Source organism: Momordica charantia (assembly GCF_013281855.1).
Source record: "Momordica charantia cultivar OHB3-1 chromosome 3 unlocalized genomic scaffold, Mcharantia_2.0 BLBB01000003.1, whole genome shotgun sequence".
Lineage (NCBI taxonomy): Eukaryota > Viridiplantae > Streptophyta > Magnoliopsida > Cucurbitales > Cucurbitaceae > Momordica > Momordica charantia.
In genome coordinates, this window is record NW_028275161.1 from 7,362,175 (window position 1) to 7,434,263 (window position 72,089).

The following is a 72,089-nucleotide window of genomic DNA, read 5'->3' on the forward strand; positions in this document are numbered from 1 at the left end:
ACCACGAATTGAGCTGCCAACCGAAAGGAGCTAGCACCCACTCCACGTCGAACTCGAAACCCACTTCGTCAGCAAACGGGTCGACCCAAACCAACCACGCCACAATTACCAATTGCGTATGATCCATTACTGTAGCTAAATGTTTCTCAATCTACTCAAGCATCAAACCATAAAGGAATCAAACAACTCTTGCACTAAGACTAAGGTGCTTTATTCACATCTAACCACTTCATTCCACCCTCACCTTTGGTATCTCCTTTTGAAATGTCCCCAAACTTCTTTTCGCAGACTGGTTTCCATTCTCCTACATTTGCTAACTTGCTACTGACTTTAGCTAACAGCTATGGGCTACTACCCATTCCTGCCCCTATAGCTCTTTGAAATATTTTTTTTTTTTTGAATGATAGAGCTTAATTATATGGCCAAACATTTAGCATAGCTTTACAAATGACTCTACTGCAATGGAACTAATGTTATATTAAAATGAAAGTCACTCGCCCCAAACCTAAAGTGAAGCACCATCCTCTATGCTTAGTTAATGGTATTGAAGAAATAAGGACAAGGCTCCCCCAAGCTTAAAGTAAGGAAGGGTAAAGATAATTAGTACAGGGAGTACTACCTTTCGTGGTTGTTTCTAGAAGGGTGAATTTTTGCTACTATTCTAAGGTCAATAGCTTGCTAGCAAGTTGGAAAAGGATACTCAGGCTTTGAAATTCTACTAAGGTTAAATTTCTAAGACAGCCATGAGATAGTAGCAAAATGAAGCTATCCTATGCTACTTTAAAGCACCTTAAAAAAAGGGCAAAAATTGTATCTTTCCTTTATGACTATAGCAAGAGTAGAAATTCTGTAAATTCCCACAGACCAGACATCAAAAGCAAAAGCTTATCGAAATCAACATGCACTATCAAACCATTCTACATTGGACCTTTCATTATCAACCTTACTTTTCTTTTTTCATTTCATTTCATGGAATTACACTAAAACAGCAAATAGAAGTATAAGAAACTACCATAGGAATTGAAAATTATCTAACATTCAAATAAAATTAAAGACTAAGCTAACACATAGCATTCAATTTAAAGAAAAACATAAAATAAACTAGCATAAAAAAAATAAAGTTTCAGGCAGGGGAAACCAACTCCCCTCAGTCAATTTTCTTCTTCTTCACTGTTGGAGCCACCCCTGGGTTGAGATGTTCTAGCATTGACAGCGTTCCCTCTACGGTTACATGCACAAAGTTTACACACACATATATAGTGACGAAAATAAAATTGTTTTTTTTATTGCCAAAGACGCCTATTGCGACGAATATTTATTTTTGTCACGAAAGGCCTTTGCCAACAAAAATCGTACTTCATTGTCATAGCTTGCTTTAGCGACAAAATGAATTTTGTCACAAAAGACAAGTATCATGACAAAAATGAAGTTGCTATCACGACGAATACAATTTCGTTGCGAAAGCCAGATATGGCAACGAAATTCAAATTTCGCTAGCAAATCCTACCACGACGGGGATTTGATGACGATTCTTACGACAAATATTTTTTCAGCTGGAACGCTTTTTGCTGCCGAATTTTGTCGCTATGGCGACGAGTTTTTGCATGAGGAAAACTCAAATTTATTGTAGCACCCATCTACCAAATTTTTTACTTCAATTTCGATTTGAGGTATTAGTTTTGAATGAAATCCCCTTGGCTTGTTTCAGTGCCTGATATCATTGCTTAATTGCAAGGTGATTGACTGCTATCTTTGGATCAAGTCCTCGTATCCTTATTAGACCAAGAAAATATATCTTCTTAGGTGGTGAGCATCACCATTTCTTCAACTTCATTTGGAATCTTAGGTAAATCACTAGAAGAAAGCTTAAATTGTTTGTCAAATGGTGTACTTACATGTTTAGTATCATGCATCCGTAATCTTTTAGGTAACCTTTCAATATATTCGGAAGTATTTCATTTCAAATTCCTTACTTAAAATTATGGAGAAAAATGTGGAGTGATATATTGTTAACATCACAATATCGAGCACCTCGATATATTGGATCTCAACAGTGAATACCCAATTGTTGTGGATTAGGGATTGTAAAGTAAAATAAATTAAAAGAAAAGAAAAAAGAAAAGAAAAATGATGTGGGAGTTTTGGAGTGCTCTCTAGGATGTAGTAGAGGACCCCACCCCTCGTACATTCTAAAAAATCACAATCATGGTAATCAGTGGGGCAACCTCCACCATTGAGTCATCATCCGATTCCTTTAAACGTGACAATTTACTCTAATGATCATATTTCAACATTATCGTAAATAATCGTAAATAATTATAATAATCTTGACATATTTTCATGGCGGCTCCAGATGGGCCTTAGGCAAAACTTTGGTAAAAAGGTCTTAATATAGAAAATATCATCTAAATTTTATTTTTCTTACTTTTTGTATTAAATTTTATAATCTAGCTTCATTAATATATCATTTGCAATGGATATACCAATCCGTTTAATCTTTCTTGAAACATAGTTGATCTTAAAAACAATTTGCTTTTTTAGAACCCATTAGTTTTTCTATTATTCTTTTCTTCTTAAGCTTTTCATATTCAGATTCATATTTTCTTGTAGATATATTTCATATTCAGATTCATATTTTCTTGTAGATATATTGATATTCTAAGTAAACAAATTTAAACAAATCTAATATATTAAAATATTGAGCAATCAACGATATGAAATAATTTAAAAGAAAAAAGTAAAAGAATTTGAATGAAAAACCTGGAACTTTAAAGCCGCTAGATTGAGTTGAGGAAATAAGAAGCTTCAATTTATGATCTATCAATTGATAATTTCACAAGACCACGCACAAGACCAAGATAAAAATTTGAGATTTGAGAGAGATTCAGGGTGAGTGAGGGGGAGAGCATTGAGAGAGAGAGGGGAAGAATAGTGAGATTTGGTGTGACTAACGTAGTTGGTAATATATTTATAGAATCTTTTTTTGAGAAGTTGAAAGTTGGGAAATTGGCTCAAATGATCTTTCGTAAGTTTTTGGAATGCTCAAATGACCTCTTCTTTCAAAATGTGCTTGGATGACCCAGTTTAATATTTAATTGAATTTAAAAAGAAATGAAATTACACTATTACCCTTCTGTTCAAAAAATCAAATCATTTATCGGACGTCTCTTTCTCTTTTCCTTCTCTGTTCAAAATCGTTTCTGTTCCATCATCTTCTCCGTTTGAAATCGCTTTCGTTCATCTCCTTCTCTGTTAATTTTTGTTCTTTTCCATTGATTTGAATGCTAGGGCTTTGATTTCCATCGATGTTGAGGAGTTTAATGTTTTATTTTTCCATCGATTCTGTTTTCCGGTGTTTGGATGAACGAATACAAGAATTACATTGCATCGATATAAGTTTGTTTCTTGTGTATTTCATGTTTTGAAAAATAGGAAAACTGATTACTGTTTGTGTGTTCCTTGTTCTTGATTCTTGAGTATATTATTATGTCAATTTTGAGGTCTCTAGTCTCTGTGTGTGTGGATGTGAAGTTTATTTAAAATATTTGTGGTGGGAGGTTGAAGAAGAAGGACAAACTCGCGCAAAGTGAGATGGACCTCGAGCGAGGTTGAAGAAATTTGTTCTTTCGCTCAAGGTTTGTTAAGTTTCTGTCAAAATTCTCGGGAATGACCTCGGGCGAGGTTGAGCCCGAGGTAATTGAAAGACACCCAACCTTGAGCGATGTTTGGAAGAAATTTCAAATCTTGCTCGAGGTTCTAGTAGGCCTCTAAAAAATTTCTCGGGTGCAGTCTCGCCCGAGGTTGAGACTGAGGACTTTTCCAGATGCTTAGAAACCTCGAGCAAGGATTGAAATTTGAAAGTCGCTCGAGAGTTTGTGCTCTCTGTTATTTTTCTTGGGTTCGACCTCGGGCGAGGTTGAGCTCGAGGTATTCGGAAGAGTCACCTCGAGGTTCAAACTCTTCGGAATACCTCGGGCTCAACCTCGAGGTTGAGCCTCTTCAAATACCTCGGGCTGAACCTCGTCCGAGGTCGAACCCGAGAAAAATAACAGAGGATTAACAAGAGTGACGTTCCTTCTTCTTCTTCAACCTCCCACCACACAACTGAACTACTATCAACGTAACATCTCACAGACCTCAATTTCAACGGAACAATAACAAAGGAAAAATCAACAAATAACATGGAACGAAAAAAAAAGTAAAATCGGACAACGAAATCGACGGAAAAATACCTAATAGATGCATTAACATTCATGTATTCGTTCATCTACACATATGAAAACAGAATCGACGGAAAAAAAAAACCACTCAACTCCTCAACACACAAAAAACGAAGCCCTAACCATTCAAATCGACGGAGCAATGGAAAAATTAAAAGAAACGAAACTTACCTCGATGATTAAATCAATTTCTTTCACTTTGTTTCAACACGAAGAAAAAGGGGAAGCGAAAATGGAGAGAATGGAGAGCAAACAGTTTGATTTTTTGAACTAAGGGGTAGTACTGTAATTTCACTCCCTTTTAAATTTAATTAAATATTAAAGTGGGTCATTTAGGCAGGGTGGGTCATTTGAGCATTCCATAAACTTTTGAGGGTCACTGAGTCAATTTCCCAAAGAATTGGTTGTTAAAAAAAATATACATATATATATAAAGAAATATGGAAGGTCTCAACCCCATTTAAATTTGGACAATTTTGATAAGGTTATATTAATAGGTTAAGGTTTAAAAAAAAATTGAGAATATGAATAAAAAGACTAAAATTTGAAAGATAAGTCAATCAAAATTGAAAATTTCATGAGCCTATTAATTATGGATTATTTTAGTAGTGTGTATTTTGAATACTATAAGAAAAAATTTATGAAAAATGATAAGTACATTGTTTTATATATTAATTAAAATTTATAATTAAAATTTATATTAAATGAATAGCAATATTCTATATTATATAAAAAATATGAGGTCTTTCTATAATGTCTTGCTCACCTATAGCTTAAGCTGATCGTACATATTTTTGTAGTATTAGCTACTAAATCAATTCTCACCTCATTATGCCAACACGAGCATATTTTAGTAGTAATTGGCATTCTGTTTCTAGCCAAATGATCATGAGCTTGAATTTTCTCCCCCTCTACTGATTGTACTTAAAAAAAACAAATCTCACCTATTATCAACTCAAATGACATAATAGTTCATAAATAAAAAGTTATATCCAATTATTAATTATGGTGGTAGCGAAATTAATGCCTCTATTAGATTTATTATCTAACAGTCAAATTTAAATCACATGTGTAACTGTAATTTAAATCCCGTCAGAAGATTGGGATTTGGCGCCATTGTTTGTTGGTCTCTATTTTAAATGAAAGAAATGATTAGATCTATCAGAAAAAGATCCCTAATATTGATACAAAATATGAGTGAAGTTACACCTATCTATCATATTTCAAGAAGGGGGCATGAAGGCACGAGCAAGAAGCGTAATGGAGGGGAACATAGAGTATTATGGACATCCGAGTATCTCCACAGTGGTATGATATTGTACGGACAGAGACTCACCACTTATTTGTTGAGTACTCGAGGATTTTGTTGGAAATGACAAAGTATATTGAAAAAGGTAAAATAAATATCTCTTTTATAAATTTGAAAAAACGTCTTATTTCTTTTTAATTATTTAAACGTTACTGAATTAATTATTTAATGTTTTAATTAATTAATTTATTTTATTTTGTAACGTTTTAATTAATAAAGTTAAAACGTTTTTTTTCTAACGTTTTTCTTTTCTTTTTCCTTTTTAAACTAAATCAAGTTTCCTTATGCACAGGAAACATTAGGAGCTTTTGACAAAATTTCTGAGCATGTTCTTCGATTCCATCCGACTCAAGCGAGTCCACCCTAAATTCAGAGTTATGTTAACCTTGGGGAGCAATCAACATACATACGAATTAGCACCATGATCGTGCCAAAATTACTTTCAAGACAGTGGTTTAATCATGACATAACAATCGTTTTCATCTAATTTTTCTATCAGTTCCAACATATTTCACCGACATAGCTAGACTTAGACTATGGCTGTAATACCCATCGTTGAGGACAACGGTACTCAAAATACCTCGAGTATCTCCACAATTCTATGATATTATCCGCTTTGGGCATAGCCCTCACGGCTTTGCTTTTGGTTTCACGCAAAAGTCCCCATACCAATCGAGATAATTGTCCTCATCATTTCCTTGCCTAACCAATTTGACATGGGATTAGTACATTGATGGGCTATTTAGAAATCATAATTACATAAAATTATTGAAATATATAAAATTTACACTTTTGTCATGAAACAAGCCTAATTAGGATGGTACCCATCACACAAATTACTAGTATATCCTTTTGTAATATAAAATAATTTTAAAAATCACAAATTGGTAAATTGGGAAGTTACAATTTAAATCCCTTAAAATTTGCTTAATTGTACTTTCCAAAAGTAAAAACAAAATACCAAAACTACAAAAATCCTCAAAATCATCCATTCTCGAAAAATTTGAAACCCCTTCCTCCAACTCTTCTGCTTCCTCTGTTTTCCATCTTTGATCGATCGTCTCTGCATTCCTTCGCCTCTGCCGCCGTCTAGGTGCCTCCTTCTCCAACTGCCATATCCGTTCTTCTTATCTCACCACCGTCTCTGTGATTCTTATTCAAAAACTTGCCATTTCGATCCGCTCCTTCGTCTCTGGTCCCCCTCCATTGTCGGAGCAGTTTGTCTCCGTTTATCCCGATTGAAAGGTTTGCATTGCAATATATCCTAATAGTTTCTCTTTCAAAATTGTACAATGTTGAAAACTGTGTTTTTTTTTTTGTACTGTTAAACCTTTTCAATGTCCTTCCATGTCTAAGTAGTCTCTAATGGTTTTTTTCGATTTCTGATTTCGTGTGAACTATTATATATATGGGGATATAAGGAAGTTTATATCCGGATATATCCGAGGGTTGTAGTTGGAGAGTGAATTACTAACAATGATTTTACTTTATAAGCCTCAAAAATTTGGATATGTCCGATAATTATAGTTAGAGAGTGAGTTGCTAACAGTGATTTTAGGAAATATCCAGATATATCCAAGGATTGTAGTTGGAGAGCGAATTGCTAACAGTGATTTTATTTTAGAAGTCTCAAAAATTCGGATATATCCAAGGGTTATAATTGGAGAGTTACTTGCTAATAGTGATTTTAGGAAGTTTAAATGGAATTTAATTTATATCTAAGGGTTGTAGTTGGAGGGTGAGTTGTTAACTATGATTTTAGAAAGACATGTACTTGAATAAGGGGAATGATGGGAAATTACAAAAGGAGGGAGAATGATGTGGATATTTTTGTAATTAATAATATTGGTAAATCAAGAAAATCAATCTTTTTGAAGGAGTAAATTAAGATTTTGAATGAGTGAATGAAGGTATTAGTGTTGAAAATTTGTATAGAACCAACAATAATTAAAGGATTATGATAATAATTTATGAAATTAAATCTTTTATATTTAAAAAAAACAAATAACTATAATAAATGTAAATGCAATAAATAAGAGTAAAATTAAAATTAAAATAAAATCCTACCCACAGAAATCTAAAAGTATAAAAATTATAAAATTTTATACATTTGTGTAAATAAGTTTTACCATTCGCATACATTATCTCATTTTGTTTGGATTTCCATACAAATCCAATAATGTTTTCCTCTTTCTTCCCATGTTTGTCAGCTGGGCTTGAAAAATTGTACTGCTTCTTAATGATGACATTAGATTGTTAATAAAAAGAATATTATATATTTCATGTGTAATCTTATGCTATGCACTAAAAACTATCTAGTATGAAACAACAATATGGCCCTTGGCTTTGTTTTCAGGGATCTCTTAAAGCGCAACGTCCTGATGCTCCTACCTCTTCAATCCACACTGATGGTGCAAAATCTCCATCATTGGCCTCTGATGGAAGCGCCGATCAGACATCACAACCTGTCATCCCACCGGTGACACCTCAGGACACTCCGGTGTTATGTGACCACTCATGTTACCATTTCCCACCGCTGTAATTAATGTGGAAGGATTAATTTCCAAACCTGCTCCTCTTCCCATTAATTGCAGACAAAATCATGGCCCTCCTTTGGTGGATCCTGCCCCTGCGCATTCAATTCTTAATTCAACCTCGACCGTTGAGGATTCTCAGGTTGCTCAATAGGAAGTTACAAAGCTGGCTGCTTCCGCCTGCCTTAATTCTTGCATTAATACCAGCATCAATTCGGGCCAATCTCAGGGATCCCCCTCTAATCTGCGTGCTTGGAAGAAATTAGCACATAGCAAAAGGGAAAATCAATGCGCACTCTCCTCCATCCATCGACTCCTTCCATCACTCCAAAGAGGAAAATGAATGACACTTTGATCGAATATCGACCAAAAAACCAGAAACATAACCAGACTTCTAATGGGATGGGTGACTCAAATTTTTTATCGACGAAGGTTGTTGAGTAACCTCGCCGAGAGCCATGAAAACTCTTTGCTGGAATGTCCGAGGGTTGGGGGACCCTAGGACATCCAGGATTACTTGTGACTTCATTAGTCAATTTAACCCCAATGTTTTATTTATGTTGGAAACAAAATGTAATGATCATCGTAGGAATAAATGAAACTTAGACTTCATTTCCATAGATGTCTTACAGTGAACAAGAGAGGTCTCAGCGGCAGCTTATGCTTATTATGGAAAGACTCGGTGGATGTCACCATTCGTTCCTTTTCTTTTCACCATATTGATTCTTTCATCGCTTGGAATAATGTGGGCTGGAGATTCACGGGTTTCTATGGCCATCCTGTCACTCACAAGTGTCCATTAACTTGGGAACTTCTCAAACGAATTTACAATCATGATGACTCACCCTAGCTTGTGGGTGGGAATTTCAACGCCATACTTTGGCACCATGAAAAGTTTGGGACTGCAGCTACTGATGACTCCCTTACAGCTGATTTTCGCAGGATTCTTGACTTCACTTCTCTATATTATATGGGGTTCTCGGGTGATAATTTCACATGGTGCAACAACCGCTCTGGTCGTGCCCAAGTCTAGAAACGCCTTGATCATTTTATCTGTAATATCTCCTTCTCAGATCTCTTCAAGGAAGTTGTTGTTCGCCATCTTGATTGATCTCAATCCGACCACAAAGTAGTAGCCTTAGAAATCCGTAACAAGGCTTCTCGAAGGCACAGATCTTTTCGTAAGCCTTTTAAATTCGAGGAACTATGGACTCGCCATTCTGATTGCAGATCAGTTATATTGGGAGCTGGTAATTGGAATTATCCGAACAATGGCCATTCTCTCTCCATAAATCATAAAGCTACCTCGTTGGCTCTATCTTCATGGGGCTCTTCTCTTATTCGGGATCTCTTCTTACAAATCAAGAAGCAAAAAGCTGCCCTTGCAGCAGCCTATAACCAGCCACCTCCCATCGATTTTAATTTGATTCACGCTCTGGAAAATCATTTGGCTGGTCTTCTTGAACAAGAGGAAATATATTAGGAGCAAAGATCTGGTGAAGATTGGCTTAAATGGGGTGATAGCAATACCAAATGGTTCCACAAGAAAGCCACCGTGCGCAGAAGCAAGAACACTATTCGTGGAATCAATATGGCCAATGGAAGTTGGATGGAGGATGCTCATGAGATAGAGGTAACTTCCATCTCCTATTTTGAAAATATGTTCGCCTCATCTACTCCTACTCCTACAGATCTTGAGAAAGTCCTTCAGTTCATCCCAACTAAAGTAACTCAGTCAACAAATCAGCGGCTACTCCTTCCTTACACTGGTGATGAGGTTCTTTTGGCTGTTAAGCAAATGTTCCCAACGAAGGCCCCCGAGCCTGACTGTTATCCGGCCTTCTTCTATCAACGTTACTGGGATATTGTTGGTCCACAAACCATTGATGAGTGTCTCCGAATTCTGAACAACAATGGGAGCTTAGAACACTGGAATGCAACAAACATTGCTCTTATTCCAAAGATTAAGAATCCAAAATCTGTCTCTGATTATTGCCCCATTAGTTTATGTAACGTAGCCTACAAAATTGTGGCCAAAGTTCTTGCCAGTCCTTGGAAACATTATCTCGCACGAGCAGTCGGCTTTTCTTAATAGCCTAGCTATTACGGACAATATTATAATCGGTCATGAATGCCTTCACACGATTCAGGGTCACAAAACGGCCTCTCTGGCATGGCAGCTCTAAAGCTCAACCTAAGCAAAGCTTTTGATCGGGTTGAGTGGATTTATCTCAAAGAAATTATGTACAAGTTGGGGTTTGCGCATGAATGGATCTCACTCCTCATGAATTGGATTTCTTCGGTGCGTTTTTCTATCCTGATTAATGGCGAGGCTAAGGGATCTTTCTCCCTTTCCCGTGGGATCAGACAAGGTGATCCTCTCTCCCCATATGTGTTCCTTATTTGTGCAAAGGGTCTATCATTGCTTCTTCACCATGCTAATTCCATGGGCCATATCGCTGGAGTTTCTTTTAATCACTCGAGGCCCACTATTTCTCACCTGCTTTTCGCTAATGACAATCTGAACTTCCTACAGTCAGATGAACGAGAATGTATTTTTTTTCGGCAACTTCTTGCAGATTATGGAAAAGCTTCGAGCGAATGTATCAATTTTTCCAAATCTGCCCTTATTTTCTCTCCAAATGTCCATTTGGATCGGCAACATTATCTTCAAGCTATTCTTGGCATCCAATTAGTTCAAAACCTTGGATCCTATCTCGATTCGCCTTTTTCCTTCACATGTCGAAAAGGTCGAGATTGGATCTTTTTAAAGGATAGAATTTGGAAGATTATGCAAGGTTGGACAGGAACTTCTTTTCTGTGGGAGAGAGAAATTTTGATAAAAACCATTGGCCAAGCTATTCCATCTTATGTTATGAGTGTCTTTCATCTCCCAAAGGGATTCTGCCATGATCACAGCTTTTTGCTCTGTTTTGGTGGGGAACAACTAATGACCATAAGAAGATGCACTGGATGAGTTGGGATCGCTTATGTTTGCCAAAGGCCTTAGGAGGTTTGAACTTTCGAGATTTAGAGGGCTTCAACAAAGCTCTTGTTGCTAAGCAAGCTTGGCGGATCCTAAAACACCCCAACCTTCTGGTTTCTAAGGTTTTAGAAGCCAAGTACTATGCTGACTCTCACTTCTTACAGGCTGAAACTCCTTCCAAGTCTTCCTACTTCTGGAAGAGTCTTCTTTACTGGTCTTCGAAGGAAGGTGGGTAATGGGACCTCTATTAGGACTTTCCTTGATCCTTGGATCCCTAAAGAGAGCACATTTCGACCTATCACTCCACCCGTTTCTAATGGCGACATCACAGTTTCAAACCTGATTTGGCCAAGGGGTACATGGCACCTTCCCACTATATCTTCTCTTTTTTGTCAAGAGGATATTGAGCTAATTCTCAAAAGCCCCCTTAGCAACCACAACATTACAGATTCGTGGCAATGGCACGATGACAAAAGGGGTCTTTTCAGTGTGAAGAGTGCCTATAGGCTTTTTATGCAGTCAAAAATTGAATCTGAACCTAGCGGAGCAAATAATAAAATTTGGCAGAATCTCTAGCACATCAGTGTGCCTTCCAAGATCAAGCATTTTTTTATGGAAAGCAATTCATGACATTCTTCCAATAATGTTCAATATTCGGAAGAGAGGGATGGATGTTTCACCTTACTGTCCTTGCTGCCTTGCGACTATCGAATCCACTGCTCACTCCCTCCTTCAATGCCCACGTGCGACACAAATTTGGTCTATTCTGCTTCCCTCAGTTCGTCTTCCCTTGGATCCATCCATTCCTTTTTGTCATCTATGGAATTGATCATAGAACAAATTAAGACGGAAGATTACAGCCTGGCGGCTACGACATGTTGGGCAATCTGGTCTGACAGAAACAAATTAGTTCAAAACCACCAATTACCTGGTCTGGATTTCAAGACTGCTTCGATCATAGCCTATACCTCCTCCTTCAAGGAAGCTCGAGACGCACCCCGACCTTCTCTGCAACCACCATGACCAACCTATTGGTCTGCTCCACCTCAAGGTTGGTTGAAATAAAATACAGATGCTTCCTGCAGCAGTCTTCGTTCTTCCACGGGTTTAGGTCTTCTCCTTCGGGATTCAAATGGTGCGATCTTGGCTGCAAATGCCTTAGTCCTGTTGGCTCCTTTGAATCCTCTGCATGCTGAAATTTTGGCCCTGCTTGATGGTATTCAGTTAGCCAAAAATTTTCCCTACTCTCGGCTGTTGGTGGAATAGGATTCCCTTCTGGCGATTAATCTCATAAATGGAAATCTTGATTCAATCGGGGATGAAAGCTCTTGGATCCATGACATTTGAGCGATATCTCATAGTTTTGAAGCTATTTCTTTGCGCCACATCCCTCGATCAATTAATGGTGAAGCTGACTTTTTAGCAAAAAAAGCTCTCAACGATTCTACCTCCTCATCGTGGATGGACAATGTCACAACCATACTAGTAGAGAGTAGGTTGTGACGCCCACATAGTGGACAAGTGGTGGCGACATGCATATGTCGCCCGTCTGGCTATGTTGAGGGCCGAGAGAGAAGTATCGTGATACGACTAAGGAGGATGGTGTATCCTTTCACATCCCATGGATGTACTAAAGAATGCCTAGAGAAGACATATGCAGAATGCAAGGCGAAGACGATGTCAGTGGTGTCGGTGACAAGCTCAGCGGGGCAAGTTGGGGGCCCCGAGCCATGACCCTAGAAGTAAGGGTTCCGTCGAGAGTTTGGACGAGCGGCTTTAGAGTTAGATGCATATAAGTGAGATATGCAAGTACGCCAAGTTTCGTGTCAATCGGAGTTCAAACGTGCGCTCTACATTGGCGAGTGACTCCTCGCCACTTTGCACGTACACGCCTGCCAGACCAAGAATGCCTTAGAATGTACCTTAGGGGGAGGCATGGTGTCAGCTCTCCACCACCCGTGGGCCCTGTAGCCTAAGTGAGCTACCCCATGGCACATGCGTGTGTCATGGCGTGGACGAGCGTTGCAAGACTAAGGTCTTGGGCGTCATCCTTCAAGAATGGGAATCTCAAGGACAGTGTCGGACGGCACGGGTGTGCCGGCATCGCGCTTCGTCCCATGGGCTGGAGGTTGCACATAGAGGCCGTTATGTAGTACGGTATGCTCGAACGACAAGGCACGGCCGCGGGAGTCGTCGTGCCTCGATTATGTCCGGATGGATGGATGTCCGAAAGGCCCCGATCATAAATACAAGTCCATGGGTCGGTTCTCGGTATGCGTGTCCAAGAGTTCAGGGAAGCCCGATGACATCCCGATGCTCGGGGTGGCATCCTACAGTACCGGTGGGCACCCGGTAAGTGAGAAAAAGCTAGTATTTGCCCGATAAGCGGCAAGACTTATCCCGGTTGCCAAGTTCAGTCATTCCTTGTCCGGATCTCGGCAGAAATCATCCCGGCAATACCCGGTAAGGTCGTTTAGCCCGTTATTGACTAGTTTCTCAGCAGGAATGGTCTTAAAGGCGTCCGATGGGTCTGGTAAGCTAGTTTTGACATAGTTAAGCGGCAGGAATCTCCCGGTTGTACCCAGTTGGCTTTTTAAGCTCGTTCTGACCTCGTTATAGGTTAGAACTCATCCCGGTAAGGTCCTGGCTCATTGTAGGAGCGGGACGGCCGAGTGGTCGAGAACCAAGATGGTTGGAAAAGTGAAATGAAGCTGAGTCGAGGAAGAAAAAACCTCGTCTAAGGTCCGACGAAGCCACAAAAGGTGCGAAAAGTAGATTGGGGCTAGAGTTCCCCGTAAGGCTGGCCATGGTCGAGCTTGGATCATGGCGCCGCGCGGTTGAAAAATGTACGACCGTAACACACAGCTTCCACCCTCAGCGTCTAAGCTTTAATGAGACTCATGTCTCTTCTCCTGTTGCCCAACTTTATTTATCATGAGAACAAATTTTCTTAGAAAAAATTTATATGAATACAATTTTTATTTGTCTTTCTTCTAATCTTGGTTGTAGTCACATAAATACATTTAATCTATACTATATATAAAATAGGCTATAAGAAACAAACTTTCGATCCTATTTTGTCATTTTTTTTTATTTATTGCAATTATTTTAAAACTTTTATTTCAAATATAGAAGTGATAATTGTTATACATAACAAAAACGACCCGAAACGAGACAAGAGATTGAAGCTCGAGATCATAGATAAGGGGAGACTAGCCCAGGACGTAAATGGCCGGCGCATGCCAAAAGACAACCCGGAGACCGGACCATCATGGCGCTTCTGCGTCGACCCCACCTTGGCGCTGGCTTCTCACCTTGGCCTTCGGGCCAAGGTACAATGCGGCTTCCTTCGCTCGGATCTAACGCCAAGAGGTTAAACACCCATGTTCGGGGTCGAGCCCAACATCCACCCTCTTCTGTTGATTAACAATCGTTGGGCCTTGACGATATAGAGCTAGGGCTCAATTAGAAGGCTCTAATGGGATCCTTCCCAGCAATTATAAATAGGCTATGTTGCCTAACCGTAAGGTAAGGAAGTTTCCATACTCGAAACTGATTACTTCTCTACTCTCCTTGCTGACTTAGGCATCAGAGCCCATGTGACGGAGGTCACACTGGTTTAGATCGAGTTTGTTTTGCAGGTATTCGCTCCCTTAATCATCGAGTTTAGTTCTTGAAGGAAGGAGAACCGAAAGGTCGCAATCCACGCATCAACAAGAATAATAATAATTCTCCATTGTCCTTTCTTGAGAAGCAAGTAGAGGGGATGATGGCATGACCAATATTCAAACAACTCAAGAAAGGGGATGATGGCATGACCAATATTCAAACAATCCTTTTTCTAAAAAATGAAACTTCTCCATTTTAGGTTTGATTGCAGTAGGATGGGAGAGAGATCCTTATTCTCTAACTAAAAAATGTAATATTGGCATTTCTCAATTCTTCTCTAAATTGTCTAAATTTCCCTCTAAGAACAAGTGGCTAAACGAGGTTGTTCCACCAAGCAGTAGTACAAAGTGCATATATAGCAAATATGTAACGACCCAGAATTTCCCACACACTTCTAGGTCACGTTAACTACCCAACTAATTAAACTTAACCCCAAATACGTCATGCCAACTCCCTATGCATCAAATATATAAAATCAAGTTCCACTTCTCGTCAATTCAACAATAAATCAATTTCATAGAATATCAATCAACAACATTCGTGGACCACCTCACGAGGCAATTTTATTATTCAAAATAGGCAAAACTCAATGAATGGAAGAAAACTAAAATAGGCACCTATCCCAAAATAAAATTAACAACAAGTGGGAACCTCCAAATTATTCAAATACGAACAAATAGTTTATTGACCATAACATAAGGTCTTAACTAATAACTTAAGCTAAGCAAGAGTGACTGAGCAGACTATGGTCCTCGCTCGTCATGTCTCCTCCGTCTCATCACCATGGTCGCCAACGAGTCCTTCACCTGAAACAATAATTGTAGAGGGGGGGGGGGGTGAGTATATAAAATATACTCCGTAAGTAGCCCTCACCAACAACACATACACATCATGCTCAACAAAAATCATGAAACATTCATAGTCATGCTGTTCAACACATTAAGCATTCAAACATGGACACATTCTATAAAATCCGGTGACAACCACAACCAGGAACACATTAACTACCAACCTCTAGTCTCCCTATCATTTCAAGTACCTCTACGCTTATCACGGCTATCCTAGCCTTCCACAGTTAACTCCTTCGAGTAGAGTCGGCCCCTGACCATTTTTACCCAGAGCCCCGACACTACTGCATCGGCCCCGACCATTTTACCCGAGGCCCCGATGACTTCACCATCTATTGGCCCTTGACCATTTTTACCCAAGGCCCCAATAGCCTTCCTTCCAAAGGACTCCTCGTATCGACCCTCGATCGTTTTTACCCGAGGCCTCGATACTCAATTAGTGACGTATCAGCCCCCGACCATTTATACCCGAGGCCCTGACACTCACTCATTCATTCCCTCCAAGAATCCAACTCTCACCAGAGTCTTACTATATGCTTCCTTAAGCCACTACCCCTGCATCTTTCAACTCACAAATACAATTCAGCATGCTTCCACAACATAGACAACTTTCTAATAATGAGATAATAACCAAATCCTGCTTAATATCCAACATCATTATTTAACAAGCATTACTAAATATAATAACTCACAAAACACGCCGAACAATTCATGCATATCCAGGCAACAAACATTAACACAGCAATACTCAACAGTTTAGCAAAGCAGAAATCTCACCATTTTCATCGACAAATATCCAACACTACTCCAAGTATATCGACTAACACAACGAGAATTATTTAGCACAATGACGTAACAAAATTAGTATTAAATGCCACAAAATCAGCACATTAGAGATCATTTAGCATACATTAACGCACGCACACGCCCCTTGTCTACTTACACACGACCGCGCCCTTAAGTTTTGCGTCGACCTCTCACCTAAGCACTAAAACAAAAAAATACAGCAAGTTACGTACACTATTTAGCCTTCGAAATCAATTCTAAAAGGGTTCAAATGACTCATTACCACCAAAACCGACTTCGTATAGGTGTGGGTCAACTAGATCTAGCTGGCCAAGGTGTGGGTAGCCTAAATCGGGCTTCGAACGTCCTTAGGCTTGCTGTTCCGATGCCAAAAGCGATGGGCAATGCTGGTTTGAGTCTAAATAGGAGTGGGTACCGCGAATCGAACTCCGGACAGGTGTGGGTAAGCGTCTAAAGTCGTCGAGGGGAAGCAAAGGCCACAGATCGGGGCTGTGGGTGGTCGTCGGAGCGCGCACGGCCAAGGTCCGCCGTCGGAACGCCGCAGAAACGGCGTTGCCACCGCAAACTGAAGGCGCGCCGCTGCTACCGTCGACGACTGCCGAAGGAGCACCGCCGCTGCTGCTGTTCGATCCGAAGGAGCGCCGCCGCTGCGAGAACGTAATACCCACGTCGGAAAACGCCGCAAAGCAGCGGGAAGATGACTGCTGCCCCACCGCGACGCCGTCGTGCCCGCTGCTGTGACGAACTCGCCGCCGCTGCTGCTGTTTCGAGAAGGCGCCGCCGCTTCCGTCGCCGCCGTGAGGTATGGTCGCCGGTGAGGGAAAGTGGACTGGGGGGCGGCTGCTATCAACGTGAAGGAGAAGGAAGGAGAAGATGGAGCTTAGGGTTTTCCCTTTTTTTTTCTTTTTGTTTTAAAACCAACCCAACCCAAAAGCCCAACATATCTAAGCCCAAGAGGAGAAAGAAATCCATTCCATCTTAAAACAAGACCCATTACACGAAGTCCGGTGAATATCAATTTAATTGGAGTTTAGAGCCCGATGAATATGTATAAATTTAATTAACCATTAATTTAGAAATTAAATGAAAAATCTCCTGATTCGAGACTAACTATTCTGAGGGACTCGGGGCGTTACAAAATATCTTTTATTTCCTTCCCAATGTAATCTCATTAATATGTCAGCTTATTGCCCCCTTATCAGTGGCCACGATTGTGGTCAATGATTTTATTCTCCCATATTTGTATTATTCTTCTCTGTATAAATATGCACCAATCTCTCTAGTTGTCATACATAGAGAGTATTCACCGTATTGCTACATATCTTCTCTTGGTATCAGAGCAACCTTTGCCTATGCAAAAATTCTTTTCATTCATCAACAAATTCTTTTCATGGTCTTTGATGAACATATTTGGAATTAGAAAGTTGAATTTACGTTTGGTAATTATATTAGCTTCATAGATTTAGTGATTTACTGTCGGATTGAGTTTTAATTTATCCCACCTGGTATTGAAATGTTGAGTATATGTTTAAAATATAGTATTACTTATTCCATATTCGTGAACTTCATTGACTTCTTAAACCCAATATTTAACCTAATTATTGAGTTTGCCTAGTATAGAATTTGAAGGTTTAGTCTACATTAACTTTACCATAATTACGAGTGAGGCGACACGAAATATATTCAATAAAATAAAATAATTAAAGGTACAATTTGATGGGTGATCTAAAAACAGAAATTTGAAATCAAAGTATTTAATATAAAATATAATTGAATTTCATGATTTCTATGTTTTTTTTTAAACACATGATATTTGTAAACTATATAGTTACCTGTTTAATTGGATCTTATAAATTGTTAATTTTAACATATATTTTATAAATTTTATAATATATTATGCTTTACATAAATGAAACAAATTTATACGTGAAATAATATGTTTTTCAAAAGATTTTTTATAATGTAATTATATATTTTAAAGTTTCCAATTCAGATTTCACGAGATTTTTTATAATGTAATTATGCATTTTAAAGTTTCCAATTCAGAATAAAACACGTTCACAAGATTCAAAAATAGTTTTGAAAAATAATTCTACCAAATATTTATTGAATCCATTTGGTCAAACAAAATTCAAATTGCGTACAAACTATAGGCCCATTTTCGGTAGCCGAGAAATATAATCAGAGAGCAGAAACAAGGCCAGTAAACGAGAGGAGGGAAGACAGTATTTTAATATTGTAAAGTTTTTCGTAGAATATGTTACAGTATCATAAGCAAAACTCATGAATTGTAAGATATTAAAATAAACCTCAGAAACCAAAAAGGACAAAGTAGAAGGTGCAACTTGAAAATCTAACACCTTTCTCAAGATTACACTACTGATCTAATCATCAACCTCGGCTTTAATCTCCTTCTGCAATTCTTCCTTGTATTCCTCGAAAGTTCCAGGGAACGATTCCACGGTACCGTTTTCAACAACCCAAATTTCACTTTTCTCTTCGTCCTCACAGATGCGTGATATGAGTCGGGAATCATGACTGACCAGAACAACTCCACCAGTGAACTCGTCTAAGGCATCTGCAAGTGCATCAATACTCTGCATGTCCAAGTGATTCGTCGGTTCATCAAGCAGTAATATGTGTGGCTTCGACATGGAAATTGAGGTAAAAACAACCCTGGCTTTTTGGCCCCCAGATAGTTTAGCAATTGGCGTGAGGTGATTGTGGCTAGGGAGTCCAAATTTCCCCAACTTAGCACGAACAGCCTCCTGCTTGCTAAGGCCCTCTTGATCGGGATGAAGACGAAGAAGATATTGAACTGCCGTTTCCTCCATTGTCAGAAGGTCTACAAAATGCTGTGAGTACCTCCCAATCCTCAACTTCTGACTCCTCCGAACTTCGCCTTCTGTTGGTACCAGATCACCTGCTAGGAGATTCAAAAGAGTAGATTTTCCCGCTCCATTGGGCCCGACAATAGCAACGCGTGTTCCCATGTCAATACCCACATCAACATCAGAAAGTCTAAAATCTTCCCTATTTGGATAACTAAAGCTGACTTCAATCAACTGTAATAACGGTGGGGTGAGCTCGGTCGGTTCGGGAAAGTGGAATTCAACACTGTAATCTCTCCACTTTCTGGGGGCTTCTGGGAGGGGATCATCCTCATCAACCTTTCCCTTGGACTTGGACTTGTCCTTTGAGGCTTCCTTAGCAGCAGCAAACTTTGCTCGATCTTTCACCTTCTCCTGTTGAGCCCTGTTTCCAGACCTCTTAGCTGCTTTCACCTGCTTATCATATATCTCAAACTTCTTGTTCATTTCCTTCCGACGCTGCTCGTACCCACTTTCGAAAACGTCAAAATTTCCACGATAAAAATGAAGCTTAAAGTCATGAAGATGAATAATCTCACTGCAGACAGTGTTGAGGAAATCTCGATCGTGTGATACTACGACAAGAGTTTTCTTCCACCGACACAGGTACTCCTCCAACCAGAGAACAGCCCTAAGGTCTAGATGATTTGTGGGTTCATCTAGTAATAAAAGTGTGGGCTGAACGAAAAGAGCCCGAGCCAATGAAATTCTCATCCTCCATCCACCGCTAAATGAACGGGTTGGTCGTGCTTGCATATCCTTGGTAAAACCCAGTCCAGCAAGAATTTTGGAAGCTTGGGCCTCAGCTGCATCTGATCCCAACAGCTGCAACCTTTCATATAAATCAGCAAGCCTCTCTCCTGCATCATCATCCCCGTCGTTTTCATCTTTACCACCGTCAGAATTCTGCAAATCTGCAACTTCTTGCCGAAGCTTGACCAGCTCCTCATTAGCAGAAACAACTGCTTGAAGCGCAGTTCTATCATCGCCAACAACCTCTTGTTCGACCAAGAGAACATCGATATTTTTAGGAACCGGTATCTTCCTCCAAGCTAGGAGCTTTAATAATGTAGACTTTCCCATCCCATTAGGCCCAACTAAACCATACCTCTTCCCGTGAGATATCTTCACTGATGCATTTTTTAACAGCTCTTTCCCTCTAGCTGAAACAGAGAAATTCTCAATTGTTATGTCTTTGACATTTGCATCAGCTTCATCATTACCATCAATAACTGAAGCTCGACTACCGATTACAACAGTGAAAGCATCATGGTCATCTTTTAGAGCTTCCTGTCTCGCTTGCTCTGCAGCATGGGCAGCAAGCATATCTTTCCTCTCTCTTTTTTTCAACTCTTTGTCACTAACAGCAACCTCCAGAGGCTTTACATCAGCCCTGTCCTGCCACGGTAGCTGTTTCTGGGAACTGCTACTTTGTTGCTCCTCATCAGACACAATTTCTTCTTCCTCATCATCTGAGGGAGGGAGATCAATGTCATCAGTGTAAGATGCGACCTTTTTTGGAGCTTTTGCTTGAGGCTTAGCACCACTGCTCAAAGATGAAGATCCCTTTTTCGGTTTATCCGATTTCTGATCCATATTGGCAAGCATTTCTGAAACTGAAAGCTTCTCTCTCTTCCCAGAAACGTCTTTACCAGGCTTAACTTTGGCGTTTCCACCACCTTCTTCTGTTTTCTTCCTTCCCATTGCAACAATCAATCTGATAATGGAAAAAAAAATATTTACTCTAACATTAACACAGAAACCATCAATATGAGTTCTCCAAGCCGAACATATAACAACAACATTGACCTTCTATTATCGTAACGTAGGGATCAGACGAAAAAATGAAATTATCTTAAAAACATAAACATGCAATACATACTACCATGTCATGTCATGTTCTCAAAAATCAGTCATGACCACAAGCAGACAAAAAAGAAGTAAATAAATACAATTTCTTTTACACAGCTACAGATTTAAAAAGAAACATAGCATTGAAACACTCAAACTAATGACAAATTTAGAGCATCAAAAGAAATTTACACATATCGAACAATAATAAGTTCAATGCGAACAAGAAAACTTAGTAAATAACATATAGTATAAGAAATGATTAGGAGGACCTGATCAGGACTATTAGACCATTGATTAGTGAAGAACTATAACCTCTAAAATATACCCTCGAAATCTATAACAGAGCTCAAGTTACAAGAGATCATTCACCACAACATAATATGCTTTGTTTATGCCTAATCAAAGCTCTGTGTTTTAAACTACAACTTAACACATTATTTGCACACAATTCTCTGAGAAAGCAAAAAGGACTCTAAAAGTTCATTTCAAATTCATGTTTAAACAAACAATATTTATGAGGAACCATATAAAATAACTATTTATGACAGAATTAATTGTTCATATGAAAAAGCCAAAGCATAATAAACCAGACAAGTCAAATTGCAGATTTAACAACAAAGCATTGAATTTTCGTTCAAGAATAGAAACACAAGCACACAGTTGAGAAACCACAAAAATTGTTTGATAACTATTTGATTTTTTTTGGCTTTTGGTATTTGAAATTAAGCTTACAAACACTATTTCCGCCCACAAGTTTCTTAGTTTTTTCATCCATTCACGTAAAATGTTTTCAAAATTGAAGCCAAATCACGAAAACTAAAAGCAAGAGTCTTTTAAAATTAGTTTTTGTTTTGAAATTTGGCAAGCATTCAAGTGTTTCTTTAAGAAAAGGTGAAAACCATAGCAAAGAAATAGTGAGAAAATAAGCACAATTTTGAAAAACATATAACAAAAAACGAAATCACTATCCGACGATCCCTAAAGAATCCAAAACATGAATAATTTTATGGGTTAGTTCCATTCTCAAATAGACTTAAAGTTATGAGTTCAAGCCTCGATGGGTACAAATTTTTCGCCATGGTCATCACACATCAATACAGAAGAGCAATCAAATAGAAACAACATCATTTGAAAATGCAAACAAAGGAGCAAAAATCTAAACAAACGAACTCAAACTAGACCCAAATTAAGCCGTAAGCAAACAAATCCAAAATCAAACAGCAAATTAATCTAACCTGGGACGCGGGTCGCTAAGGGAATTTACTAGTTTAAGTCCGATCCGACTTCAGAAGAGTGTGGGTTTTAAAATCCGAGGTTGTTCGAGGAATTTGCTGAGTTCGACCACGCTGGTACTGGAATCTCGCCGGAGTTATGGTAATTGCGTGGATCTCGTTGGGAGGGAGGAGATGGTAGGACAATAACGGTGGCTGGTCGGAGAGGGGAAATTGGAAATTGGAAACTATAAAGAGAGAGAATACCGTAACTTTTGTTGTTAAAAAGGAATACATAAACCTAATTTCTAAAGGAAATTGGAGAAATTTCGAGGATAAGAAATTCTATCTCGGGCTAATTTCATAAATAATATGATTTAAAAAAATAAATTACAAATTTAAGGTACATCACAAACTAAAATAAAATAACATAATAGAAATCTGAAATAGGGTACATCCCAAAACTATTTACAAAACTAGGGTGCTTCTGGTTAAAGTCAAAACTCGTGAACAACGTACACGAGTTACCAATTGCAATTTGTCTTGATTTGTTTTCTATTTTGTGCAAAAAATTTCGAAAATTTTTCTTATTTTTCCAAGCATCTTATTCCTAGGTATCTTAATCCCAGGCATCATTTTTGAAACCTTGAACCAAACAGCCCTTTAGGAGTTTGGCATGCGTACTTTGTATTTGGTTGCCCTCATTCGAGTGTATGTCGACAGCACCTAAGTTAGGTCTATCATGCTCGCTCAAATATGATCAGATGATGGAAGTTCTTCCTCTAAATGAGGATGAGTTGCTTGATCGAAGCTCTTCCTCTAATAAGGGATGAGCTATTATGGAAGTTCTTCCTCTATGTGAGGATGAGTTGAGATGAAAGCTCTTTCTCTATGTTGGGATGAGTTGTCTGATGTCAGCTCTTACTCTATAGAGGGATGAGCTGTTTGATCGAAGCTCTTCCTCTAACCGGGGTTGAGCTGATTTGGAAGCTCTTCCTCTATGTGGGATGAGCTATCTTATGGAAGCTCTTCCTCTATGTTGGGATGAGCTATCCGATTTCAGCTCTTACTCTATAGAGGGATGAGCTGTCTGATCAAAGCTCTTACTCTAACTGGGGTCAAGCTGATATCGAAGCTCTTCCTCTATGTGGGGATGAGATATCTGATGGAAGCTCTTCGTCTATGTTGGGATGAGCTATCTGATGTCAGCTCTTACTCTATAGAGGGCTGAGCTGTCTGATCGAAGCTCTTATGCTAACCGGGGCCAAGCTGATATGAAAGTTCCTCCTTTTATATGGGGATGAGCTGTCTGATATGGAAGCTCTCACTCTATGTTGGGATGAGCTATCTGATGTTAGCTCTTAGTCTAACCGGGGATGAGCTACTTGATTGAAGCTCTTCCTCTAACCGGAGTCGAGTTGATATGGAAGTTCTTCCTCTATATAAGGATGAGTTGAGATTGAATGATACGCGACAACCCAAGGGTATTGGACTACTCGAGCCTTAAGCCACTTGAACACAATCGTATAGATGGTTTCAACCCGAAAGGCTAAGGGTTAGAAAGGTTACCTTTGCAGTCGTTACCTTGAGCTGACAGAATACTCACTATGCTTAAGGCCGGAAACACTCCACAAGTTTGATGACCAATCAAACAAGCATACTTCGAGGGGTAAAATATGAAAACCTAAGTTCAACCACATAAAGGGATTCGGTATTTTTAGGGGGGTTTGCACACAGCAAGGAGAGAAACGCTCAAATTCTAAACTTCATAACTTCGACGTAAGGTGTGAAATACAAGAGGGGTGCAAGCCTATTTATAGGCTAAGACCCATGGTCTTTACAAGAAAAATAACAATATAAAAAATTAAAAATTAAAAATGATAAATTCCCAAAGAATGAAAAACTTGCCTAAAATGCACCAACTTGCTAATCAAGCAAGCAAAATAAAATCCAAGGAAAAATACACTCTAGCAAAATATTTGTCTAAAAAGATATTTGCTATAAAATAAAAGCAAATAAAAATCTAAAGCAAAAATAATTCCCACAAGTGTTTGACAAAATAAGAAAAAGAAATCTTTTCCTAATTTGTCAATGAGTGGGCGGCAGGACACTCCAATTTTGGCGCCAAACGAGGTGGCGCCCATGAGGGGCTGGCGGTGTGGCGAGCGCGAGGGGTAGGCGCTGGGCGTGCGCACACAGGCGTAAGTTGGGGTGCGTGCGATGGCATGCGAGGCGCGTTAGAAGGTTGGCATGGCAGTTGGCGCACTCAGACGAGCGGTAGTGTGCGTGCGGGTGGCATGGCATAGGCGAGCAGTAGGGGCGCACGGGTGTTCGAGGTAGAGGCGTGCGAGCATGGGCGCGTGGTCGAGGGCGCTGCGAGGTTGATAAGGTTGGCGAGGTAGGGGCGCGCGGGCGAACAAGCGCTGGCAGCAGTCAGGCAGGCGCACGCGCTGGGGCAGGTGCTGGACTCTTACGAGAGGTTAGCATGGCATGGCATGCAGGCACTAGCGTGGTAAGTGGTCGGCGGGCGCACGGGTAAGTAGGCGTGTAACGGTGCACGGTTGTGTCTGGTGGGGTACGCGCGGGGCGTGCGGCTAGGTGGTTGGTGCGCGCGTTGGGGCATGAGCATGCGTGCGGGGATTGTCGTGCGTGGGCGCGCGATGAAGCTTGCGATAATGGGCGATGTCGTGTGCACGGAAGGCGTCGCCTTGTGAGGTTTGCCCATGATAGTGGGGTGTGCCGTGTAGTCAACGTGCGTGCGGTAGACTTGTTCTCAGATTGTGGCATCTTTTCTGGATACTCGTTGAAATCCATCCTCCTTTTAGGGAGCTTCCCATCTTTATCTTCCTCTTCACTGACGTAGGTTGATTTTTGGATCTCTTGTCCGAATATGATCATATCATGGAAGCTCTTCCTTTATGTTTGGAATGAGCTATCTGATGTCAACTCTTACTCTAATCAGGAATGAGCTGCTTAATTGAAGCTTTTCCTTTAACCGGGGTTGAGCTGATATCGAAGCTCTTCCTCTAGGTGGGGATGAGCTATGATGAAAACTCTTCCTCTTGGCCAGGATTAGCTATTTTGATGGAAGCTCTTCCTCTAGCCGGTCGAGATGAGCTATATTGGAAGCTCTTCCTCTATACGGGATGAGATGAGATGAAGGCTCTTCCTCTTGGCAAGGATGAGGTATCTAATCTTATCCATGCACTATAGACCATTTAGGTTATTACTGGAACATTATCCACTTGTGTATCAAATATACACCATATAACAAAAATATACACTGTATATTAAATATATACTATATATCAAATATATACATTGTGATGGAACTTTAGACATGCACAGCGGAAGCTAAGGATCATAATACACTTAATGAAACAATTTAACTAAAAGAAGCATGCTGGAAAATATGATGGAAAAGGTAAAGAGGAAGTGATTAACTTTATACCTTTGAAGACCTCCACTATAACTTCTTCTTCTAACTCAATGGGACCACCAACGGCAAATCTGTGCTATCCTCGGGTTGATGAACACGGTTGTGGGACCGATTTATGAGTGAAAGCAAAGGGAAAGTACTAACGGCTAGGAGAAAACAATAGAAATTTGAGTGGAAACATTATGCACTTATGCAAGGAAGCATTAGCTTTCTCCAAGTGATATTCATCACCTCTATAAAGACCAAATGCATGCAAGGACAAGCCTTGCATGCCTTCCACTTCAAACCCCACTAACATGTAAAAGATAGGTGTCATTGCTTTGAAGAAACACTTCAAAAACCACTAGTTAGTGGGAAAATCCAACTTTGAAGTTGGATTTTTCCACTAACTTGATTGTTTAAATAAAACTTTTAGAAAACTAATTTTTTATAAAAACAAAAATTGAAATATCAATTTTCTATTAAAACAAAAACCAAGCCAAATTAATATCTCATATTAATTAGTCTTTGACACCTAAGCTTGATTAATCACATTAATCAAATTACAACTCTTTTTCATACTTTAAACTTATTTAAAACTAATTTAAATAAGTGATACTCTCCAATATAATTCATTCTCAATTAATTATTAAATTATATATTGTATCTCATATAAAATACAATATTCCTTAAAAATCGAATTTGAACACTTCAAATTCTTGTTTCACCTAGTTCATCAATTTTATCCTTTATGAGCTAGCATGGAGACTCGATGGACCTACAGATCATGGGTTCCAACGATTCAAGACTAACTAGTCAAACTCTTTAACTTAGTTAATCAACATTCGTTAACTAACAGGACTGTCCACTATAGCCTATAGATGCACTCCCCTCATTGTAGGTATATTTGTGTCCATTTGATATAACCGTCATCGCTAAGTTGATCCTTCATAGGCCGTTCGTAACCTCAGCTAGGTCAAACAACCGTTTTACCCCTGAGTTACATCTTTCTCCTTAAGTATCACTATCCCTCTAATGAACAATTGATTTAGGATCAAATCACTAAATCCAATTCCTTTCAGGCCAGTGAGATGATGTGCCCCTTGTTCAAGACCCGGGATCAGCCCTTAAGGGAACAACCTCTCTACTATCCCTAAATCGGGTAGGAGTGAATTCTGTCTTGCTAATTATATGTCCCCAGCTATCTACCCAGTCTTATCCCTATAATGGGAGGCATATTGAGCAGCACTAATGAGCTTACTCTCACCTATGCAGATCAAGGGAGAATCTTTAATAAATAGCAGTTCATAGACGGCTCAGGATTTAGATAAAGTTATCTAAGTCATCGATAAATGAAATATCCGTAAATAGTGTTAATACGTAACAATGATTATTTCAGGGTCAGTCTTACACAATCTCATTGTGTAGAACACCCTCGCTCACATGTTTCTGTTGGGTATATTGCCCTAAACTCGTAGTTTGTATTAATGTAAAAACAAATGTATATTCAATAAAGTTTTATTCAATAAATGTGTTGTTGAATTCATAGCATTGTATTGTCCAAAATCCAATAAACTAAATATCCAAGGTTATTATCATGTAACCGGGACAGTATATATTTTGGGTATAAATTTGATATACTGGGTATATATTTGATATACCCCTGATATACTAGGTATATATTTGATATACCCCTGATATACGAGTGGATAATGTCTCATGAATAACCTAAAAGGTCTATAGTATATTTATAAGGCTGGGTACCTTATCCTAGCAACACTATGGATACGGCCCACTTTGTAAATGGTACAGACGACTCGATCCAAGTCGTTCGTGTGGAGACATGCGAGTGAGGGTATCCTATACAATGACTTTGTCTAAGACCGGACTACGAAATAGCTAATCTTTAGATGTAACGCCGTTGACTAACAGATTAATATTTCATAGGATGACCAGACAACTCATTCTTAATTTTGAGCGAGTTATGGACTCCTGCCTGTGAGGGCTCGTCTTTTGATTTGTATGGGTGAGAGTGGCCCGAGTCGCCGACTCAATATTCCTACCTTTTTGGGGAAGAGACTGAGTGGGGAGCTAGGAACATAACTTCAAAAGATGTAATTCACTCATCCCCGACTTTAGAGAGTAGATGAGTATTCTCTTGAATGCAGACTCCGGTACTTGAACAAGTGGCCCCACCTTCTCACTGTCCTGAGAGGGACTTCTGGTTATTGGTAAGACCATAACCGGGTTGTTCATTAGAGGAGCAGTGGTATTTAAGGAGTAAGATGTAACTGAGGAGTAAAACGGTAATTTGACCCAGCTTGAGTTACGAGCACTCGTGAAGGATTGACTTGTCATTAATGGTCGTATAACCGTGGACACGAAAACATTCTGCAGTAAGAAGAGTGCTGCTGCGGGTCTTTAGTGGAGTGACCCACAGTTAACGAATGTTGATTAACTCGGTCAATGAGTTTGACTGATTAGTCTCGTATCGTTGGAGCTTCTGATCGGTAGGTCCATTAGGTCCCCTTGCTAGCTCATAACAGGTAAAACGAGGATTAAATTTTTTTGGAAAATTTTGAAATGTTCAAATTGCTTAAGGGATTATATGTATATTGATACATTATAGTTAATGCAAATTGAAACTATATATTATGAGAGAAATTATTTGAATGAGATTCAAATAAAATTAATATGAATATGATTCATATTAAAACTATAGGTTAAAAAATAATGTGCATAAGATGTACATTACGATTATAGGTTATACGAGAGAATTGCTACAGAATATTATTCTATTTTTGTAATAAATAATTAAGTGTTAATTATTTATTTGATTTATATATAGATATATATATTTAGTCATATTAATTAATAAATAAATAATTAATAAATAATTAATATATATATATTAATATATAAATTAAATATATAATTAATATTTTACTCCCCTGCAAAATTGCAGGGGAGTGGGGAGTTAAGTGACGTGGGGTATACCCCACGTCACTATTTTTGTTATTTGGTTTTGCAGTTTTGCAAAACAGAGCGGTGAATGACACAAGACTCCCAAGCATTTCTCTCCATCTAAATCTCTCTAAATTCTCCCTCTCGTTCCAAACGAACGCTCCCACAAGCATGTTCTCGAGACCCAAGAGGATAGCACAGAAGATTTAGTGGTGGTGTTCAGGTGGAAATTAACTTGAAGAAGAGTTCTTCAAAGGTAATAACATTTTTTCCCTGTGTTTTCATTTTTGCACTTGTTTGATTTTGTTTCTAATAAATTCATGAATGATGATCCGCTTCCGCTTCGAAAATCACATCCCATCAGTTTCTGCATGAACGAATCAGGATCACTTCGTTTATGACACCTAACAACATTTGTAACAATCATAAAGCAGGTCGTATTCAATAGTGTAACGACCCAGAATTTCCCACACAATTCTAGATCACGTTAACTACCCAACTAATTAAACTTAACCCCCAAGTACGTCATACCAACTCCCTATACAAACAAATATATAAAATCAAGTTCCAATTCTCATCAATTTAACGATAAATCAATCTCTTAGAATATCATTCAACAACATTCGTGGACCACCTCACGAGGCAAGTTTATTATTCAAACTAGGCAAAACTCAATGAATGGAATAAAACTAAAATAGACACCTATCCCGAAATGAAACTAACAACAAGGGGGAATCTCCCAATTATTCAAATACGAACAAATAGTTTATTGACCATAACATAAGGTCTTAACTAATCACTTAAGCTAAGCAAGAGTGACTAAGCAGCCTATGGTCCTCGATCGTCATGTCTCCTCCGTCCCATCACCATGGTCGCCCACAAGTCCTTCACCTGAAACAATCATTGTAGGGGGGGGGTGAGTATATAAAATATACTCCGTAAGTAGCCTTCACCAACACACACACACATCATGCTCAACTATATCAAAAAACATTCGTAGTCATGCTTTTTAATACATTATGCATTCAAACATAAACATATTCCATAAAATTTAGTGACAACCACAACCAGGAAGCACGTAAACAACCAACCTCTAGTCTCCCTAACATCACAAGTACCTCTACGCTTATCACAGTTATCCTAACCTTCCACAATTATCTCCTTCGAGTAGAGTCGGCCCCTGACCATTTACACCTAAAGCCCCGACACTACTGCATCGGCCCTCGACCATTTATTCCCGAGACCCTGATGACTTCACCATCTATTGGCCCTTGACCATTTATACCCAAGGCCCTAATAGTCTTCCTTCCAAAGGACTCCTCGTATCGACCCTCGACCATTTATACCCGAGGCCTCGATACTCCATTAGTGACGTATCAGCCCCCGACCATTTTTACCCGAGGCCCTGACACTCACTCATTCACTCCATTAGTGACGTATCAGCCCCCGACCATTTATACCCGAGGCCATGACACCCACTCATTCATTCCCTCCAAGAATCCAACTCTCACCAGAGTCTTACTATATACTTTTTTATACTACTAACCCTGCATCTTTCAACTCACAAGTACAATCCAGCATGCTTCCACAACATAGACAACTTTCTAATAATGAGATAATAACCCAATCATGCTCAATATCCAACATCATTATTTAACAAGCATTACTAAGGATAATAGCTCACAAAACACGCCGAACAATTCATGCATATCCAGGCAACAAACATTACCACAGGAATACTCAACAGTTTAGCAAAGCAGAAAACTCACCATTTTCATCGACAAATATCCAACACTACTCCAAGTATATCGACTAACACAACGAGAATTATTTAGCACAATGACGTAACGAAATTAGCATTAAACGCCACAAAATCAGCACGTTAGAGACCATTTAGCATACATTAACGCACGCACACGCCCCTTGTCTACTTACTCACAACCGCGCCCTTAAGTTTTGCGTCGACCTCACAGCTAAGCACTAAAACAGAAAAATACAACAAGTTACGTACACTATTTAGCCTTCGAAATCAATTCTAAAAGGGTTTGAATGACTCATTACCACCAAAACCGACTTCGTAAGATGTGGGTCACCTAGATCTAGCTCGCCAAGGTGTGGGTAGCCTGAATCGAGCTTCGAACGGATGTGGGTCACCTCCAAACGTCCTAAACACTACTGTAACGCACAAATCCCGCCGCTGGAGTTGTCGTTCGTCGGATCGTAGCAGCAGGTCGCTGCCGGTTCGCCGCTGTATAGCCCGTTCGTCTTGTGCCGCCGCGGATCTGGCCCATCGCCGTGTGCCGCCGCGAGGAGGTGCGGTGCTGGTTCATTGCAGACCGCTGGGGAACGCGTCGCCGCTGTTGCAGACCGCCGTGGAACGCGTCGCCGCTGCTGCAGACCGCCGGGACGTCGGGGGAGTCGTGCCGCCGCTGCCGCTGCTCGATCCGAAGGAGTGCCGCCACCGCTGCTGTCCGATCCGAAGAAGCGCCGCAGCGCCACCGTCGGTGCTGCTCGATCTGAAGAAGCGCCGCCGGTCGTGGGTTGCTACTCCACCGTCGTGTCGTCGTCGGCCACCGCTGCACCTCGCCGGGAAACGCTCTTGTGGCTGCTGAACCTTACAACAAGAAGGAGGTGGTGGTGGGCGGCTAGGGTAAGAATGAAGGAGAAGAGGGAGCTTAGGGTTTTCCTTTTCTTTTTTTTTTGTTTTGTTTTAAAACCAAATTACCTCAATGGAGGCCCAACTAGTCCAAGCCCAAGAGAAAAAGAAGTCCATCCCCCTTAAAACAGGATCCACCACACGGAGTCCGGTAATTATTAATTTAATTGGAGTTTAAAGCCCGATAAATATAAATAAATTTAATTAACAATCAATTTAAAATTAAATGAAAAATCTCCTGATTCGAGACTAACTAACCTGAGGGACTCGGGGCGTTACAAATAGTGTCTCCAGGAAAAAGTACCCAACTTAATCCATGTACTATAGACTGTTTAGGCTATTTACTTGAACTTGATCCAGTTTATGTCTCCACATAAAGTCGAAGTACTCATTATAATTGCCAAGGGTTCGTAGTTTATTGGATTTAGAGTTATTAAAAAACAAATTCACTTTCATTTAACAACACTTGTCTGAATAACCTCACATTAATATTCACTGTTTACAAACTACGAGTTTTAGGACAAAATACCCAACACATTGTATATTAAATATATACTGTATATCAAATATATAAATTGTATATTAAATATATACTGTATATCAAATATATTTTTTCCAGTGACATTAAATAACCTTGGATCTTAGTTTTTATTGGAATACGAGTAATTGAAAGAAAGAAATAAGATAACCCTTTATTGAATAAATAATTTGTTCATAAATTACAAATACACGAGCTAACAACATCAACCCAACAATCTCCCACTTTTCCGAAAGCGAGTGGGATGTACAAGTATTACAATGAACTAGGGCATACAATATACCCAATAACATCTCCCACTCGTCCTAGACTAAATGGTACATGTAACGCCCCGAGTCCCTCAGGTTAGTTAGTCTCGAATCAGGAGATTTTCATTTAATTTTAAATTAAACTTTAATTAAATTTATATATATCGGGTTCCACGTGATTGGTTTTATCTTAAGTTGGGATGGGTTTCTTTTTCTCTTGGGCTTGGTTATGTTGGGCTTTTATTGGGTTGGTTTGGTTTTAAAACAAAGGAAAAGAAAATTAATAAAAAGAAAAAAAAACACACACTAGGTTTCCATCTCTTTCTTCCTTCCCTTGCCCTAGCCGCCAACCCCCTTCTCTTCCTCTCTTCCTCCGGCGACCGGCGGTACCAGCGGCAACTCAACCGCACGCGGCGGCAGGCTCGACGCTGCCGGAACGAGAAGAAGTCGATGGAACGAGGAGTCTTTTGGAAGAAAAACTATTGGGGCCTTGGGTAAAAATGGTCAAGGGCCGATAGATGGTGAAGTCATCGGGGCCTTGGGTAAAAATGGTCGAGGGTCGATGCAGTAATGTTGGGTGTAACGCCCCGCGTTCTCTGACTTGTTTATTTTAAGCGATAAATAGTGTCTTTGGATCTTTCCCTAAGTTAATAACTTTAATTCTAGGATCTTCTAACTTCAAAAGTCTAATTTTTGGCTGAATTAAAATTAAGTTTAATTTCATTGGATTAAGATAATTTAAGTTCTCGACCTGTGTAGGAGATTTTTAGTTAAATCTTAAATTCAGGGGTTTTAGGATTTACCTTCATAAATTCTACTTTTCTTGGAATTATTATTCTTGGGTTTTAGAGTTTAAGTTAACTATTTTGTTTAGCGTTGTGGGTTTTATTTGATGTTTAAACTATAATTATTAGGCTTTTGTTTTGGGTCATTGTTTTGTTTAGTTGGGCCACCTTCAAGAATAAGGGTTTGAGCTTTTAGGTTTTAAAACAAGTTAAAGAAGGGAATTAAAACAAAATAACCCTATCCCCATCTTGTTCTTCTTCCTCTTCTTCTTCCTCCCTTCCCTTTCTTGTTGCAGTCGCCCAGCCGCTTCCCACCTCCAGCGAGACCATGAGCGTTTCCTCGACATCAGCGGCAGCGCCTTCGCGATTCCCTGCGTCCCACGGCGGCACGATCCACTGATCTGCTGCAGATTCCGGTGATTTCTTCCCTCCACGGCGGCTAGCGTGCTCTCCGACCTGCAGCAGCGACTGGAAGCCTCGGCCAACGTCGATTTGCGGCGTTTCTCCAAGACGAGCGACCCTCCACGAGCAGACCTGACGCCCTCTGGCGACAGCGGCGGCTTCTGCATCAGTTTCGCGGCAACTCCGGCGTCCTGCACCAGTTTAAAAGTGGCGCGTCTTGGTTCCGGCGGCTTCATGCCAGACAACTCCTCCGACTTTGTACTGCAGCAACCCACGACCCCTCAACGACCCGACAACTCACGGCCAGCACAAGAATAGCCCTTATTTGGTGTCCCCTCGTCTGTTTTTGCGACGTCCAGCGTGCTTGGTGGCGTTTTCTGGCCCACCGGTGACTCTCGATATTAACCCACACCTAAACGAAGCCCGATCCGTGACATCCGGACCTTGTCGGCACAAGATCTACAAGCCCCAACACTTTCACCATCGTTTCAGTAAGGTTCAATTTCAATCCGACTCAAGGAGCTAGCAGCGCGAGTGTGTAAGTAGTTTCTTACTGGAGGGATTGGTTGTTGTGTGCTGATATGATATAGTTGTTTGCTCGTGTGCCCATGTGTGATATTTGCATGATTGCTTATCGTTGTTATCATTTAGTAAGCGTCATTGTTGAAAGAGTGTTGATATATCTCGGGAAAATTATGTGGTTGTGTGAATAAATTGTAACCAAGTAATCTTGGATGACTATGTTCAAATTGTTGTTGTGCTTTAATTGGTTTTCATGATGAAAATTGTATACTGGTACTAAAATTTGTTGTTTCGAAAGCATATTGAAGATTTATGAGAAATCAGTTGTGTTTGATGTATGCTAGACATCTATCGATTATATTTTGGTTAAGTTGTTGGTTGTGCCTCTTCTGTGAACGATGCCTGTTGGAGCTGTTGGATCATGTTAGACTATTTTAAATTGATTGGTTTTTACACATGATCATTTTGGTGTATCGCATATTGGAGTGTTATTAGATTATTGATGCATGAAGCATGGCGTAGTAGCAAGTAGGACTCTTGTGAGAGTTTTGAGACATAACAAAGTAAGTAGACAAGGGGCGTGTGCGTGCGTTAATGTGTGTCAGATGGCCTCTAATGTGCTGTTTGGGATGTTCGATATTATTTTTGATGCGCTGATGTGTTAGGTAGCTCTCGGTTGTGGTAATCTGCATACTTGGAGTGTTGTTGAATATTTGTCGGTGATAATGGTGTAAATTCTGCTTTGCTAAACTGTTGAGAATTGCTGTGGGGATGTTTGTTGTCTGAATATGCATGAATTGTTCGACGTGTTTCGTGTGTTTATTATATCTAGCGACGCTTATTGAATATTGATGTTGGATTTTAAGTGTTTTGGGTGAACTGTGTTGGGCTCTAATTGTTTAAAATTTGTTTGGTTATGCTTTGTTGTGACAAAACTCATTGTGGAGCTGTTGTTAAGAAATGTTATGTTGTGAAAGTATGATTGGTTTATCATTTCATCAATAGGATGTTGTTTATGTTGTGGAAGTATGCTGAATTGTGTTTGTGAGCTGAAAGACGTATAGGTCATGGCTTAAGAAAGTATATAGTAAGATTCTGGTGAGAGTTGGATTCTTGGAGAAAGTGAATGGGTGAGTGTCAGGGCCTCGGGTATAAATGGTCTGGGGCTGATACGTCACTAATTGGGTATCGAGGCCTCGGGTAAAAACTGTTGAGGGTCGATACACCAATATTGGATAAAGATGAGTGTCGAGGCCTCGGGTATAAATGGTCAAGGGTCGATGCGAGGAGTCTTTTGAAAGGAATACTATTGGGGCCTTGGGTAAAAATGGTCAAGGGCCGATACATGGTGAAGTCATGGGGGCCTTGGGTAAAAACGGTCAAGGGTCGATGCACAGTTCAAGGCCTTGGGGATAAATAGCAAGGTCGAACGCCAAGCCTCTGTAGATGAGTGTCGGGCTTTGGGGATAAATGGCAAGGGCCGACGCGATTCGAAGAAGTAAGCCTTGGATGAATCAAGAAAGCGAATTAGTGTGTTAATATGTAAGGATGAGTTTGACATGTACGGTACATGTATAGTTACACGTTTGCATAAACTGCTTCTTGTGATATGTTTCTATTTATTCAAAGCTCAAGAGTTGTGATAAGTATGATATTTTGATTCTTTAATAAGCATGACACGTTGTTCCTAGATAAGTATGCTGTTTGTGCGTGACCCTTCAGATAAGGGCTGCTTACTGAGTACTGTGGTTGTACTCATCCCTCTTTTTCCCCTCTAGTTTGCAGGTATCGAGCTAGCTCTTGGGATGGTGATGGCGAGGAGGAGGCTTGATCGGAAAGACCATTAGCTATGCTGCGTGCAATTAATTTCTTTTAGTTAGAATAGTTGTGGCTATTTAATCGTGTAGTTGAGTTGTTAGCGGTTGGTCTTGTTTAGTTTTATGGTCTAAAAGATGTTGTAAGGTTGCCGATTCATTATTCTTTTTAGAGCATTAATTGTGTCAGTCTCTTGAACTACGGGATTGTAACCTACTTAGGATATTTATGAATACATTTGTTTAAGTTGATCGTACTTGAATAAGTTTTTGCTTCATTGTCATTCGAGATGTTAATATTCATTTAGTGGATGTTTTATAGATAGTAGAGGTTTCCTTGAAGGGTTTGGTTGATGTGCAGTCGGTATTTAATGGTTTATCTGTATAAGATGTGAGTTTCTCTTAAATCTTTAGTGGTGTTGTTCTAATTGTTCAAGCTCTCGTGAGTGTTGAAAATTAGAGTAGCGCAGGAGAAGCGTGGTAGCTTTATTGCTTAGTATTGTTGTGAAGACAATTCTCTTGTTTATGTGAAAACTTTAGGTAGCCTTAGTAACGGTCCCTGTTTGGAAATGGTGAAATTCCTGGGGCGTTACATCGGGGCTCTGGGTAAAAATGGTCAAGGGCCAAATCTACTCGAAAAAGTTAGCTTTGGAAAGCTAGGATCGCTGTGATAAGCGTAGAGGTGATTGAGATGTTAGGGAGACTCGAGGTTGGTAACTAAGTTGTCCATGGTTGTGGTTATCGCCGGATCTTATAGAGCGTGTCTATGTTTTGATTGCATAATGTGATAAAGAGCATGACTATGAATGTTTCATGATTTTTGTTTGAGCATGATGTTTGTGTGTTGTTGGTGAGGGCTACTTACAGAGTATATTTTATATACTCACCCCCCCTCTACAATTATTGTTTCAGGCGGAGGATTCGTTGGCGACCATGGTGATGAAACAGAGGAGACATGACGAGCGAGGACCATAGGCTGCGTAGTTACTTTTGCTTAGCTTAGGTTTAGATGGTTAAGACTTTATGGTTTGGTCAATAAACTACTTGTTCTTATTTGAATTATTGGGAGGTTCCCACTCGTTGTCTACTTTATTTCGGAATAGGTGTTTATTTTAGTTTTCTTCCATTCATTGAGTTTGCCTAGTTGAAATAATGAAGTTGCCTCATGGGGTTGTCCACGGATGATGTTTGATTGATATTCTATAGAGTTGATTCATTGGTAAATTGATGAGAGTTGAAGCTTTATTTTATATAATTATTTCACAGGGAGTTGTCATCTCGTGTTTGGAGTTAAGTTTAGACAGGTGGGTAGTTAACGTGACCTAGAAGTGTGTGGGAAGTTCTGGGGCGTTACAGTACATGTCTCGTAAAACTAGACTCTCTAGATGACCCTTAGACACTTTAGTCGTGAGAGCCTTTGTAAACGATTAGCAATATTGTGCTTCTCCGAAATCTTTCATTTGGAATTGTGTTGCCAGCCAGTTATTAAACATTGGTGAGAAAACCTACATCATTCTCAATTAGTAGGATGTCATCAACGTATAAAACTAGGAAAGCTACAGTACTGTTGATGACCTTCTTGTAAACACAAGGTTCGTCAACGTTTTGGTCAAAGCCATAAGATTTTTGACTATAGTGTCAAACCTTATGTTCAGGATCTCGAAGCTTGTTTCAATCTATAAATGGATCTCTTAAGCTTGCAAACTTTTTGCTATTGACCCTGTTCTATGAATCTTTCTGGTTGAGCCATGTAAATGCTCTCATCAAGATAGTCATTCAAAAAAGCTGTCTTGACGTCCATTTGCCATATCTCGTAGTCGTAATATGTGGCAATGACTAAGAGAATGCGGATAGACTTCAACATGGCAACATTTGTTGAATGATTTCCTACACCATAGGCAACCAGACTTAAGTTAGAAACTAACTAAAACCACTTTAATTAAATCAAAATCCAATAAAAGTGAGTTGTTACCTACTAACTCACACTACAACAACTTGGGTTAGGAGTGGGTTAACGCTGACGAAGTTCGAGCCCCCAAATCCGAGTTCAAAAGGCCTTATGCTGGCTGGTCTGATGCCGAGAAGTGATGGATAACTACAATTTGGGTCCGAATAGGAGTGGGTAACGTCGAATCAATGCCGGAAGGGGTGGGTAACACTAACCAAGCTCCGTTTGGGTATGGGTCAACGTCGAACGTCACTGGAAGGCTGGAAAAAGTCACCAAATTTGCTGGGCTTCGCGAATTCGGACTGTTCAGGGCTGTTGAGGCCAAAGAACGAACCAAAACTCCCCTGTTTGTCGTGCACCGCCGTGGACAGTCGCTGGAACACCGTACCAATGCCAGATCTGAGCTCGGGCCACCGACATCCACGAGGCACACCGCTGAACCGCCGAACTGCTAAAGGATCGCTGCACCGCCGCCGTACGCTGTACCCTCGTCGGCGTTAGTCTGGGTTCTCGTCGGAGGAGGTGGTGGCCGACGAGGATGAAACCATAGGGGGCGGCTGGGGTTGAAGAAGAAGGAGAAATTGGGGGGGCTGGCAGCTGCAACAAGGAAGAGGAGGGAGGAAGAAGAAGAGGAAGAAGATCAAGATGGAGCTAGGGTTATTTTGTTTTAATTCCTTTTTCTTTAATTTGTTTTAAAACCTAAAAGCCCAAACCCTTATTCTTGAAGGTGGCCCAACTAAATAAAATAATGACCCAAAACAATAAGCCCAATAATTATAGTTTAAAAATCAAATAAAACCCACAACCCTAAACAAAATAGTTAAATTTAAACTCTAAAACCCAAGAATAATAATTCAAAGAAAAGTAGAATTTAGGAAGGGAAATCCTAAAACCCCTGAATTTAAGATTTAACTAAAAATCTCCTACACAGGTCGAGAACTTAAATTTTCTTAATCCAATAAAATTAAACTTAATTCTAATTTAGCCAAAAATTAGAATGTCAAAGTTAGAAAATCCAAGAATTAAAGTTATCAACTTAGGGAAAAATCCAAAGACACTATTTATCTCTTAAAATAAACGTGTCAGAGAACGCGGGGCGTTACAAAAAACCTCCTACTTCCCACCATTAATGGTGGGAAGTGGGGAGGTTTTCCCACTTCCCACAATTAATGGTGGCAAGCGGGAAAGTGGTGAGTGGGGGAAGTTGTGACTTCCCCACTACTCTTCCTCCCTTATAAAAGGGAAGGTTTTGCCCTTCCTTTCTATCCCGAACGTTGGTTGTTGAGTTTCTGAAACTCCAATGAGAAAGTCTCTCTCTCAATCTATTTGTTTCCCTTTCAATTATAAGACGGTCCTATAAATTGAGTATTAACATCCAGACGATAGCAAGGAAGACTTTTTGGTGGCGTTGGTGTCTACATTGAAGAGATGTCTTCAAATGTATGTATCACTAACTTCCTTTTACTCATGCTTATGGCTTTTCTTCATTGTAATTTTAAAACAAGATCGAAGCACACGCATTTCCGCACTTTCGCTACGGGATCCGATCCTTTCATTTGGTATCAGAGACAAGGCTCTGCTTTCGATCTTGTTTCGAATAACAAGGAAAGTAATGGTGGGTTTTTCTAAACATGTGATGTGTGTGGTTTGCAAATAGATGTTTTCGGTTTTCGGTTTGAAAATAATGGTTGGTTTTCAACGTGAGGTTTCATACACGACCTGTGTGTCGTCTTGGAACGACCGCCCTTACGGGAGTCTGTTATATGGAATCAAAATCAGGGCGAACTCCAGAAATGGATAAGGTCTCTTAGGTTTTGCACCAATATTTGTCCTTCCCTACGACAAACTTATTGGGATGGACCTTTAAGGCTAAAAATGGCGGGTCACACTTACGGGAAGATGTAAATTAAGTTTGTTAGTAACTCCTTGACCAAATAAACGGTGACTAACTATTATAGGAATAAGAGTTATTCCGGTATAATATTTAGTTGAGAATGTCTCAAGTCAGTGAAGGAGTAGCTGACTACCCCACGGTAGCTGTTGCTCTTAATCACTGAAGCATTGTTGCAAAAATAATCTTCATTATAGGGTGCATTATTATTTTTTGCTAACACTTATTGGACTTTTAATGGGTAGTGCAAGTATCTAATATAGATTTGTTTGTATTTCAGCATGTCTACTTTCATTATTGCCCTACTAGTCGCCGAAAAACTTAATGGCGAAAATAACACACAATGGAAAACAAACCTTAACACGATACTCGTGGTAGATTATCTTAGGTTTGTCTTAACTGAAGAGTGTCCTCAGGCTCCCACGCCTAATGTAGGCCGAGCCAGTCGGGATGCCTATGACAGATGGATCAAGGCCAATGACAAGGCTAAGGTCTACATTTTGGCAAGCATATCTGAGATCATGGACTTGTTGCGGGATACGTTTAGACAGCCGTCCATTCAAGCCCGACACGATGCCCTCAAGTTCATCTACAATTCCTGCATGAAAGAAGAAACATCAATGCGATAACATGTTCTCAATCTGATGGTCCACTTTAATGTGGCTAAAGTGAACGGCGCTGTCATAGACGAGGGGAGTCAGGTCAGCTTTATCTTGGAGCCTTTTTCGAAGAGTTTCCTACAGTTTCGCAGCAATGCTGTGACAAACAAGATAGAGTACAATCTTACCACGCTCTTAAATGAGCTACATATTTTTCAATCTCATATGAAAAATAAGGGACAAGAAGGAGAGGCAAACGTTGTCACCTCAAAACAGTTTCATCGAGGTTCGACCTCAGGAACCAAATCTATACTTTCTTCTCCTAGAAGTAAGATTTTCAATAATAAGAAGAACAGTGGTAAGGGGGTGAAAGTTGACCCTACTACTACTACTGCTACCAAGAAGAACAGGGTCAAAGTTGCAGATAAAGGAAAATGTTTCCACTGCAACATGGATGGGCAGTAAAAAAGAAACTGCCCAAAATACTTGGTCGAAAAGAAGAAAGCAAAAGAAGGCAAACTGATTTACTTGTTCTTCAAACTTGCTTAGTGGAAAATGATGTTTCTGCCTGGATATTGGATTCAAGGGCCACTAACCATGTTTGTTCTTCTTTTTAAGGAATTAGTTCCTGGAGGAAGCTTGATTCTCAAAGTTGTAACAGGAGATCTCGCCTTAGCAGTCGCAGTGGGAGACCTAAATTTTTTTTAGACAAGAATACATATATATTATTAGATAATGTGAATGTAGTTCCCAAAATTAACAAGAGCTTAATTTCAATTTCTTGTCTACTAGAACAATGTTATGCTATTTCTTTTTCATTAAATGAAGTGTTCATTTCACAAAATGGTATTAACATTTGTTTTGCAAAACTCGAAAACAACTTATGTGTGCTAAGACCAACCAGGACTACAACAATTTTAAATACAGAGTTGTTTAAAAATGTTTTTTTGAAAATGCTAAAACTCAACACAATAGGCAAATAACTTCTCCAAAATAAAATACATATCTTTGACACTTAAGGTTAGGTCACATAAATCTCAATAGCATTGGAGATTGGTTAAGAGTGGTCTTCTAAGCGTGTTAGAAGATGAATCTTTACCTCCATGTGAATCTTATCTTGAAGGCAAGATAACTAAAAGACCTTTTACAGGAAAAGGTTACAGAGCAAAAGAACCCTTTGAGTTGATACATTCAAACCAGGGGATAACATTGTTCTGATGAATGTTAAAGCCAGGGGAACGTACGAGTATTTCATCTCTTTCATAGATGATTATTCAAGGAATAAATATCTTTACCTAATGCAACATGAGTCAAAGCCCTTGAAAAGTTTAAGGAGTACAAGATTGAAGTTAAGAACCAATTAGGTAAGACGATAAAAACACTTCGATCTGATCAGGGTGGAAAGTATATGAACTTACGATTCCAGGACTATATGATAGAACATGGTGTTACATCTCAACTCTCAGCACTTGGTACACCTCAACATAATGGTGTATCAGAAAGAAGAAATAAAACCCTGTTAGACATGGTTCGATCTATGATGAGCTATGCTCAATTGCCTGCCTCATTTTGGAGTTATGCAGTAGAGACTGCAGTATACATTTTGAATACAGTTCCATCAAAAAGTGTTGATTACGCTTGTTTACATGCGTAAAAAGAAGGTTTTAGATTCTGTTTTTACTATGTTTTAACTTTGTTTCGGACTTTTTCTCTGTCGTTTGAGTTCCAATTCATGCAAAATTCATATATGATGGTTTGTGGTTGGCTTATATTGTATTTATGACATTTTAGGACCATTTGGGAGTGCAAATTAATCAAAAGAAGCAAAAAGACGGAAAAACCCTCATTGGAGGCGCCAGGCACCTAGTAGGCTGCAGAAATCCTGTTTTCTTCCAACTTTGCCCTTAATGAAACACGTCTTCCAATGCGTTTTGGTGGTTCCAACAGATGCATACGTGTAGAAGAAGTGTTCCACTATCAGATTGAGCACGATTTAGTAAGTCAAAGGAGTTGGAAATGGGTGATCCACCAGAGTTTTAGGACCTACCTAACCAATTCTGCATAGCTATAAATTCCAGCAGCTTCTCCACCAAATGCATCAAGCCCTGTTTCCTTCTCTTGATCATTCTTAGTGTTTCTTTGTTGCTTTCTAAGTACTTTTGAGTTGCTTTCATTAGTTGCTTTTAGTTTTTAAATCTCGAGCACTTTACATTCCTTTATTGAGCTTTGTTTTGTTTCCGTTGTTACTTAGTTATTTTCTACCTATTCAAATTTATAAAAATCCAGCACTTAGCTTATCTTTACTTTGCCTTTACTTTATTTTTAGTTAAGAGAATTGTGTTTTTTGAGGAAAGAGCACGTGACACTCCCCCTTGCTTGAAAGAGAAGGGCGAAACTCTCAATCCCGAGCAAAACTCTCCGTTAGTTAACTTTTGTTTTTCACACATGCATTTCAATTTCAACTATTTTACTTGCTGTATTTCCTTCAATATGTCTTTCTAAATTCCCGTCTCTAGCCCGGTTATGGATAGTTAGCCTTTTATTTCTAAAAAGGGTTGCTAAGAAGTAGTGTTTTTGCTTTCCACTCATTGCTCAACATGTTTTCCCAAAAGGTTAGGATTTAGAGAAGGCCACTGTAAGTCTTAACAAGTCAATACTGAAAAGGTTGCTTATTTGCATTGTTGAGTGGTTAAACCGAGGAGAGGAGCGCCTTAGACATAAGAGTTCCGGTTAAGTAGCCTAGACATAAGACCTTAACCCGAGGTTGCGACTATTTCCATCCTAAAACTAAGATATCTCTCATAATAGACATATTAGGGAATGTCTTAGAACTTTGAACTTGCTTAGACATAAGTCAAGTGAAAAGCGTAGTCCTTTGTTCCTAAAGTAAAATGCATATCGTCCTTAGCGTATCATTGATTCTTTGTTGGCTAACTTGAAGTAATTTGGGCTAGGTTTAACCATTATAAGACCAAATCCCAAATCCAAAACCATTATTTGTGACCACCTCCCATTTTACAAGAAACACTCATTTCAACGTTCACTATTCATTAAAACTTTAGAGTTTGGAAATTATTTAGAAGTCCTTGAGGATCGATACTTTGATACTCCATCCATTTTATATTACTCTGACAGGTGTGCTTGCATCTATATAATTGTTACCATGCTTAGTGCATGCGTTCAGCATAACCTCAGTCAAGTTTTTCTGAAACACCTTTTGAACTATGGAGGAGACGTCAATCTAGTTTATGTCACTTCAGAATTTGGGGATGTCCAGCACATGTGTTAGTAACGAAGAAACTGGAATGTCGTTCAAAAGTGTGTCTATTAGTAGGCTACCCCAAAGAAACGAGAGGTGAACTCTTCTTCGATCCACAAGAAAACAAAGTGTTTGTATCAACAAACGCTACATTCTTGGAAGAAGACCACATTAGAGATCATAAACTATGAAGCAAGGTTGTGTTAAACAAGATTTTTGATGAAGCTACAAATACATCAACAAGATTTGTTGATAAACTAGCACTTCAACAAGATTTGTTGATGGTGCTAGTACATCACGTCAGCCACGTCCATCTCAAGAGTTGAGAGTGCGTCGACGTAGTAGGAAGATTGTGTCACAACCTAATCTTTATGTGGGTTTAACAGAAATCTGGGTCGTCATACCTTATGATGGCGTTGAGGATCCATTTACATACAAAAAGGCAATGGAAGATGTTCATAAGGACAAATTGGTCAAAGTTATGGACCTTGAAATGGAGTCTATGTACTTCAATTCTGTCTAGGACCTTGTAGACCAACCTAATGGGGTCAAACCTATAGGTTGTAAGTGGATCTACAAGAGAAAACGAGATGCCAAAGGAAAGGTACAGACTTTTAAGGCTAGACTCGTGGCAAAGGGTTACCCCCAAAGGGAAGGGGTGGACTATGAGAAAACCTTCTCCCCGGTTGCCATGCTAAAGTCTATAAGAATACTCTTGTCCATTATCATGTTTCATGACTATGAAATCTTACAAATGGATGTCAAGACTGATTTTTTGAATGACAATCTTGACGAGAGTATTTATATGTCTCAACTAGAAAGGTCATTAAGGAAGATCAATAGCAAAAGGTTTGCAAGCTTAAAAGATCCATTTATGGATTAAAACAAACATCCCAATCTTAGAATATAAGATTTAATACCACAATCAAGTCTTATGGTTTTGACCAGAATGTTGATGAGCCTTGTGTATACCAGAATATCATCAACAATACTATACCATTCTTGATGTTGTATGTGGATGATATCCTACTCATTGGTAATGATGTAGGTTTCCTATCTGACATTACGAAGTGGCTAGCAACTAAATTCCAAATGAAAGATTTGGGAGACACTCAATTTGTTATGAGGATTCAAATCATACGAAATTGAAAGAACAAAACGCTAACCGTATCTCAGGCAACTTGTATCGACAAAATGCTTGTCAGATATTCGATGCAGAATTCCAAGAAAGCATTACTACCGTTCAGACAGAGAGTCTCTCTGTCTAAGGAACAATGTCCTAAAACACCTCAAGAAGTTGAGGATATGACACACATTCCCTATGCTACAGTAGTGAGCAGTCTGATGTATGCCATGTTGTCTACTAGATTTGATATTTGCTTTGCAGTAGGGATTATTAGTAGGTATCAATCCAATCCAGGATATGATCACTGGATTTCCGTTAAGAAAATCCTCAGGTATCTTAGGAGAACGAGGAACTATATGCTTGTGTATGGCGCTTAGCATTTGATCCTTACAAGATACACTGACTCTAATTTCCAAAGTGATAAGGATTCAAAGAAATCCACTTCGGGATCAGTGTTCACTCTTAATGGAGGACCTATAGTATGGCAAAGCATCAAACAATGATGCATCGCAGACTCCACAATGGAGGCTGAACATGTTGCCACTGTGGCAAATTTTAAAGAATCCCGAAGTCATAAAAGATGCAAGCACATCGAGAGGAAGTATCATTTGATAGGAGAAATAGTTGAACAGGGGACGTGATTGTCACGAAGATCGCTTTGGAACATAACAGTGTTGATCCGTTTACAAAGGCTCTTATGGCTAAAGTGTTCCAAGGTTATCTAGATAGTCTAGGCCTACAAGATATGTACAATATAGTCTAGGGCAAGTGAGAGACTTGTAAAGGGTGTAGTGTATGCCCTAGTTTTTTGTATTTGTACTTTATTGTAGAACCCACTGTTGCTTTTAGATTCTGTACACCCACCTAGAGTTTAGTTCAAATGGGAGTTTGGTTGGTTTTATGCCCTAAACTCGTGATTTGTAAACATAGAACAAATATTCATTCAATAAAGTTGTTATTGATGTTTCTCTTAGAATTGCATAAACCCAAATCCAATAAACTAACATCTGACGTTATGTCATGTAACTGGAACAGTATATAAAATATATACAATATATATTTAATATACAACATATATATTTGATAGACAGTATATATATATATATATATTGTATATATTCGATATACAGGTGGATAATGTTCCAGTAGTAATCTAAACGGTCTATAGTATATGCATAAGGTTGAATGCCTTATGTTGGTAACACTATGGATACGACCCACTTTGTAATAGTTACAAATAACTTGATCCAGGTCGTTCGTGTGGAGACATGTGAGTGGGGGTATCCTATACAATGAGTTTGTATAAGATCAGACTGAAATAATTAATCTTTAACTGTAACACCGTTAGCTAATAGATTAATATTTAGATAGGATAACCAGGTAACTTGATCCCAATCCTGAATGAGTTATGGACTCCTGCTTGTTAGGGCTCATCCTTTGATTTGTATGGTTGAGAGTGACCCGAGTCGTCGACTCAATATTCCTACCATTTTGGGGACAAGACTGAGTGGGGAGTTGGAAACATAACTACACAAGATGGAATTCACTCATTCTCGACTTTAGGGTAAGTAGATGAGTGTTTTCTTAAGTGCTAACTCCAGGACTTGAACAAGGGGTCCCACTCTCACACTGACCCAAGAGGGACTTCTGGTTATTGGTTCGACCATAATCGGGTTGTTCATTAAAGGATCAACGGTATTTAAGGTCCAAGATGTAACACAGGGATAAAATAGTAATTTGACCCAATTGTGGTTATGAACACTCCTGAAGGATTGACTTACCGTTCATGGTCAAAATCCATGGATGCATAATATTCTACAGTGAGAAGACTACAGCTGCAGGTCTGTAGTGGAGTGACCGACGGTTAACGAATGTTGATTAATATGGTTAATGAGTTTAATCAGTTAATCTCGTATCGTTGGAGCTTCCGATCTGTAGGTCTATTAAGTCCCCTTGCTAACTCATAAATGATACTTAAGAACATTTAGTCTTAAAAAGAATTTGAATTGTTCAAATTAATTAAAGGGAATTAAGGTTAATTGTATGAGATGCAATTAATATATTGTATGTTGATACATTATAATATAAAGTTAATTTTGAATTGGATTCAAAATTATGAGAGAGTTGGATATTAGAATTTGATTCTAATATAGTTGTTTAAATTAAGTTTAATTTAATTAAATAAATTTATATATATATATATATATATATATATTAATTTGGTTACATTAAATTAGATTTAATTTAATTTAATTAATAATTCATTTTCGTAATTCATTAAATTAGATTTAATTAATTATTATTTTAATTGAAATTATTTCAATTAAAAAAAAAGAAAAAAAGGGGAATAAATGGGAGGAAAACCTCCCATTTCGGACCATTAATAGTAGGAAGTAGAAAAGTGGTGAGTGGGGAAAGTTGTGACTTCCCCACCACTCTTCCTCCCTTATAAAAAGGGAGGTTCTTGAAGTGATGAGAATCCCGGAGCGGAAGCGGATGTTCGTTGCTGATTTTCGAGATACAAAACTGAAATTGAAAGAAGGAAAATACAGAGGAAACTTTACCTTTGAAGAACGTTTCTTCAACGAGTTTCCCTCGAACATCACCACTATGTCTTCCTCGCTATCCTCTTGGGTCTCGGGATCGTGCTGGTGGGAGCAATCCTTTGGAACGAGAGGGAGAAATTGAGAGAGCTCTTTTGATTGAGAGAAAAAAATGTTTTTTGGGTGTTCTTCTTCTTCTGTGTTCTTTATTTTGCAGAACTGCAAAAACAAAACAGAAGCAGTGACGTGTGGTAGTTTCCCACGTCACACTAACCTCCCACTCCCCTGCAATTTTGCAGGGGAGTTTAATATTAATAATATTAATAATATATATATGTATATATATATATATATAACTAATATATATAATATATATATATAATAATTAAAATATAAAAATTAATTTATTAATTAATCATATTAATTAATAAATAATTATTAATTATTAATCCAATTAATAATTAATATATATATATATATAAATCAAATAAATAATTAACAATTAATTATTTATCACAAAAAATAGAATCATATTCTATAACATTTCTCTCGTATAACCTATAGTTCTAATGTACATCTTATGCACATTATTTTTAACCTATACTTTTAATATGAATCTTATTTATATTAATTTTATTTGAATCTCATTCAAATAATTTCTCTCATAATATATCGTTTTAATTTATAATTAACTATATATTATAATGTATCAATATATATATAATCCCTTAAGTAATTTGAACAATTCAAATTCTTCCGAAAACTTGATCCTCGTTTTACCTGTTATGAGCTAGCAAGGGGACCTAATGGACCTACAGATCCGAAGCTCCAATGATGCAAGATTAATCGGTCAAACTCATTGACCGAGTTAATCTAAATTCGTTAACTACGGGTCATTCCACTAAAGACCCGCAGTTGCACTCTTCTCACTGCAGAATGTTTTCGTGTCCATGGATATACGACCATTAATGACGAGTCAATCCTTCACGAGTGTTCGTAACTCAAGTTGGGTAAAATTATCGTTTTACCCCTGAGTTACATCTTACTCCTTATACACCACTGCTCCTCTAATGAACAACCCGATTATGGTCCAACCAATAACCGGAAGTCCCTCTCGGCTAATGAGAGGGTGGGGCCCCTTTTTCAAGTCTCGGAGTCAGCATTTAAAGGAACACTCATCTACTCCCCTAAAGTCGGGGAGGAGTGAATTCCATCTTGTTAAGTTATGTTCCCAGCTCCCCACTCGGTCTCGTCCCCAAAATGGTAGGAATGTTGAGTCGGCGACTCGGGCCACTCTCACCCATACAGATCAAAGGACGAGCCCTCACGGGCAGGAGTCCATAACTCACTCAGGATTGAGAATGAGTTGTCTGGTCATCCTAAGAAATAGCAACCTATCAGTTAACGGTGTTACATCTAAAGATTGCATATTTCGTGGTCCGGTCTTATACAAACTTATTGTATAGGATACCCCCACTCGCATGTCTCCACACGAATGACCTGGATCGAGTCGTCTGTAACCTTTACAGAGTGGACCGTATCCATAGTGTTGTCAGGATAAGGTACCCAGCCTTATCGATATACTATAGACCCTTTAGGTTATTCACGGGACATTATCCATTCATATATCAGGGGTATATCAAATATATACCCCGTATATCAACTATATACCCAGTATATATACTGCCCCGATTACATCAAAATAACCTTGGATGTTTAGTTTATTGGATTTGGACAATGCAATGTTATGCTTCAACAACAAATTTATTGAATAAAACTTTATTGAATATACATTTGTTTTTACATAATACAAACTACGAGTTTAGGGCAACACACCCAACAGTTCTCCCCTTCCTTGCTATCCTGGTCCTTGGTTGTTGAGTTTCCAAAACTCCAAGAAGAAATTCTCTGTCTCGATCTCTCAGTTTCCCTTTCAATTATAAGACGGTCCCACAAACCGAGTCTTAACATCCAGAGTATAGCAAGGAAGACTTTTTGGTGGCGTTGGTGTCTACTCATATAATTTCTTATATGATTATATCATTGACCACTAATATAACCCAGATATATGTCTACTTCATTGGACGGTTCGGATGGACTTCGACGTTCTTACCCAACTCAAATTGAAAAGGCTGTCTCAAATCGAGATGTCGATTCGTTTTCCACCCCTGAATTGGAGGTGCTTGAGGTGCAGTAGAATGAGTTGACTTATTGATGGCCCGATTCAAGCTTTCCTTAAATATATTTGAAATAATACATTTAATATATAATTGATTTACTTTTGATATAACTATGATATATATGCTGATAACTTCTAATGTGATTATATGATTTATCATTGATTGATATACTGATATACCTTCTAATATGAGATTTACCATAAATATAGTACTGATATATGTCTGATATATGATTTATCATTTGATTTACCACTTATATATGTTTGATATGTACTTGATATACTTCAAATTTACCAATGATATACTTATGATATAACTATGATATATGTGTATTGATATATATACTTCAAATATGATTATATGATGTTCCACGGAAAAAATTTGTTGTTGAGATCGAAATTTTGGTTAAAAATTAACAACTGATCTGATTACATGTTGTTGGTATATATAACATGTGACTGCATATTGGAATTGTTGGTATATACAACTGATATACCACTTATATATAACTTCTTATACGGTTATATGATTTACCATTTATTGATTTATCATTCATATAGTCATGATATATGTCAAATATAACACTGATGTACCTAAAATGTATCTTATATTTAGTATATCAGTGTGATATACTCAACTTATATACTTTCTATTAGAATATATAGAATGGAGAACATAAGCATTTCACTAATTTCAAATAAAATGAAGAACAAGATGAACAAAAAACCGATTAAATACGGTATGAATTTTTTGGAATTCTAAAAAATTAAACCCTGAATTGCAAAGAAGAATCCCAACAATAAACAAAAAACCTTTTAAATACGATATATGTCTAATATACGTCTGATATACTATTGATATGATATTTTGATATACCCAATGTCAGTTTCTATGTAATATATGTCTGATATATGTATGGTATACGTCCAATATACTATTCATATGATATTTTAATATACTTGGATATGTATGTGATATACTACTGATACGATTGTTTGATATATTTGAAATATAAATGCATGATATACTACTGATATTCGTCTGTCTGATATTGTATGTCTGGAAAGGGTAATTTAGGAATACTGAAATATTTAAAATCATAAATCTCAAAATTTTGTTATATTTGAAAGTGTAAAAAATGGTGCTATATTGTTAAATATATAAAACTAATTTTCTACCAATTATAATTTCCCTTGTTTTACTTACTTTTTAATTTTTAGCAAGTATTTTCAATTTTAGGAAATCATTGTTTAATTTGTATGTTTCATAGAATTTAGGATTATTTTTATTTTACAATTTCCTTGTAAAGGTCATGAGCCTTAGCCTATAAATAGGCTTGTACCCCCTCTTGTGTACACACCTTTGATTTAATATAGAATTCGAAAATTGAGAGTTTTCTGACCATTTGCATTGTACGAACCCCCCCCCCCCCCCAAAATATATTTTTCCTTTGTGTGGTTGAACTTAGGAATTCATATTTTACCCTCGGAGCATGATTAGTCATCAAACTCGTCAAGTGTTTCTGCCCTCTAGCATAGTGAGTAACCTGTCTGCTCAGGATAACGACTGCAAATATAATCTCTCTAACCCTTAACCTTCCGGGTTAAAACCACTTATACGATTGGATTCAAGTGGCTATTGTTAGATACTTTGTCCTAAAACTCGTAGTTTGTAAACAATGAACATTAATGTGAGGTTATTCAGACAAATGTTGTTAAATGAAAGTGAATTTGTTTTTTAATAAATCCAATAAACTACGAACCCCTGGCTATTATAATGAGTACTTGGACTTTATGTGGAGACATAAACTGGATCAAGTTCAAGTAAATAGCCTAAACAGTCTATAGTACATGGATCAAGTTGGGTACTTTTTCCTGGAGACACTATTGAATACGACCCACTTTATGATTGTTACAAATGTTGTAAGGTGTCATAAACGAAGTGATCCTGATTCATTCGTGTAGAAACATGTGAGCGGGGGTGTTCTACACAATGAGATTGTGTAAGACTGACCCTGAAATAATCTATGTTACGTATTAACACCGTTTACGGATAACACTGATTAATTTCGTTTATCGATGACCTAAATAACTTGATCTAAATCCTGAGCCATCTATGAACTCCTATTTATTCAGGATTCTCCCTTGATCTGCATAAGTGAGAGTAAGCTCATCAGTGTTGCTCAATATGCCTCCCATTTCAGGGATAAGACTGGGTAGATAGCTGGGGACATAGAATTAGCAAGATGGAATTCACTCCTACCTGATTTAGGGATAGTAGAGAGGTTGTTCCCTTAAGGGCTGATCTCGGGTCTTAAACAAGGGGCCTCATCCTCTCACTGGCCCGAGAGGAATTGGATTTAGTGATTTGATCCTAAATCAATTGTTCATTAAAGGGATAGTGGTAATTAAGGAGAAAAGATGTAACTCAGGGGTAAAACGGTTTTTTTTTTTTACCTAGCTGAGGTTACGAACGGCCTGTGAAGGATCAACTTACCAATGACAGTTATATCGAATGGACACAAATATATCTACAGTGATGGGAGTGCATCTACAGGCTATAGTGGACAGTCCTGTTAGTTAACGAATGTTGATTAACTAAGTTGAAGAGTTTGACCGGTTAGTCTCGAATCGTTTGAGCCCATGATCTGTAGATCCAACGGGTCTCCATGCTAGCTCATAAAGGATAAAATTGATGAACTAGGTGAAGCAAGAATTTGAAGTGTTCAAATTCGGTTTTTAAGGGAATATTGTATTTTATATGAGATATAATATATAATCTAATAAACATTTAATTATTATGGAGAGTATGACTTATTTAAATTAGTTTTAATTAAGTTCAAAGCATGAAAAAGAGTTGTAATTTGATTAATGTGATTAATCAAGCTTGGGTGTCAAAGTCCAATTAATATGAGATATTGATTTGGCTTGGTTTCTGTTTTAATAGAAAATTGATATTTCAATTTTTGTTTTTTATAAAAATTAGTTTTATCAAAGTTTTATTTAATAAATCAAGTTAGTGGGAAAATCCAACTTCAAAGTTGGATTTTCCCACTAACTAGTGGTTTTTGAAGTGCTTCTTCAAAGCAATGACACCTATCTTTTACATGCTAGTGGAGTTTGAAGTGGAAGGCATGCAAGGCTTGTCTTTGCATGCATTTGGTCTTTATATAGGCGATGAACATCACTTGGATAAGGCTAATGCTTACTTGCATAAGTGCAGAATTTTTCCACTCAAATTTCTATTGTCTTCTCCTAGCCATTAGTGTTTTCCCTTTGTTTTTACTCAAAATTCGGTCCCACAACCGTGTTCATCAACCCAAGGATAGCACAGATTTGTCGTTGGTGGTCCCATTGAGTTAGGAGAAGAAGTTATAATGGAGGTCTTCAAAAGTATAAAGTAAATCTTTTTCTCTTTACCTTTTTCATCATTTTTCCTAGCATGCTTATTTTAGTTAAATTGCTTCATTAAGTGTATTATGATCCTTAGCTTCCGCTGTGCATGTCTAAGAGTTACATCAGCTATATGCTTAGATAGTCTACGCTTGAGTTGTCGCATATCAGATTCCCTATTTGAACAGGCAGAATTTCAATGGATTGATAAAATATGAATAAAAAAATAAATATTTGAATAAGATTATAACTCCAAATTTCCAAAAGCAATTACTAACTTAAAAATAAATGAGTTCATCCATGAAAATTACAAAGAACTGAAATTCAAAATAAAAATTACAAGGAACTAAAATTGAATTGATATGTAAAAGAAGATAATATCAAAATACTCGAATCTATGAAATTGTAAACATCCTTTGCAATTAGTATAGAAATACAATCAGGTGTTTGATAAATATATGAAAAAATAAATTTGCAACGAACAAAATATACCACCAAATCGTTGAAGAATTACAATGCAATAAAATCTTACGGAATATAAAATTAATGTGAAAAATTAATTTCTCATATTCAACATTAATCACAACATGAATTTTACAGGATGAAATGAGAATAAAAAAGTAATATAGTAAATGAAATTTTAAACCTTCTAGCCAATGTTGAGTTCAAGGAGATCTGTGGACTACGAAATGAGAGAGAAGAAGTTACAGTGTTCTCTCTTGGACATGATAAAAAAACAGTATTTGCGTTAAAATAAAATCTAGAGAGTTTAAAAACAATAGAGGAAACTTGAAGAAAAGTTTAGGTAGGATGTCGTGTGAGAGAGATAAAGAGACGAAGCTAAAACAAAAGGGAAATACTCTCTTACACTTGGAGGAAGAAAGGGAAAAAAAAGAATAATAAATTATAAAATATAATAAATAAAACTTCTATACCTTGCAACCTCTATTTAACAAGGATACGATAATTTACATCAGAGTGATTAATAATTTATAAAGTATTATATTCGATTCCAATAATTGACAAACTATATAGAAGAAAAAAATAGAATTGTATAAGATTATAAATTTGAATTTGCAAAAGAAATTACTAACTTAAAAAATAAATTAGTTCATCCAAAGAACTAAAATTCAATTGATATGTATCTGTAGAACGAAGGAGATATCAAACTATTCCAATCGGGAAAATTGAAAACATACTCGTCAATTAATATAAAAATCAAATAAGGTGTTAAATAAAGAGATAAAAAACAAAATTGCACCGACAAAAATATCCCACAAAATGTGAAAAGAGTTACAATCAACTAAATCTCATCGAAAACATAAAATTAATTTGCAAAATGAATCTCTCGTATTCAACATTAAACACATTGTGCATTTTACAACCTGAAATGAAAGTAAAAAAAATAATAAAAGAGTAATTGCAATGGGTGTCTAAACCTTTCTTTTATATTTAAATAAATGTCATCCACATTTTAAATTTACAAAAATGGAAAAAAAGTAAAGAGTTTAGCAAGGTGATCAAAAGTTAAAAAAAGTGAATTTGTATTGCGTTAATCCATAACCTTTAGCTAAACTCAATACATATAGCTGTGACACAAAGGACAAAAAAAAAGGGGAAGGCATAAACTAGGAAAGACCATAAATATGCTACTGCATATTAAGGTCATATGACAGCTTGGGGTAAGGTCCAACGGTAAAAACGGCTTGAATGTTGTTTACCAATTTAGTCCACCTATTTACGTAAGTAATTAAAAAACGTAAATTAAAAGCATTTAAGCAAAAGGATTGATTAGGAATCATTCCATAAGCAGCCTTTAATTACAGCAGACTTACCGACATAAATGAGGACAAATTTGCAAAGAAACTTGCTGATATTTGCTGAGATTGTGACTCATAAATGCCGGTATATTTGCTGATAATTTGCTGAGGAGAATATAGGCAGTATACTAACGTATTTGGTTTAATATCCTTCCTCAAACAGGTGGCAGTGATAAACGAACACGTAGTTTGTTTCAGAGATATTTGAAAGTGTTCTTTGCCAATGGCTTGGTGAAGATATCTGCAATTTGATGGCGTGAGGGCATGTAAGTAGTTATAAGAGATCCAAGTGCTACCTTCTCTCGCACAAAATGATAATCCATCTCAATATGTTTTGTGCGAGCATGGAATACAGGGTTTACAGACATATGAAGTGCACTTATGTTGTCACAGAATAGTTGAGGTGCCTTGTGAAGTGGTATGCCCATTTCGAGAAGAAGAAACGTGATCCATATTAGTTCAGCTGCAGTTGATGCCATTGCTCGATACTCAGCTTCAGAGCTTGATCGTGCGACTGTTGGTTGCTTTTTGGAAGACCATGAGATGCAATTTGATCCAATGAAGACACAAAATCCAGTGGTGCTTCGACGTGTTAAAGGCATATAAATTTAGAGTACTATTTTTGTAAAAAGTGATACCATAATTAAGGGTGCCTTTCAGGTATCGTAGGATCCTCTTGACTGCTTTAAGATCCTTAAGTGTTGGTTGTTGGAGATGCTGGCACACACGATTAACTACCTGCACTATGTCTTGTCTAGTGAGACTAAGATATTGTAATGACCCAACTAGACTTTTGTATTCTTTAGCATTCACAAGATTCATATCATCTGCTTGGCTTATAACAGAAGTACGCATGGGAGTAGTGTTCTGTGAGGCTTCTAACATTTGGGCCTTCGCAAGTACTTCACGAGTGTACTTACCTTGAGAGAGGACAATACCATTTGCATTTTTATGAACCTGAATACCAAGAAAGAAGTGGAGAATTCCTAAGTCTTTCAAGGAAAATTCTAAGGCCAATCTATCAATGAGTTGTTGTAAGCTTTCTGGATTGGACACTGTGATAATTATATCATCTACATATATCAACATAATTATAAGGGTGGAGTTTTGTTTTAGAATAAACAAGGATGGGTCAGATTTTGAGCAAAAAAAACCAATGTGTTGTAAAAAGGATGCTAGTCTATCAAACCATGCTCTAGGTGCTTGTTTAAGACCATAGAGTGATTTTTGAAGTTTACACACATGGTTTGGTAAAGTAGGGTTAGAAAAACCTGGTGGTTGCTCCATATAGACTTCTTCTTTGAGAATTCCATGTAAAAAAGTATTCTTCACATCTAATTGTCTTAGAATCCACCCTGCACTTACGGCTAAGGCAAGAACTAGCCTTATTGTGGTTTGTTTAACCACGGGGCTGTATGTTTCTTCGTAATCTAGTCCCTCTATTTGGGTGTAGCCTTGAACTACTAATCTGGCTTTGTGTTGTTCTATTGTGCCATCCTCTTTTAGTTTTGTTTTTAAGATCCACTTGGAGCCAACAATATTGATGTTATTTGGCCTTGGGACAAGCTGCCAAGTCTTGTTAACTTGTAAGGCAGTCATCTCTTCCTCCATAGCTGTTTTCCAGTGGGGAACGGTCAAGGCTATTTTATAGTTTTTCGGTTCTGAAGTGGAGCATTGAGCCATAAGGGAGAGAGGTTGTTGTTTGTATTTTCTAACAACTTGAACTTCTTTAGTTAATTTGGGATCAAGATTTGGATTTAAGGCTAATTTTCTTCTTTTTATCATTGAGTGAGATGGGCTTCTTTGAGTGTTGTCACTGACAGATGGAGATTTTGTTTGTCCTGCACACAAAGGAGTTAAGTCAATAACCAATTGATTGCTAATGTTAGGTAATTCATGAGATGAGTGACTAAGTGAAGGATTAGGAAGCTCATTGGTATAAGGCACGATTTCAGAATTGCCAATGATGTTTTCCACTTCCTGGTTCATTCCTTGTAAAGCCTTTGATGAAGAACTATCATCACATTGTCTTGGATCGGGCAGTATTCCTGTTTGACTTGGTGCAGAAATTGGAGCAAATTGAGGGTCTCCTTCCTGCATACATGGTGTAGTTCATGAAATGTCTTCTTTTTGCATTTGTACCGTGGTTGATTTAGTAGATTCTACTTTATTATTTTCCTTGATTTCGTCCACTATGATGTCTTGAAATCTAGCAAGTGTAGTCACTTCAACATTGATTTTTTTTTTCAATGGTGTTGTTGTCTGAAGTAATGTCTTTGGTGGAGTCATTTCCTTGAACCATCCATTCTTCCAAACCTGAAAAATTAGTCACAACTAGAGGCTGCACGGATTTGTTAACACATTTATTTTTAAAGGGAAAACATTCTTCATCAAATATGACATGTCTTGATATGTAAATGGGGTTTGTATTGGGATCAAGACATCTAAAACCTTTGTGTGAAGCACTATATCCAATAAAAATGCAAGGATATGTTTTTTTAGAAAATTTATTTTTAGCATAATCTCTTAGATATGGAAAACATCTACACCCAAATACTCTATGATTTTTATAGCTAGGCTCTTTGAGAAACAGTTTTAAAAAAAGAGATTTCATATTTAGAGATTTTGATGGCAGTCGATTTGTAAGAAAACTATCTACCCAATATTTTAGAGGAGTATTCGATTGGAATAATATAGCCAAACCTGTTTCTATAAGATGTCTATGCTTCCTCTCAGCCACCCCATTTTGTTGGGGAGTGTGAGGACAGCTAAATTGATGGTGAATTCCATTTTCTTCCAAGTGTTTTTGTAGAGCAAGAGATTTGAATTCTCCTCCTCCATTGCTTTGGAGATTTTTTATTTTCCTTTCTAATTGGTTCTCAACCATCCTTTGAAATTTCAAAAAACAAGTAAAGAACTCAGATTTTCTTTTCAATGGATATAACCAAGTATACCTAGAGTAATCATCCAAAAACACAACATAATATTTAAATTGCTGACAAGATAAAACAGGAGCAGGACCCCACAAATCACAGTGAATTTTATCTAAAGGATGAGTACTTAAATATGCTTTATCGATGAAAGGAAGCTTGCAACTCTTACTAAGTTGACAATTAACACAAATAGCATTTTCTTTCTTCCAATCAGATACATTAATAAGCAGTTTATTGCTAAGAATCTTTAGAAAGTTGTCATTCAAGTGTCCCAATCGTTTATGCCAAATTGAGAAACTTGCTTTGTTACAGCTAGTTGTAGCATATAAGGCTTGCAATAGTTGTTGTTGACTCCCAATAGCATATAGACCTCCTTGTTCATGCCCTTTAGCTAGTGTTTCCTCCTGTTGATTCTTCACAGTAAACTCATTAGCAGAAAAAGTAATTGTGCAATTGTTATCCTTAGTAAGTTTACTTATAGAAATTAAGTTCTTTTTCATATCTGGGACTACTAGCACATTTCTAAGGTTCAATTGACCATTCTTTGTATTTAACTTTGTGTTTCCAATGTGTGATATATGCAAGCCTTGTCCATTACCTACAAAAAGTTTTTCACATCCATTGTACGTTTTAAGAGATGAAATATTACCTGAATCAGTAACAATATGAGATGTTGCTCTTGAATCAACATACAAGGTTGTATCATTCTCCTTGTTTAAGTGCATAGCAGCAAGTGCAACAGGAATTTCTTCAGGCTGGTAAGAATGATCAAACCTTTTCCAACATTGGATGGCAGTGTGGTTTGATTTTCCACAGATCTGACAACTAAAGTTTGGATCCTGATTGAACAAATTTCTAGAGATCTTGTTAGATGGATCATTATGTGGAGTGTAATTGGAATTACCTTGTTGAGGAGAGGAGCTTGGTCTGCCTTGTTGAGGAGAAGAGCTTGGTCTGTCATGTTGAAAACCTCTGCCTTTGGAAGAAAAGTTTCTTCCTTTACCTCTATTTCCACTTCTATTTCCTCCTCCACGATTTGAGTAGAAAGCTTGGTTATGGTTGATTTGGCTGGATTTTTCTTCTTCTTCCTCAGAAGACAGTTGCTGTTCATATGCTTTTAAGCCAAGAACAAATTGGTTATAGGTAGGATAAGGTGGCTTTGCGAGCATCGCTGTGCAATATTCATTATATTTCACCCACAACCCTCTAGCAAGAAGAAAAACTTTTGTGACATCATCTAGAGGTTTCTTCAAGGCTACCAACTTATCACAAATACCTTTGAACTTCTTTATATACTCATCTAATGACATGTTCCCCTTTTTCAAACTTATTAGTTCATCATTGAGATGAATTTCATTTTCTTTAGTCATTGTTAAGAGCAATCCTTCAAGGGAAGACCATACCTGCTGAGCAGTCTCGGTTCCCTCTATCATTGTCAACACATCTTCTGAAACGATTCCTAGCAGCCAAGATGTCAGCAGGCCGTCGTTGTTCTTCCATGTGCTTGATTGAGGATTAATCTTCTCGGTTCCATTTTCAACTGCTTCATCAGATGTCTCTCCTTGCTCCAAGTGATCCTCAAGGTTCAAGTTCCTAATCAGAGGCAGAACTTGTGATTTCCACAAGAGATAATTGGAGAAATTCAACTTGATTGAGATGAGCTGGAACATTGGTGGAAATTTTGGATTGTCAAAGAATCTGAAGTTTTGGCCATGATACACAACTTTGAAATTTTGGAATGAGTCAGTTTCTTTCCTTTGTGTCAAGGCTCTGATACCATAAAGAGTTTAGCAAGGTGCTCAAAAGTTAAAAAAGTGATTTTGTATTGCCTTAATCCATAACCTTGAGCTAAACTCAATACATATAGTTGTGACACAAAGGACAAAAAAAAAAAAGGGAAGACATAAACTAGGAAAGACCATAAATCTGCTACTGCATATTGAGGTCATATGACAGCTTGGGGTAAGGTTCAACGGTAAAAGGGCTTGAATGTTGTTTCCCAATTTACTCCACCTATTTACGTAAGTAATTAAAAGCATTTAAGCAAAAGGATTGATTAGGAATCATTCCATAAGCAGCCTTTAATTGCAGTAGACTTACCGACATAAATGAGGACAAATTTGCAAAGAAACTTGCTGATATTTGCTGAGATTGTGACTCATAAATGCCGATATATTTGCCGATAATTTGCTGAGGAGAATATTGGCAGTATACTAATGTATTTGGTTTAATAAAAAGTAAGGTATATTATTTTCGATTTCCAATATTACCCCTTTTTTCTCATAATTGGGTGGGGATGACTGTGGCGATGGAGAATATGGTGAAGATTCAGGCAAGGAAGAACGAAGCCGGGGATGAGGCTGAAATAATAGGGACTGAAACAGAAATGATCAATTCCCTCTTCCCTCGCTAAATTGATGCTCCAAAGCTTTTCAGATAGTTAAAAGAAAAGTAGAGGATGAAAATAAGACCAAATACTCCATTATATGTAAACTAGAATTGGAAAACAATTAGGCACAATGGTAAAAAATTACTTAAAGAAAAAATAGTAGAGTATGGGTTAATACCTTTTAGGGAGGAATATAGATGGGTTGTTGGAACCCAAGCCAGTGGCTTGAGCAACAAGATTGAAATCCATAAATCTAGAAGCATTGACGTCATCCTCGTGCGCGCAGGGGAGCGATCAACGGCCCTTAGAGAGGAATAATGGAAACAATTCCATCGGATACCTTCAATAACCGGGAGTGGGCATGATTCAGTTTTAGTAAAACCCAGATTCTAGATATTGTAAATACTTTAGATGTAAAAAGTTATATTAGTGGATATCATGGTTATATCAAAGATATATCAGTAGTAAATTGAAGGCATGTTAAGTATATATCACAGATTTATCAATGTTATATTAGTGGTAAATCATATAATCCTATAAGAAGTTATATCAGTAGATATCAATGTTATATCATTGTTATATCAGTGTTATATCATTTATATATGAGTGGTAAATTAGAGGTCAATCAAGTATATATCACAAATGTATCAGTGTTATATCAACGTGGTAAATCAATGGTAAACATATAATCATATCAGAACTTAAATAAGTAGAAATCATAGTTTTATATGTATACCAAAGGTAAACTATATTAGAAGTTATATTAGTAGATATTATAGTTATATCAGAAGTCAGTCAATTGTATATCTGTACTATATAAGTAGTATATCAGAGCATATCAAATATATATCTCATATATATTAGTGGTAAATCAATAAATAGTAAATCATATAATCATATAAGAAATTATATTAGTGGATATCATAGTTATATCAGTGACATATCAATTGTATATTAGTAGTAAATCAGAGGTATATCAAGTATATATCATATATATACAAGAGATATATATATCAATGTTATATCAGTGGTATACCAGTTCTATAAGGGTAAATTTGAACCTTTATTATTTGAATCTCCCTTTTTTCAAAAGAAAAAATTGCTATATTTGCAAAACTAACATGTAGATGCTAAATTGTTATTTCCTTAAAATTTTTTTGTCATATTTGCAACTGTCCCATAAGAAAATAACACTAAGAAAATTTTGAACATTCCCATAAATGTTTGAAGGGATCGAATCCCACTGCAGAAGCGCGAGAACGCGTGTGCTTCGATCTTGTTTTGGAAATACAACAAAGAAAAGACATAAACATGACTAAAAGGAAGTTAGTGAAACATACCTTTGAAGATACCTCTTCAAATTAGACACCAACCCCAACAAAAAGTCCTCCTCACTGTCCTCTGGGTGTTAAGAACTCGATTTGTGGGAATCGTCTTATAATTGAGTGGGAAATCGAGAGACCGAGAGATAGACTTTCTCGTTGGAGTTTCGAAAACTCAATCAACCGAGGACCGGGAGAACCAAAAATAAGGGGAGAACATACCTTCTTATAAGGGGGAAAAGTGTTGCAGGAAGTCACGACTGCCCAACTCTGTGAGCTTTATCCTCCTTTTTCTTTTTTCCTTTTTTTCTTTTATTTAAATTAAAACAATTTTAATTAATTTAATTAATTACAAAAAGAATTATTAATTTAATTTAATTTAATCTAATTTGATTTAATCAAATTAATATATCACATTAATTTAATTAATTTAAATTAAATTCTATTGAATTAAATCAAACTTAAATTAATCAACTATATTATAATCAAATTCTAATATCCATCCCTCTCATAATTTTGAATCCAATTCAAAATTAACATTATATTAAAATTTAGCAACATACATTATATTAATTACATCTCATATAATTAACCTTAATTCCCTTTAACGAATTTGAACAATTCAAATTCTTTTCAAGACTAAATGTTCTTGACTATCCTTTACGAGCTAGCAAAGGGACCTAATGGACCTAAAGATCAGAAGCTCCAACGATACGAGATTAATTGATTAAACTCATTAACCATATTAATCAATATTCGTTAACTGTCGGTCACTCCACTAAAGACCCACAGTTGCACTCTTCTCACTGTAGAATATTTTGTGTCCACAGATTTTGACTATTAACGACAAGTCAATTCATCACGAGTGTTCGAAACCACAGTTTGGTCAAATTACTATTTTACCCCTGTGTTACATATTGAACCTTAAGTACCACCGATCCTCTCATGAACAACCTGATTATGGTTCGACCAATAATCGGGAAGAAGTGAATTCTATCTTATGTAATTATGTTTCCAACTCCCCACTCGATCTTGTCCCCAAAATGGTAGGAATATTGAGTCGGCGACTCGGGCCACTCTCACTCATACAAATCAAATGATGAGCCCTAATAGGCAGGAGTCCATAACTCACTCAGAATTGAGATCGAGTTATCTGGTCATCCTATTGAAATATTAATCTATTAGCTAACGGTGTTACAGCTAAAGATTAATTATTTCGCGGTCTGGTCTTATACAAACTCATTGTATAGGATACCCTCACTCCCATGTGTCCACACGAATGACCTGGATCAAGTCATTTGTAACTATTACAAAGTGTCCATAGTGTTACCAAGATAAGGTACTGTTGGGACTTTCTCTACCTTTAAAAAGATTAGAGACTCATGCAAGCGCACACAGTCACAAGTAATACTCGAAAGTAATCCAAGGTTGAATCCTCAGAGATTTGTTGCTTTTCAAAACAGTTTTAAGAAGTGAATGGTTCAAATATGCAATTGTGATTTAGGAAAAAAAATGTGATCAAATATTGTTGTTTGGAGTTTTAACTAGCAAGCAATTTAATAAAAACTCAACCTCTTTATCTCCTACCTCGGTTTAGATGCAAACCATGGAAAACACACTATGTTGGGAAAATGTAGCAGGTGCAATTCCTGACTTTTTTTGGGATTTGAGTTCTAGTCTTTCACTACCGCTTTTGGTTGCTGCAGAGGCTAGGGTAACCTAAAATCATATGCCTATGTGTGATTACAATTTTAGAGAATATCTACCAACTCATTTGCATTATGGGGCAAAGGGCCTATGTTTAGGATCGTGTTTTATGCGCTTATTCCTAAGTCACATCCTATATTGGTTTCCTATTATTTTACCTAACTCACCTTTCCCATGGTTGGGCTTTGGTGTATAAATCAAGTTCCCATCAGTCGAATGGAAAAAAGATATAAAGAGAAGTTTTTAGAAACCAATCCAAAAAAGTGTCAGGCGTAATTCTGGGCAAATCCCGAGCATGTTGAAAATCAAATCATTTCACTAAGGCATTCCACAAGGAGGTTGATAACTAATTTAGAAGATAATTAAATGAAGGTAAATGCACGAAAAGAGAAAGAAAGTATTTTTCATTGAATTTAAATGAATAAATAAGCCGTACAATGAGTTCTAGCTTAACCCTCTTCTCTCTTGAGCGTGAGGGGAGTTGAAACTCGCTAAAGAACTTTAAAGGAACAGAATAAATAAAGAACGGAAGTAAGAACTTAAATTAAAAGCAATACAAAAGGTAAAAACGTGAAAAACAAAGAAATGAACAACTAGAACATGAACATAAACCCTAAAAACGTGTTCTACATCTGGAGAGCAACTAAAAGAAGATGAACTTAAGCTTGGAATGGATGATTTGCTGATGGAAGGATGACTTCCTTTTATAGCACCATAGGTTGGTTGAAAGTCTCCTCCATTTTAGGTGGAAATGGGTTGAGATTCACCTAACCACCTCACTTGGACTTGGACTCACGGTTTTGAACATGTGGGAAATATCCTCCGTACTCTTCATTAATCAAAATGTGCGTTTTGACATTTTGTCCTCCAAAAATACACCGGGCGCAATTCTATAAAATCAGATTTCAGTTATTTTCTTCCTATTTCGACTGCATTTTCTGATATTTTTCCTAAAGTACCATAGTTTGACTTTTATTTAGAAATAATCTATGCATGTTCTAGTTTAAGAATATATGGTCCTTTTTGGCAAATAATGATGGGAAAGGGGTCAAAAACATGGTCAAACAGGACTACCGACACATGTTTCTATAGTAAAAAGTCAACCCTAACAGATACCCAACCCTATCCATATACTATAGACCCTTTAGGTTACTACTGGAACATTATCCACCTGTATATCGAATATATACTGTATATCAAATGTATAAGCTGTATATAAAATATATATTGTATATCTGTTATATATTGTTCCAGTTACATGACATAACTTCGGATGTTAGTTTATTGGATTTGGGTTAATGCAATTCTAAGAGAAACATCAATAACAAGAATATTTGTTTTATGTTTACAAACCACGAGTTTAAGGCATAAAACCCAACAATATTGAGTTCAAAGAGACCGTGTGAAATACAAATGACAAAGAAGAAATTAAAGGATCTTCTTGGAGATAAAAGAAAAATTAAAGAATTAAAAAGGATTCGTGAGTCTCAAGTATTTTCTTTATGTGTTTTCTTTTAAGAAAAATCAATTCCTGTATATAGGCGAGAGGAAACTTCTTGAAAAAATGAAAGATGTACGTGTGAGAGATAAAAATAATAAATAACATTGAAAGGAGAATCGATATCCTAGTTGATAAAGGTAAAATTCGCCTAAAGAACACATCACTGACAGTTCGACAAGAAGCCATGTGTATTGACCTCGAGAGACGAGAGTTCGGAATTCAGTTCAGAAAGATTATTGTCAAACTCAATTATTTGTGTTACAGAAATATCGAACTTGGTTTTAACGGTCGAGTAAATAACCGCGTAATCATATCTCGCACTTAATGTGTATTTCACGCCTGAAATCTTGGAGATAATTGTGATTTTGAATCCTTTACACCAACGGTTATTTGGGTTCTTTATATACTCTTAAATTGAAAGGGTGAGGTACGCGAATTTTGATATTAAGATTTTTTAACAAATTATATACCATACTGCCAAGACCTTCAGAGTGCTAACTTCTTTTCTTGCATGATTTCAATCTTCGAGTGCTCTTGGAGATCTTATTAGTTTAATTAAACTTTTTTGGTTGAAATAATTGGTACTGTATGTAGGGAACAATAGTTTCTCTTATTTGAATTAATTATTGTTATCGCATTTTAATCCCTCTACCTTTCAGCTATGCCGAATAACGTCTCCCAACAATAAAGTGTGGATGCAAGCCGCTCCTCAAATTGTACTCCCGCACGTGGGCGAGGACACCCACCTCTTATGAGAAGAGGGCAACGCGAAGGAATCTACCTCGTCCTAATTCGTCGAATTTCCCAAGGAGGGTGGATCAGGAACTAACTGGATTGAGAACCGAATTGAACAAGGTAAAGGTATAGTTGAGTGGAGTGGGCCACCTACACACGGAGATTACGGAGTTAAAGATTGCCTTACTTAGAACTCGGACTCTTATTGTGCCTGTTAGAGACCTATCGGAGCCTTCAGCACAGGGACGTCAGAGGACAATTGAAGAGGATGTAACTTTGCAGCCACCTCTTCGTTGAGACCCAACAAGGGAGAAAGTGCTAATGACTGATAGTTAGGATAATCCTCGCAAGCAACGATTACGACCACAAGCTAGTGAGCGACTGAATCAATGTAGGACTAGCGAATGCCCAGGAGGAAGAGCACGTAAGACGACGATTGACCCTCATGGAGATCTATGTGACTATTTGAAATCGAACGTGGAGGATTTGTGGCAGACCATGAGTGGTTCGTCTAGAGGCCAACAAACTGAGCAACAAACTTCACTACATCAGACGCCTAGATCTAATCCATGCATAATGGAAGCACAGTCAAACTAACCAGCAACAGGACATGAAGTAGATCGGATCGGGCAGCGGAAGAGCACGAACGTGTGTGTTTTGAACTTGTTTTAGAATTACAACAAAGAAAAGACATGAGCATGAGTAAGAAGGAAGTTAGTGATACATACATTTGAAGACACCTCTTCAATGTAGACACCAACGCCACCACAAAGTCTTCATCGCTATCCTCTGGTTATTAAGAACTCAGTTTGTGGGAACCGTCTTATAATCGAAAGGGAAACCGAGAGATCGAGAGAGAGAATTTCTCGTTGGAGTTTCAGAAACTCAACAATCGAGGGCCGAGAGCCGTCAAAAGGAATTGGGAGAGCCTCCCTTTTATAGGAAAGGAGGAGAGAGGGGGAAGTCACCGCTTCACACCATTAAAGGTGGGACATGGGAAGACCTCCCCACTTTCCACCATGGGAAGTTTCCTCTCATTTTCCTTTTCTTTTTTTTCTTTTCTTTTATTTTTTCTTTTATTTTAATTAAAACAATTTTAATTAAAATAATAAGTAATTAAATCAATTTTAATTAATTAAAAAAGGATTATTAATTTAATTAAATTAAATCTAATTTAATTTAACCAAATTAATATATCACATTAATTTAATTAATTTAATTAAATCATATTCAATTAAATTAAACTTAAATTAATCAACTATATTATAATCAAATTCTAATATCCATCTCTCTCATAACTTTAAATCGAATTCAAAATTAACTGTATATTATAATGTATCAACATACATTATATTAATTGCATCTCATACAATTAACTTTAATTCCCTTTAACTAATTTGAACAATTCAAATTATTTTCAAGATTAACTATTCTTAACTATCCTTTACGAGCTAGCAAGGGGACCTAATGGACCTACAGATCGGAAACTCCAACGATACGAGATTAATTGATTAAACTCATTAACCATATTAATCCACATTCATTAACTGTCGGTCACTCCACTAAAGACCCACAGTCACTCTTCTCACTGTAGAATATTTTGCGTCCATAGATTTTGACCATTGACGGTAAGTCAATCCTTCACGAGTGTTCGTAACCACAGTTGGGTAAAATTACCGTTTTACCCCTGTGTTACATCTTGTACCTTAATTACCACTGATCTTCTAAAAAACAACCCGGTTATGATCCAACCAATAACCGGAAGTCTCTCTCCGGCCAGTGAGAGGGTGGGGCCCCTTGTTCAAGTGCCAGAGTCAGCACTCAAGAGAACACTCATCTACTTACCTTGAAGTCGGGAAGGAGTGAATTCCATCTTGTGTAGTTATGTTCCCAGCTCCCCACTCGGTCTCATCCCCAAAATGGTAGGCATATTGAATCGGCGACTCGAGCCACTCTTACCCATGCAAATCAAAGGACAAGCCCTAACAGACAGGAGTCCATAACTTACTCAGGATTGAGATCGAGTTATCTAGTCATCCTATTGAAATATTAATCTATTAGCTAACGGTGTTATAGCTAAAGATTAATTATTTCGTGGTCCGGTCTTATACAAACTCATTGTGAAGGATACCCTCACTCGCATGTCTCCACACGAACGACCTGGATCAAGTCATTCGTAACTATTACAAAGTGGGTCGTATCCATAATGTTACCATGATAAGGTACCCAACCTTATCCATATACTATAGACCTTTTAGGTTACTACTGGAACATTATCCACATGTATATCAAATATATATACTGTATATATATACACTGTATATCAAATATATACACTGTATATTAATTTTATATTGTATATCTGTTATATACTGTTCCAGTTACATGACATAACCTCGGATGTTAGTTTATTGGATTTGGGTTCATGCAATTCTATGAATAATAACTTTATTGAATGAATATGTTTTTATGTTTACAAACCACGAGTTTAGGGCATAAAACCCAACAGGATAGACACTTGCATAGAGTCGGCAGGTGAAGATTGCAACTTCAAGACTCTAAGACAGAGTTGCAACTTGGACGAGACTGCTTCGGACGAAACTGAAGAAAGGGAATATCCATGTTTCACAATGCCTATAATGGCATATGAGATGCCTATGAAGGTGAAGAAGCTGAATATGAAGTCGTATGATGGAAAGATAGCTCTGATAGACCACATTGAGCTTTATGAGGAGTTGATGGAGCTCAATGCAGCAAATGACGAAATGAAGTGTCGAGAATTCTCGGTCACTTTGAATGGCTAGGCAAGATCGTGGTACCATCAATTGTGGCTGAACTCAATCTCATCCTAGAGACAGTTTAGAAAAAACTTTTGTTAGTCAATTTCAGCCCAACACGACCGCAAGAGACCTGATACACATTTGATGACTATGCGTCAAGAAGAAGGTGAATCAATCCGAGAATTCGTCGAAAGGTTCATGACAAAAAAAATAAAAGTGGTGGACTGTTTAGACGATGTGGCGAGGATAATGTTCATGATTGTCATCACTAATCCAGACTTTGCGAAATCTTTCGCATTGCAATTGGCACTAACCTACAACGAAGCAATTCAGCATGCAAAGAAATATATGCACGTAGAGGATTTTCTCAAAGCGAACCAACTTCTTCTAGCCAGTACCCAAACAGTTGCGGCTGGTGGCATTTCGCAGTCGAGAATAAATCAATAGAATATATCAACGATAGAAAACGAACTTCGATAGTTAACACCGACAAGATCGAAGTAGGTCAGAGAACGATCAACGACTATGTCATTTTGATCAGTTCACACTAGTAAACGTCCCATTCGTAAAGATTTTATCAAGCATTGAAAGTAGCAACATACATACGATGCTTGAGAGGCCCAAGAAAATGAATTTGAGTCCGAACAAATGGAATCGAAGTAAGTATTGCCAATTTTACAAGGACCACGGTCATGATACCTCGCATTGTTATGACCTAAAAAATCAAATCGATAATTTGATCCGACGGGGTCATTTGAAAAAATATGACGGACTGAGGGATTCTTGTTCTACCCAAGCAAAACGAATATATGATATCCCAGATCGGGATGACAGGGATCGGTCACCATCCCCCAAAAACGTGACCAAAACAAGAAAAAACCTACCATCATGAATACAATTTTTGGCAGACCTGGTGAAGGGCAATCATAAATACATAAGCAAAAAGCTTTGATCCATGAAGTTCAACACGAGGTCAATACCTCATTCACCGACCCATAGTGGCAGTAACTTTTACCGAGGAAGACTTAGAGGAGTTCATCTACCACATAATGATGCCCTCGTTATTTCGCGAATTATGGACAACGTCCGTGTGAAGACGGTGTTGATCTATGGGGGAGCTTTTACCAATATCCTTTCTCTCTCAACATAATTGGCTCTGGATTGAGGGAGAAATCGATTGAAGAAATGTCTGACGTTGTTGGTCGGATTCTCTGGAGAGCAGTCGTAGCCGAAGGATGTATCGAATTTCCTGTTTTGATCGAAGAAGGCGAAAACGAAGTTTGGAAGATTGTAGATTTTTTTGTAGTGGACGGAGCTTTCGCCCACAATATAATTCTTGGAAAGCCATACATCCGTGACCTACAAGTTATTCTTTCTACGTTCCACAAAATGATGAAGTATCTGAAAAAGAACGGAGTTCGGGCAGTGAGAGGAGAGCAGAAAACCTCAAGAGAATGCTACACAACGGCTCTAAAAGGCATCAAGATTTGTGTAATGGTAATTGACGGGATATTGATTTTGACATAACAAGTTGTTGATGAGACACCGACTATGGCCGAACAAGCAGAATTAATTATTTCAACAACACCTATAGAGTCAAAGAAGGAAGTTGAAGGATGGGGCACTCCAATGGAAGGGCTCGAACAAGTTCCTCTTAATAACAAAATCTTCTTTTCCTCCTTTAGTTGCTTGCATTCAGATTGAAACTTTATCTTCTCAATGGTGGCATCTTGAAGCTGTTCCTCTAGTTCGTGAACATTTTGTGTCATGTGACGCATGACGCGGCGTGTTGGAGGAGGGACCAAAGAACACATGTCATCAGAAGATAGTCCCTCAGATGTAGATGGGTAAGTAGAAAGAGGCTGTGGTGGTGAAAGAGAAGGCAATGAAGATGACGATTCATTTAATGAATCGGAAAAGATGGCCATGAAGTTCATCAGGGGACTGTCAACTTCTTCAGACATTTTCTCTGAGAAAGAAGAAAATAAGGTAAAAGAAAAAAAAATGGAAAGAAAACTATCGGAATACTTTCTTAAATAAACAAGTATTGAAACCTGAAGAGTTTCAGTTCAGTAAAAATGAAAAAAGTTGCTTCGAAAGACGTACGACGCAATAAATACACTTGTCCCTACAGTTATCTACAATTATCGAAGTTTTCATTAATTGATTAAAGAAATTTTTACAGTTAATGAGAATTACATGGACAATAAATGTGATAAGTCATCTATATTGACATCCATTTTAGTTTGACATGACAAGCAAAGGAATATCAAGTAATGAAACGACAAACATAAAAAATTACAAAAGAAAGCTCCTGAATTATCAGAAAAGTTGAGTGTTCGGAAAGTCTTCGGTAGAAAGTTAAGTTTCCACCCTTTGAAATGAATGTTCGAGTTCAATTTCTGGAACATACTGAAGTTCGACTTGTAGGGGTAGATGGTTAGATTCGCTTCCCTAAATTACTTGAAGTTTGGTGTCTTGAGTCGATTGTTCAAGTTCTACCTCTTGACTATGCTGAAATTCAGACTCAACAGCTAGATTTTTGGAGTTCGACATAGCATGGGCCCGCTTGAATACTCATACCTGCACAATCAACGTTCTCCCAATTGGATTCGAACACTTTTCTCAGTTCATTGACATCTACTTGGGGGCATTCTTCATCAACCAGCTAACGACATACTCTAAGCCCCCATATTCGAGATCGTTTTAATACTCTTTCATGTCAGAGAAATGTGACATTGTCTCGTGCAGTAGATCGAAGTTCCCTAGTTGAGCTTCAACATGAGCAAGTCTCAACTCGAGATCAGATATTTTTCTACGAATTCCGTGAGTTGGTTTTTGGTTTCGATCTTAAGTAACCTGGATTCATTATCGCTGAGCTTGGTCTCTACTTCTACGAGTTTGGCTTTGACTTCAGTGAGCCTGATTTCTGCCTGAGACCTTAGTTCAGACTCGGACAACAAGAGCTCATCAGATTTAGTCTTGCCTTCACTCAACCTTTGCACCTCCACTTTTAATTCGTCCTTTTGAGAAAATAAAATACAATTTTCCTCCACCTCCGAGTTAATTGCAGCTTGAAATTGTTGTTCTCCATGATACATTTCTGAGCATGGACCAGGGTCAAAGCTATTTCATTCCTTAACTCATCAAATTCGTGTTTCGATTGTTTGAGTTTGGCTTGTTCCTATTTGAACGCCGACATCGAAGCTTTGTACTCTTCCAATCGGGAAGAGCAGACATCAGTTAACTTGGAGGCTTCGGCTAGTTTGATTTCGATTTGATAACTTCCTAAGTCAAGTTGATAGAGCTCAACATTTACAGCAGCAGCACTCGACTTACCTTGATGATACTGGAGATAACTTCTTTTATGAGATCAGCCTGGAGGAATGGGTAATATTCTGGACAGAATTATCAACATCTTTGATGAGGCAGGGATAAATCTTGCTTGCCAAAATCGAAACTTCCTCCCTACGAATATTTGATATGAACAAAGGAATGCATAAGTAAAATTCATTGAGGGATCTAAATTCCTCGAATGAGATCTCTGTGGTGATCTCCGTTCTTTGTCTTTTAGAGGAGTTCTAGATTGAACTTTGTCTAGCTCCTATAGAGATATGCCAGGAGTAGTCTCCAAGATCTCATAATCGTGTTTGGAATCTCTGGGAAGTGTTTGATAAAACTATGGGACCAGGCAAAGAATAAGCATCAACTTTGTTTGCTGTAGTTTCACTGATAGTAAACGCATCCTCTAACCGGACACGTTTCCTTCTCAACAATTAACCTTCCTCACCTCGACTCCCTTCCTCTTCACTAATGGTGATCTCTTCATTTATATGGTCATAAGTAGCTTGAGACGTAGAAGTCCCTTCAAGCTACACGATGGTTTCCTCAGTTCTAATTGTAGACCTCGGTGATTTTCTCATTCCGAGCACACTGGATTTGGGGGAAGATCGAGTTCGAGAGGTATTCTCTCTTAACTGGGGCTAAGCGACTAGAGGGGTGTGGACCTCTCAGCTCTCCATCTTCAGTCTTGAGCAATCATTTCAGATCCGCAACCTTGAGGATCATTACATCGAAGGATGCTATCAAACCGCTTGGGTGGCCTAGAAGACATATCTACAAGCCAAAAGAAGGAAATGAAAAAATATGACATAGAAAAGAAAAGGCATATTCAAGTGTAAGTGACTACCTTCCGAAAGTTCAAGAGCTAAACCACAAGTGTGTTGCACAACCAGCTAAAACTGATCGTGTCTCCTTTGGTTAGTTCTGGTGGAAGATCAATCAAGCCAGCCAAAACTAATCTTGTCTC

At 37.9% G+C, this 72,089-nt stretch overlaps 1 protein-coding gene and 2 long non-coding RNA genes across 3 annotated transcripts; all 3 read right to left on the reverse strand.

Annotated features, from left to right (window-relative positions):
• Positions 1-5,865: 5,865 nt before the first annotated feature.
• LOC148212271 (uncharacterized) lies at positions 5,866-14,056 on the reverse strand. The gene is made up of 3 exons (XR_015789947.1): positions 11,978-14,056; positions 11,730-11,866; positions 5,866-6,231 (listed from the first exon to the last, which is right to left on the reverse strand). It is a non-coding gene; the product is annotated as an uncharacterized LOC148212271 (long non-coding RNA).
• Positions 14,057-14,566: 510 nt separating this feature from the next.
• On the reverse strand, positions 14,567-17,703 carry LOC148212272 (uncharacterized). The gene is made up of 3 exons (XR_015789858.1): positions 16,636-17,703; positions 16,510-16,554; positions 14,567-15,524 (listed from the first exon to the last, which is right to left on the reverse strand). It is a non-coding gene; the product is annotated as an uncharacterized LOC148212272 (long non-coding RNA).
• An 874-nt stretch (positions 17,704-18,577) lies between these two features.
• LOC111024476 (ABC transporter F family member 4) lies at positions 18,578-22,596 on the reverse strand. The gene is made up of 2 exons (XM_022302168.2): positions 22,333-22,596; positions 18,578-20,960 (listed from the first exon to the last, which is right to left on the reverse strand). The coding sequence occupies exon 2, from the start codon at positions 20,945-20,947 to the stop codon at positions 18,758-18,760; it is 2,190 nt and encodes a 729-aa protein (XP_022157860.2). The 5' UTR covers positions 20,948-20,960; positions 22,333-22,596; the 3' UTR covers positions 18,578-18,757.
• Positions 22,597-72,089: the final 49,493 nt, after the last annotated feature.

Bases quoted from the DNA above. Each gene is read 5' to 3' on its own strand.
- LOC111024476 (XM_022302168.2), bottom strand. From the start codon at position 20,947: ATGGGAAGGAAGAAAACAGAAGAAGGTGGTGGAAACGCCAAAGTTAAG.